General features: G+C 44.2%; 2 protein-coding genes across 2 annotated transcripts; both read right to left on the bottom strand.

The window, feature by feature from the left end:
• Positions 1-21,085: 21,085 nt before the first annotated feature.
• Positions 21,086-47,351, bottom strand: dhx38 (DEAH (Asp-Glu-Ala-His) box polypeptide 38). The gene is made up of 27 exons (XM_076287859.1): positions 47,219-47,351; positions 46,339-46,773; positions 44,614-44,807; positions 44,157-44,327; positions 43,702-43,864; positions 43,422-43,540; positions 41,512-41,588; positions 41,095-41,250; positions 40,633-40,794; positions 39,279-39,386; positions 37,664-37,782; positions 37,383-37,520; positions 36,925-37,111; positions 35,649-35,834; positions 34,986-35,126; positions 34,722-34,832; positions 34,050-34,166; positions 33,811-33,918; positions 33,590-33,702; positions 30,173-30,381; positions 28,735-28,889; positions 28,328-28,483; positions 27,031-27,165; positions 26,723-26,848; positions 26,188-26,283; positions 25,609-25,730; positions 21,086-22,362 (listed from the first exon to the last, which is right to left on the bottom strand). Exons 2-27 carry the CDS (start codon positions 46,647-46,649, stop codon positions 22,281-22,283), a joined length of 3,762 nt encoding a protein of 1,253 aa, XP_076143974.1. The 5' UTR covers positions 46,650-46,773; positions 47,219-47,351; the 3' UTR covers positions 21,086-22,280.
• An 18,829-nt stretch (positions 47,352-66,180) lies between these two features.
• Positions 66,181-71,789, bottom strand: cyb5b (cytochrome b5 type B). The gene is made up of 5 exons (XM_076287858.1): positions 71,415-71,789; positions 70,073-70,201; positions 67,885-67,911; positions 67,713-67,747; positions 66,181-67,524 (listed from the first exon to the last, which is right to left on the bottom strand). Exons 1-5 carry the CDS (start codon positions 71,604-71,606, stop codon positions 67,431-67,433), a joined length of 477 nt encoding a protein of 158 aa, XP_076143973.1. The 5' UTR covers positions 71,607-71,789; the 3' UTR covers positions 66,181-67,430.
• Positions 71,790-72,089: the final 300 nt, after the last annotated feature.

Raw genomic sequence — 72,089 nt, 5'->3', positions numbered from 1 at the left:
AATGTGAGGAGTCATCGTTAGGGGTTACAGAGGTCATCTCGTCTGCTCCACATGACATCCATCTCTTTATGGCGAGAGAGCGGCTTTGTCTTTATCTCTCTTCTCAGTCGAACTTTTCCGTCAGGCCTCGAGCTCCCAAAGTCAATTAGTTTCCATCAGAATGTGCTCTTCAGAAACGCTGCCTTAATTATATTTTAATCCCAGCGGGGCAAAATGTTTTCAAAAAGGTCTCAAATTTGCATTAATCAGGAATGTAAAGGTTTTATTGCTACTCTTAACTCGCCAAAGGGATGTAGACCAGAAGCATGGCAATTTACCGAACGTTCATCTGTCGGAAAATTAAATCTTAGCACATTTTGATATCTCTTAGAAAAGTTAAATCAATCTGATGAAAAAGTTTCTCCGCCAATTATGGTGTTAAATTAATCCTCTTAATCCCAGTTTAATATCTGTCATGCACATAAGAGTATATCTCTCATCAGCCCACCCCCCCCACCCCTAATCCTGCAGCGGGGGCCCGCTATCTCGTCCCGCTTGTCAGATTTGATCCTGATAGCACGCTTTGATGTCCTCACTGTAATGTCGCGATGGAGGAGCCGATAGACTTGCTGTGTGCATGTGTGTGTAGCATGTGATCGTTTGATTGACAGGTGTCTGTGTGTGTGTGTGTGTGTGTGTGTGTGTGTGTGTGTGTGTGTCAGCTGAAGGAGCAGGAGCAGCTGATTGGCCGACTGAAGAAGGAGCAGGGTGTGTGCCAGACGCAGCTACACAAGCTCCAAAAGGAGCTGGAGAGCAAGGAGACAGACGCCAAGCACAGAGCGGAAGAGGTCAGAGGTCAAATGGACACCGAGCACTCAGTGTGGGGCTAGCAGACAGAACGAAGTAGAAAGATGTGTCTAGTTCAAATAGAATAGAAATAAACTGGAAGAATAGAATAGAAGGTTCACTGGTCACTCCAATGTCCTTCAAGCGTTATAAGGTCATTGTGCTTTATTGATTTGAATAAATTTAAAGTAAAAAGTTGAGGTTGGCTACAGGTCGCAAGCAAATTCTTCTCGAGTAGCAAGAGATGAGGAAAAGTCCAAAGTGCTCAGGAATTGCAGAAAAAAATGAAGGTGCTCTTTGGTGTAGGGAATACAAACGTCATTTGAAAAAGGAGGAAATCCAAGGCACTCTTCGTATCCAAAAATGTATAAAAAGCCTTTATTTTACATGGCTATGTCACATTTAAAAACATAAACTGGGCAGCAACCCATGCGTAGCGGAACAGATAGCCTTTTTCAGGGTATGGTGCTCAAACAAACAATTTTCTCTTAAAAGGTTAGCTAATCACAAACACCTGGATAACACAGGAAAGGACTTCACAAGAGGTAATTAATTCCCAGGTAAACAATACAAGAAAAGGCCACTAGGTGGTTATATCCCTTAGGCTAGGACACCAATGAATACAAGAATCAGAACCCCATTAAACAAAAGAACAATTACAGAAAAGGACTGAAGTCAATATCTTCATTTAGTCCTGGATATGTCATGGCCTGCAAATGGTATATATAAAAAGTTTCTCTTTGTAGTAGTAGTCTTAATCTGTCACCACCCCTAATGTTCTTTTTAATTGTCTTTAGACCTTCAACCATTAGACCTTCTGGGTTGCTGTTATGTGCATTATAGAAATGTTTGGCCATTGAGTAGTCAACATTTCTTCTCCAGTAGTTTTAGCCTTCATCTAACTATCCAGTGCTCCTGTTCCCATCCTCCTCATCCTCCTCCTCTTCATCCCTCTCTGCTGTGGTGTGTCCAGGTGTCCTCGTTGCAGGCCTCAGTGAGCCAGCTGAGGCAGGAGCTGGAGCAATTGCGGGCCAGCGGGCGTCAGGAGGTGGAGGAGGCGTCCGCCACCCAGAGGAGACTCCAGGAGCTGCAGCTACAGCTGACCTCTGCACAGGGCTCCCACAGAGAGAGCATGGCACTGGTCAGTGCACTCACTTCAGTTCAGTTGAACTCAACACCCTTTATTGGCATGACCACTCCTAAGGATATAGTGTTGCCAAAGGTGTAGTGTAGTAGTATTTTGATGTAGACAAATCAGATCAAAACATGAAAAATATGGAATCAGAGAAACACATGTTTGTGTGGTTAAAACATAAACACAGACACACACGCACACACACACACACACACACACACACACACACACACACACGCTCCAGTGCACCTCAGTGAAACAGTTGCAAGTATTAATGTGATGACCGTATGACATTAATGTGTATACCGTATTTTGATTTGTGGGCATTGAAAAGTTTGTAAATACACCAGGAGTTTAATTTAAATAATACTTGCCTGATGGATGCTACTATACCGCTGCGTCGACGTTACTTCCGTGATTTGGGAAAAGCCCCTAAAAGTCCTGGCAGGAAGCATGCATAAGGATGTAGATCCAGGAATGCACTAATATTTTGTTCGTACTAGTACCAGTTTGCAACCAGGGTAGGAATTTCACGACGGCCATGGCCGTCGTAGCCCCTTGCATTGGCCGTGAAGCCCGTTTGAAAATCAGAGGTTTACAGGCCACGGTGGCCTTGGTGCCCCATTCTTTCAATATTCTGCTTTGCGTCCTACTAATAGCGATTTTTAGCCTGTGGCCTGTCAAAATAATCTTAGCATTCACAGCGCAAATTAATTTAGTCTTTTACGCAGTGGAGAAAGTGACAGCGCAAGAAAGTGCGTCCAATTAACCCATTCTTCTCAGTTGAACTACTCGCGAAGTAGCCTATACATCACACAGACATCACAAGTATCACATGAAAGAGCCTTTTCTCAGCTTTTAAACAATGTTAGCCGATAATTGCTGTGTTGAACGGTTCGCGAGAAAAGTAGGCCTAAATATAATTCAATTTAATCATACATTCTACTGAAGGTTTTGCGTCCCATGATCTCCCTACCCATTCATCTCGGTGGAATACTTCACGAACCCTTCTTTTAACACATAACAAACCATATATCGGAATAAACAGCAGACCTTACCGAACACAAAAGTGTAAAGCAGTCCCCTGTACAGTTAGCCGTTCCAGAGTAATCTAGTTTTGAATTTGCAGTAAATTTCGACATGCATGGATGTCTCCAAATTTGGGCTTTGCGTTTTACAATGTGTTTAAATTGTTCCACATGATTTCATAACGGGCCAAATACAAAATAAATGTTACAAATATCGCCTAGATATTGGTAAATCATAGGACAGCTGACTAAGAGTTTGTGAAAGCATTTGATCACAAAATGCATGCATCTAGGCTATTTGAATCTCTTAAAGCTGAGCTGTGCTTAAATTGTTCAATACATGATTTCATAACAGGCCAAATATAAAATAAATGTTATATATAGCCTAGATATCTGTAAATATTACATGATCAGATGATTTACAGTTCTATGTAATATGTCATGTTTCATTTTTTTGTAATGTTTCATACAGTGATGCAGGTCTACTGCAGTGAATAGGCTAAATACAACTTTGATCATTTTTATAGCCTACTACTGTATAGTTAACTTTGGCCTTGGTGCCCTGACATGTGGCCTTTGTGCCCCCACCAAATATGCCCAACTGAAGGCCAAGTGGCCTTGCCCCCAGAATGGTGAAATTCCAAGCCTGTTTGCAACAATTATTAGTTAACACTAAGTTGTAAACACTTCGGAAAAAAATATTAAAAACTGGATATACCAAAAAATGTTGATGTAATCGCTTCCTGCTAGGACTTTTACGGGCTTTTCCCAAATCACGGAAGTAACGTCGACACAGCGGTATAGTAGCATCCATCAGGCAAGTGTTATTTAAATTAAACTCCTGGTGTATTTACAAACTTTTCAATGCCCACAAATCAAAATACGGTATACACATTAATGTCATACGGACACTAGGGTGAAATTACTCCGAACCATCGCTTTCAGTGTGTTTGTCTATTAAATGTAAATCTATCACATACATTTGGTACATTGAGGTTGTATGCATGTTTGCTTATGTCCAACTATCCCATGTTTGTATGCTGGAAATGAAATCTGTGTGTGTGTGTGTGTGCAGCTGGCCGAGCGCAGTCGTGAGCTGGCGTCGGTGCGTGGTGAGCTGTGTCGGCTGCAGCAGCGTGTCTCCCAGCAGGCGGAGCAGCGCTCGGCGCGGGAGGAGCGGCAGAGACAGCAGGCCACCGAGCTACAGCGGAGACGCAGCGAGAGCCAGCTCAGCCAGGAGCAGGCAAGCACCACACACACACACACACTCTACTGTAGCTACACATACACACACTATCTCCTATCTACTACTATCACCACACACACACACACACACACACTACTATCTATCGCTAATGTAAAGTAAAATTAAGTGGGCTTTTATCGAAAAGCAACAGGGACTCACAATGTTGGGTTGATAAATCAAACCTGGGCTGAGCATTTCTCAGATGGCGACTGTATGGCTGCTCCCCCACACCCTCTCAGCCTCTCCTAGCCTGTGCCCACAGCCCACGCCAGCCACATGCATCAGTACTGTGCCCCTGTGATGTGCTTTAGACCTGGGACACACGGAGCAGAGACAGCCTGGGATGAAAGCCAGGACACGCTGGGTCCCTGGTGGCCAGCGCTGAGATGTGCTGTGTCACAGCAGAGCCAGTGGCATTTTCAGGCCCCGCAGGTTGAACTCATTACTCTGCATTCACGTACCTGTCCTTCAGACCACTCACACACACACACACACACACACACACACACACACACACACACACACAGCACTCATCGCACCAGCAGTCCTCTTCTCTAAGCATTTTTATATCCAAACAGAGCCCCAAAGAGGGTTGTTTGTGGTAGTTATCCATTATCTTTGTGTGTGTGTGCATTTAGATTTGTAGGTATATGAGGTGTGTGTGTCTGGGGATATTTCGTGCATTTACTTTTTGTGTCACAGATTTTGTGTGTGTGTGTGTGTGTGTGTGTGTGTGTGTGTGTGTGTGTGTGTGTGTGTGTCTGTGTCTGTGTGTGTTAGTGCTTGTGCGTGTGTGTGAAGTGAGCCCAGTGCAGTGAGCTGATGCAGGCTTAGCGTGGCTCAGGGCTATCTCCTTACGCCATCCTTTTTAAGTGCTGTCAATGTTGCATGATAACAGCACCACTCTCCCAGCTTCCTAATTGGTTTAGGAAAAGCATCGTTGTCATTTTTTGCGGTCAGCAAACTCCTCGGGTTAGAGAGAGAGAGAAAAAAAGTAAAGAAGTGCAAATAACACAGCTGCCCATCCCTTCCCACACACACCATTTCTCTCTCTCTCTCTCTTTCTCCTTCCATCCCTCCATCCTCTCCTTCACAGATCCTCCTCTCTCTGTCTCTCTCGCCCCAGTGAAAAGATAATGATTATGTGCAGTGTGTGTGTTTGTGCGTCTGTTGTCTGTTTTCAGTTCTTGCTTTTAAAAATAATTGCTGTTGGTGCTGCATCCGTATCAGAGGGAAGGCCAGTAATGACTGCTGGCACTGGTGTGGAACAGAGGGCGCTGGAGGGGGAGGAGGAGGAAGAGGAGGAGGAGGGGGGAGACGCACGCCACGGGGGGAGGAGAGAGGGAGAGGGACTCATTTTCAGCTGGGTGTTTGTATGTACGTGTGTGTGTGTACCTGTGTGTTGTGTGTGTGTGTGTGCAGGGAGGCATGCGTGGTCTGATGCTTAGAAATGTGTATATAGAGAAAGGAGAGAGGGACTTATTTTCAGTGGTGTGTTTGTGTATGTAAGTGCATTGGCGCATGCATGATCTGATCCCTGGAATTAAATGTGTATGCATATGGTGAAATTTGTCTTTTATGTTGGTCTATACCCAATAGGTGTTAGGGGATGTGTATTGAGAGTGTATGTTGAATGAAAGTGTGTATGTGTATATGCAGTCTTTTCAGGTTAGATCCTTTGATTATAAGGGTGTAAGGATGTATGTGCAGATGTGTGTGTGTGATTGCGTGCGTGTGAGGATATATGTTTGCATGTATGTGTGTGCACACATGTATGTGCAGGTATGTGTGTGTATGTGCAGGTGCAGGTGTGATTGTGTGTGTGTAGTTGTGTGTGTGTGTGTGTGTGTGTGTATGAGAGCGCTCTCTGGCCTTTTGTCTGGATTAGCGGTGAGAGGTGGGAGAGGATGATCAGACGTTGAGCACACTCCTGCTCCTGCGCAATCACAGAGGGATTAGTGGAGATATGGAGGCATACTGCAGTCTCAAACTCATCTCCTGCTCTCCCTACACACACACACACACACACACACACACCTACACACACAATCACACACAGACACAATCGCGCACACATACACACACACACACAATCACACACACACACACACACAATCACATACACACACACACACACACACACAATCACACATACAATCACACACACATACACACACGCACACAACTACACACACACAATCACACACACACACTCACACACACACACACCAATTTAATTGCCCTTGCTTCTTTCATTACATTTATTGCCTCTCCTCTGCATTGCGTCGTAGCGGGCGCATCTGTAAAGGTCATTGTGTTGATGTCATTCCCCTGCGGTATCCCGCCGAGCCGAGCCGACAGAAGCTCCTGCTCAAGACTGTATTAGCGAGAGGAGAGCACCTAGCCACTGCACAATCAAGCCTGATGCCTGCACAGAATATCTGATCTGGCGCCGCACAGGCAGCCCTGAGTCCTCCACGCTCAGAGATCCCACATGAATAGGGGCTATGTAGACGGGGGGGAGACGAGATCACAAACATGTACAAGTCATGGAACTTCAATGACTTGTGCTGATTTGAGGCTCTGTACTGTACAAGACAGACATGTTGTTATGTACTTCAGTCAGGTCAAGCCGTCTTGCGAATGCATGTCTGTGTTTACGCTCTGTTTAAGTCACACACATATTGAGATGAGTACAGAAGTAAACACACATGTAATACCTCTGTGTGTGTGTGTGTGTGTGTGTGTGTGTTTTGCTGTCTCCAGGTGCGTATGTATGAGGGGCGAGTGGCGGAGCTGAATGCCCAGCTCTTGCGGGCGCAGCAGTGGGGGCAGCAGCAGCTGGTAGCACTGCAGGAGCGGGAGGAGGAGGTGGTGGCACTGAAGGTGGAGGTGGCCTCCGTCAGGGAGAAGTACCACACCACCCTGGCACAGGTAGGTCAGATGCGCCAGTGACGGCAGGCTGTTTAGTCACACCTAACCCAGCCCAGATGTATAACAAGATGGAGAGATTGTTTTGTGAAGATCTTCATAACAAAAGAGGTTTAGGACATTGTTGTGTAAAGGTTGATGTAATCTTTCATTTTTCAATGGAGGACTACTAAAGTAAGAATTTCATTGTATGGTGCAAGCACCTGCTTTACTGTGTGTATTACAATGAAAGTTTCTTGAAGTATTTGGTGTGTGTGTGTGTGTGAGACAGGTGGAGGCATTGCGCTCTCAGATGGAGTCCACTGAGCAGAAGTACTTGACTGCTGTATGTGAGGTGAGAGACTAAACAGTAGCAACAGCAGCTCTGTGTGATCTGTGTGTAGAGTCTCACCTCTCTCTCTCTCGCTCTCTCTCTTTTTCTCTCTCTCTTTCTCTTTCTGCCCCCTCAGGTGGAGGCACTGCGCCAGTCTCTGGGGGATGCCCGCTCCGACAGCACCCGCCTGCACCACCAGAGCCAGCTGGTCGTCACCAACATCAACCAGTGGGTGGACGAGCAGAAGTAGGTCCCAATGGGCTCACATTTAAACTAGCAGCACACTATGGCACACAGTGCTGTCCTCAGCACTAACATGCACAAGCAAAGACTGATCGTGGTTATGCTGCCTAAGCCTACAGTTTATGGGCAAATTATTTTTGGTAAAAGGTTTTGCCAAAGTTATTGTAAAAAAGCCATGTTCTGCCAAGTTATGGTAAAATAGCCAAATGTTGCCTTTATCTCTGCTCTAATGTATGTGAAACACTCTTGCAGGCAAGCCAATGAGAAAATGTCCCAAAAGATCAAAGACCAGAGTAAAACAATCATCCATCTGACAGCAGAGAAAGAGTAAGTCCCACAGTCAATGTAATAATTACATAGGTTATATAGGACACTACAGTATGTAGATATAGTGTCCTATCTTCAGAAGTTTTATTAAGGTATGGTTTCAGTGATGTGTGTGTGTCTGCTTATGTGCTTGTGTGTGTGTGTGTGTGTGTGTGTGTGTGTGTATGTGTGTGTGTGTGTGTGTGTGTGTGTGTGTGTGTGTGTAGTCACCTGCAGGAGACTGTTGAGAGCCTTCATCAGGAGATCAGAAGGCTGAAAACAGAAGTGGATGAGAGGAGGATGGAGATGCACAGGCTCAAGGTAAATCTACCATCACCACACACACACACACACACACACACACACACACACACACACACACACACACACACACACAATTCATCAACAGAAACACAGTACAGGGACTTGATCTTGATGGCAGTGATGGTAGTGGCAGTAATGACTGAATAAGTGACTGATTGTGGTGAGGTCCCTACTGATGTTGATGATGATGATGATGATGATCCCGATCCCTACTGATGATGAGGGTGATGGTGATGATCCCTACTGATGTTGAGGGTGATGATGATGATGATGATGATCTCGATCCCTACTGATGATAAGGGTGATTATTATTATTATTATGATTATCCCTACTGATGTTGAGGGTGATGATGATGATCCCTACTGATGTTGAGGGTGATGATGATGATGATGATGAAGATCTCGATCCCTACTGATGATAAGGGTGATTATTATTATTATTATTATGATTATCCCTACTGATGTTAAGGGTGATGATGATGATGATGATGATGGTGATGATGATCCCTACTGATGTTGAGGGTGATGGTGATGATGATGATGATGGTGATGATGATCCCTACTGATGTTGAGGGTGATGGTGATGATGATGATGATGGTGATGATGATCCCTACTGATGTTGAGGGTGATGGTGATGATGATGATGATGGTGATGATGATCCCTACTGATGTTGAGGGTGATGATGATGATGATGATGATGGTGATGATGATCCCTACTGATGTTGAGGGTGATGGTGATGATGATGATGATGGTGATGATGATCCCTACTGATGTTGAGGGTGATGATGATGATGATGATGATGGTGATGATGATCCCTACTGATGTTGAGGGTGATGATGATGATGATGATGGTGATGATGATCCCTACTGATGTTGAGGGTGATGATGATTTCTGTTTTCCAGGCCAAACACGAGTGTGTGGATGACCTCTCCAGTGCGTTAGGAGCACATCCACATCCACTGCATACAGCAGAGTGAGTACACTGTACTGTACATGTTTTTTATTGATAAGCTGCCTCACTCACTCATACATACACACACATACATACATACATTCATACAGCAAAGCTGTGGTCTGGTACATAAAGTCAGAGTATCTGGACAAGAAGACTCTGGTGTAAACTCAGTGTGAATATCAATACTACCGCTGTGGAAATGTTCAAAGTGTTCACTCACCAGGGGCAGAAACATCAATAACGAACTATGAATTCTGAATTAAAAAAAGAAAAAGAGAAAAGTCTGTGGAATAGCCAGTCCACACCTCAAAACATAGCGACACACATGAGACTTATTGGAAGTCATGTCAGGGGCACAGGCAAGTGAAAACACCATCAAATCATGCAGTCGGGCTTAAAGGTATCTCACGCAACCTTTCACACACACACACACACACACACACACACACACACACACACACACACACACACACAATAGTTCTATAATAGTGATCTGCTGCTGGGGGGGTGTCTTGTCCTGGGCGCATCTGGTGTTCAGGACCCGTGTGTGTGTGTGTGTGTGTGTGTGTGTGTGTGTGTGTGTGTGTGTGTGTGTGTGTGTGTGTGTGTGTGTGTGTGTGTACCTGAAGTGAGAGGAGAAATGTGGGTCATTATAGCAGCACTCAGTCATCAGCGGCCCTGCTCACGGTGCGACTCACACACTCCGAGTGGGGTGTTGTGTAAGCGCAGAGAGAGAGAGCTTTATTGGATTGCATGCTTGTCTGCCGTTGTTCTGGGATTTGCATAGTGTCTCTGTGGCTAATGGGGCGTGCTGGCCAGCCATAAAAACCAGAGAGCCAGAGAGGAGAGATGGAGAGAGTGATGGTGGGAGGAGAGATGGAGAGAGGTGGAGGAGGAGATGGAGGCCAGATAGCTGGCAGATTGATGTTTTCAAATCCCTGAACGCAGACCAGGAGCTGCCACTCTTACCCCCCCCGTCCTTCTGTGGTGGTCTGGCACGTGGCGTCACGGGACCTTCCCAGCATCCTCTAGCCCTCTGCTCTCACACTTCACTCGCCTGTCTCAGAGGCCTGGCCGCTGCCACCCACTGCCATCCACCCTGTCGGCCTCCAGTCGATGCCTCACTACCGCTTGTTAACACTAAAGATGCATTTGTGCAGCCGACCAGATAATTTCAGGGGTGACTGCTGACGGAGAGAGAGAGAGAGTGTGTGTCTGAACAAGTGTGTTTTTGGATGTGTGGGGGAATGTGTCCCTGTATGTGTGTGTGTCCATGTGTATGTATTTGTCTATATATTGGTCTAAATCTGTGTGTGTGTGTGTGTGTTCTATCCCCCTCCACTCCTGGGCTTCAGACTATCCAACACATAACACACCACTCTGACGGCTGATGCGCTCTTGAGCCTCCTTCCCCCCTCCAATTCCAAACTCATCAGGCAGCTTCCAGAACTTTCCTGCCTCGCCAGGCCCATCACCGCGAAAACCCTCGTTTCTCATATTGCTTGTGAATTCTATATCAGCCTCGTCCGTTCCCCCCGCCACCTCCTCTAACACACCATCAGACGCCAGAGGCCTCAATTCACCAGGCCAATCCCGGCGCTGGAGCGGCCAGACGTGTTTTTGTGGGCACAGGCATTTCCTCTTAATAACCCTCCAGATCCGCGTGGCCCAACACAAACAGGGGAAGGGGAGAGTGGACGGGGGGAGATGGGGAGACCTGGAGGAGGGGGAGCGGCGTGCTTGATTGGGTGCAGGGGAAATCAGCCCAATCAGGGCTGGCCGTGTTGACCGTGCTGATGGGGAGGCTTTGGCAGCCGCCGCCGATTGCATTCCACCCCGCTCCACTGTTTGTTCTGGTTTCCTAGCGCTAAGCTCCCATTATCGCCGGGCTACTAGCAGTGGAGTGGTGCGGCTTTCTCTTCGTCTCTCCCTCCCTCCCTGTCTGTCTGTCTGTCTGTCTGTCTGTTGTTCACTCACTTGCTCTGACATTTACATGGTGAGGTGTCTGCTTGCTGGAGTTTACTCCCTCCACACTGCACTGCACACTTTTGCAGGAAGTTTCACAGGGGGCAAAAGTTCACAAGAAGAGGCACATGGACCAGTGACTGCAATCACTCAGAAATCAAGTGTGTGTGTGTGTAGGTACATTAGGTGTGTGTGTGTGTGTGTGTGTGTGTACTGTATGTATGTGTGACTTACATATTCTTTAGAGTTTAGTGTTTGCGTGCCAGGCCTTTGGAACAGTGTGTGACTCACTTCCTCAGCTGCCTGGTGGCTATGATCCACTCCCGGGCCAGTCGTGTGGACTGGGGGAACAGCATGAAACATGTCAGATGTTTCAGCTTCTCCAAAAAGCCTGTGCCCTTATAAGTGTAATGTGAGAGAGGAACTTCAAATGGATGAATAAGTGCAGGGCCTCAGTCCTGTATGTGTGTGCATGTTTCTGAGTATACAGTACGTATGTTTGTGTTTGTGTACTTGTGTCTTGTATGTTGCTTGTGTGTGTGCTGTATTTTCTCACGCAGACTGTTTATTTATTCAGGACATTTGAAGGTTTCTCTGTGCATGTGTGTGTGCCTGTGTGTGTGTGGGCCTGTGTGCATGTGTGTGTGCCTGTGTGTGTGTGCATGTGTGCACATGTGTGTGCCTGTGTGTGTGTGTGTGTGCATGTGTGTGTGCCTGTGTGCGTGTGTGTGCCTGTGTGTGTGTGTGTGCGTGTGTGCGTGTGTGTGTGTGTGTGTGTGTGCATGTGTGTGTGCCTGTGTGTGTGTGCATGTGTGTGTGTGTGCGTGTGCTCCAGGTGGCTCCCTCCTCATGCATGGCTCCCCAGCTTTTATTAAGTGTCATTACCAGTGCTTTCAGCGGCCGCGCCCGCCACAAGCCCAGCAAATGTGCTGAGACCCCACAAGCACTCCATAGATATGTGAGCATGCATATGGATGCACTCCTGATCCCTCTTATCTCCCTCTGAGGAGCAGCATTAGGACAGAGACACAGAAAGAGGGAAACCAGGGGAAGAAAGGCAGGAGGGGGCGCTGAGTGAGTGAGAGAGTGTGTGTGTGTGTGTGTGCGTGCGTGTGTGTGTGTGCGTGTGTGTGTGGAGTGTGCTGTGCAGTCATCTTTAATGGCAGGGCCAGAGAGCTATTAGTAAATGAAGGACAGCGGCGTTCATGCTTGATTTGTTGTCATAAATATGTAATAAAAGCCATATTTCTCTCACCGGGGAGTATGTGCTGACTCCAAAACTGGGCTCGGCAGGCTCAAACAGGTGAAGGTGATGTACTGTTCTCTGCCACAGCGTGATGGGAATCATTTTGGGTTGCGTCTTTGTTTTTCTCGAGGCTACAGGCTTGTCGGGTACATTGGGTAGTTTTGTGATGGCGAGAAATAGAAAGAGAACAGAGGCGTCGTTAGGATGCTCGTTTCATTAGCAATTTCACTTTCCGGCTCACTTGCCGCGTGCCCCCCTGATTGATGGAAAGCCAGCGATGTTTATTTGGATATCAGGGAATGAAATATTCATATTGTACGCCTTTCCAAGCAGAAGTTATCTAGATGCGGCGTAAATGGTACTCGGGATTAGATTTTCACAGCAGATTGCTGTTATTAAAGAGAAAGAATGGGGGGATGGATGCAGGAAGGAGGGGATGGGGGGGTGAGCAGCCATCTTCCTTGGAGGCAATCTATTTCTTTTCTCTCTCTCTCTCTCTCTCACGCTCTCCCTCTTCCCAGGCCAAGTCGGAACGACCAAGCGGGCTCTTAATGCACTGAAGCAAAAGTGCTTGGGTCCGCAACCTTTCACGCCTTCACCTCCCCTTTACGTGATTGAATAGTTAATGACTTTGACTTTCCAGAGAGAGAGAGAGAGCATGGGGCCCAGGGCCTGACCATGTTTATGCCTGCCGCACTTGTCTGCCTGTCTGCCACACGCACGTACACACACACACACACACGCACACACACATGCACACACATAGACACAGAAGAACACACATAGACACACAAGAACATACATGCACACACCTGCTTGCCTGTCTGTCTGCCTGCTGGCGTGGCCCCACATGGTCAGCTGCTGGCCCCCTGCCCACACGCTCTGACTCAACACTTGACCGGTGATCTGCTGGCACTCTAGCTGACAGTGCCAGCCAGGAATGTGGCTCCCCTGGCCGTCTTCCTGGCCCGCCAGCTCCTGGTTCTTTTCAGCCATATTGGCGGCAGAACAGCTTCAGATGTTTCTCTCTTGTGTGTTTTTCACCTTGTCTCTGTCTCTTATCTGCTTGCTGATGCACGTGTAGGCAAACAGCTCTCTGTCTTGCACATTTATACACATTTGCACAGGCCCACTCTACACACATACACACATGCAAATGCATACGGCACATCTTCTTTCTGTCACACACTCTATCTCTCCTTTTCTGTTTCTCACAAGACACACACATACAAACACACACACACATACACACATGCTGTCTTTCACTGAGGTCCACACTCCCACATTAACAGCATCACACCTCGTTAGCGCATCCTGTGCTCTTCATCGTGGCAGAATCTGACCCTGTCTAATTGCGTGCCCATGGCTTGTGCACGTGCGCTTGTTTGCTCCGCTCCGGCTGACGCTGACATGGCGACTGCTTATTTATTCTCCTCGGGGCTCGTCTAGCGCATTACAATGATTGACTCATTTCATTCCACGCACATTTTCACCCCTGACGATTATTTGATCAGCTCACAGCTCCCCTAACATACACACGCACACACACACACACAAACACACACACCGTACTCCCACCCCCACATCTCGACTCTCGGCCCCACACTTGTTAGAAAGTCCTAATGCCAGCCAGCCACTTTATTATTATTCACACCCCTCATTGTCTCTTCTGCTAATTACCCACGCCGGAGTGTATCTTGCCCCTTTTCCTTTTTTTTTTAGTCTTTTTTCCCCTTTTGCGTGTGTGTCCGTGAGCCTGTTTGTCCCGGCGGAATTAAGTGGCTCGAAAGGGCACGCATTAGCAATGCAGCCGGAATGGCCAACTACCCAATTGCGTATGCAAAGCCTCCAGACGCGCACAAAAACAACCATCTCTGAGAGAGAGAGAAAAACAGAAGACAGAATAGGGCCGCGTTAGCGCAGGAGGAGCTCAGCTAAATGAGTAGACAGGGCATTTGCATTCATTTAGAGGAGAGAGGGCAGGCGCAGCACTGGCGGTCAGGTAAGGCCGTGGCCCTTTTGTTTGGACGTGAATGAAGAGCGAGTGGGGTTGCACCCCAAGCCTGGTCTCTCATGCACACGGGAGTTTGGTTAATGATGAACGTGCTGCTCAGCTCACCGCTCGGCTGCTTCTTAGCTGACCCTGACCCTCTTGACCCCCAACTCCACCAACCCAGCCCTTCACACAGCAGTCAGGTCAGCCGGGAGACACTCTCCCCAGCACTCAGCCACAGCTGCAGGGAGAGACAGACCCAGAGCCCCAGCCCCAGCCAGGGATCCCTAGAGCAGGAGCAGGAGCCAGAGATGCACAGGGACAACAGGGCACACCAGCGCAGTGGAGAGGAGGTCATCTCTGCAGGGGTAGGTTAGAGCACAGGAGGAAAGTGCTCCTAATGGTAGGTCACAACAGTAGAATGCAGCTTTGGGAGCTGTCAGGCACTTACAAAGTGTAGGACAAATTAACTCTTGACATTTGAATTTGATATGCATATCCTAGATAAGATGTAGTGTGTTGGGTGCTGCTTTTTGTAATTACACTCATAAATGAAAGTAAATCTGGGCCTTTGTGGGTCATTTCACATATTTACAGGATGGCAAAATGTAGCAATACCTGGAATTTCTTATACTGTATTAGACTGTTGTAACAATTTCATTAAGTCATGTTGTGAGCCAAACAGGTTTATAGGATGGTATAGTATCAAAATATGAAGCTAAGATAAGAAAGACCCATATAGCGCCATGGCTTCCAGTGCTCCTGAGTTAATATCACCTCATAGTCTCTAGCAGTTCCAATGTATGTGAAGCAATGTGACGATGACACACCTATGCTGTTGGTCTCAGGCCTCTTGTCCAGACGTGGAGAGGGCTGGCGAGCAGTCGGAGGGAGCAGAGCAGGAAGCAGAAAGCCCTCGCCGTCAACCTGACCCGCAGCTAATGGCTAACGCCCACCACCCTGTGCCCTCTGTGCCCGGGTACACCTTCGCTATGGCAGTGGCGTGGCGAATGGGCCAGAGGGCGCTGGAGAGGAGGCCACTGCTGAGACTGCCCCGTGGGGGTCAGGGGCACCTCTGGAGAGGCAGACTCCCAGGCTGCTCAGGGAATGGACATCCACTACTCACCCAGGCAGACTAGCCATGTGCCAATATGAATTAACTGTGAGAATAAACGTCCTATAAATGATGTGTGTATACAAGACCGGTTACGCTGTAAACATCCTATAAATGATGTGTGTATACAAGACTGGTTACGCTGTAAACATCCTATAAATGATGTGTGTATACAAGAGCAGTTACGCTGTTGTTTTTCGCATTGATTTTGGGGATGTGTACGTAATGGTGGGACAAAAGTAATATAACATAACACTCTGTCATCACAGTTTACCTTTGTAGATTGTGAAGTGTTTGTGTGTCCATTTGTGTGTGAGAAAGTGTGCAGATGTTGGTTAATGTTCTCATTAGGCATGGGCCTTCATTGCATTTAAATGATCAGATATGTATGAGGGTGTTACAGGGAAGTTATTAAGGTTATTAAGTTATAGAATTCTCATGTCACAATAGGGAAAATATATTTATTGAATTGGATCACAACAGTAATATTTATTTTTTATTCAGATTTCTTAACAGGGTATATTGCCAATTATTTTAGGTTATAAAAATGTATGCCTTTTGCAGGAGGGCTTGTGGTCCTTGGATTGCCTTGTTTTTTTGTAATCATTGATGATAATATACTGTGAGTCTTACAATATAAAGCCATATTCATCACTGTATGTAAAATGTATGAAACTGATTTGGCAGCATCAGGATGTATTCTATATTTGGAAAATTAAAACTTTGAAAAATTAATTTCTTGTGTCTCTATAATCAGTGTCTAGACTGGAGTTATATGTGCTTGATGCTTGGTGTGTTCTGATATGTACAATAAAGAATTGAGGAATTGAATTGAGTAGTTAAATGCAGTAGAAAGATGAATTATGTATGCAGTCTACACCAGTTGTTCCTCTCTGAACAGAAGCAAACTATAGAATTAGACCCAGAGTGTATCAACTAGTAGTATAAGCTTGTATTAAGCTTGCTAGTTCCACAGACTGTTGGAGACAGTAGTGTAGCTCTCATAGCCTGCACTCACATTGCTCTTATATATAAAACACAATTACTTGCTAAATGTATTTCTACTTGCATTAGCTAGACAGCAAAACAGTGCTGCATAATAATAGAATTGGAGGTGAGATACTGCGTTCATGAAGTGGACCCATTTAAAATGAGCACACATTTTCATATCCACCTATCATTCCTGAAGCTGATGAATTCCACCCACATTAAATTTTTGTATTACATAAAAGCTTAAAGCCAGCTTAACTCATTTCCATATTGCACCATGATTAGCCTGAGTATTGGTGTTTAAGACTTGAAATTAAGAGCAGTGCTCCAAGGGCTTTAATAGGATGATTTCCCTCAAGCTGTGAAATGACAAAATGGAAAAGCGGCATGTTTGCTCGTCATGCATGTGGATTGAAATGGGATTTTTCCATCTTCAGCCTGCAGACACGAAATAGTGATGATGACCAACATTAAGTTGGTACACCTGCATGTTTTACCGAACCTGTCAATCAATACATCAAAGCCACAAGAACTTGTGGGATTTGAGGGGGGAAAAATATATATATTAAGAATAATATATTCAAGAAGTTTCCAAACATTGAATGATGTAGTTATCTTTCAGTTATATATCCCGCATGTCTTCATCCAAACACTCATTCAATTCACCACATAGTGCACTGGATAATGAATAAGCACCATATAGTTATTCACCATCAAGTGCACTCTGTAGTGAATGAGTGGAGGTTGTGGACACAGACAGGCGGTAGTGAGCCCGGTGTATGTGAGCCTGGTGTCTGTGAGTGTGTGTGTGTGTGCTGCGGGTGGCCCCACACCTTAGTGGTCAGGGGTCGTGTGTTCCCCTTGTTGATTTCCTGTAGCTGTTGACAGTGAAGCGATGCAGGAGTGGCTACAGTCAAAGGGATCGAGCTGCGGCTGTTTGCTCAGGCTCCCGGCTGGCTTAATCCCTGCCTTTCAGGGCGAGGAGACCATCTCTTTCTGCTTTGGCGAAATCAATAGGCAACATTCTCTCTAGCAAAGCAGTCAATACCCCACACTTAAGGTGTCGGAGGGAACTAAAGAAGGCCAATAATTGTTATTAATGCCCGGGGCTTCCCCTGGCCCGGCCTTTAAGGGCACTTATAGTGTTCCACATGGAACGTCAACACAACATGTGCAGTGGTGGCCCTGCTACTTACACCTGTACGTCATGACAGAATAGAAAAGTGGGAGCAAAATAGGACAGTGTGGCCAAACCACAAGCAAGAGGGGGGGGGGGGATAAAAACATTCAGGTTGTCCCCATTTTAAGTAATTGTGATGAATAATCTGTCAAGTAATTTCTCCCAACTTTTAAATTTTTATCCATGCTGCTGTAGTCGTGCCTTTGATACAGTAGCACTTAATTATTGAACAATATCTGTCCCTTGTGACTAATATGAGGGCCACATTGTTCAGGCTGTGTGCAGACTGGGATATCAGACAGCATGGCAGATTAAAGTAATGATGGCACTTGTTAATGCAGCTTTCTTTTCCCTTTTAATGAAGCCAGTTTATTTTGGTGTGAGGAGGCGATGGCATCAATAAGAAAAGAGACGCGTGAGCCTTACAGGAACATGAGAGTGTTGCTGTTCAAGAGGGATGCTGCTTTTAATTCTGCGTAGGCTGGGAAACATGATAAAGACAGCCTATGGAATGCGTCTCATCCATTATTTAGACTGCATCAATTTAAGACTTGATGAAAGTGTAATCTAGCCTTTGTATGCCACCGTCTTCAGCGAGACGGAGCTGTTTGTGCTGCTGGTATGTTGTGCCTTGCAAACAAATATGCACCATGTGAAGGTGACAGCATTGTTCCCAAGGTCATGTGTTGACTCGCCTGAAAGCTTTGTAGTGCTGCAATCATCGTTAAATGGCAGAGAGATATATCCATTCAAAAATAATCATTCAGTGCTCATTGTGTACACTGAGACTAAAGCATCCCTCGAGTGCCACAGCAGAAGTGCTTTTTCTACCTGGGTGTATAACTTGGCATTGTCCTTTTCGTCAACAACCCTTTCATTTACTCGACGCTTGGGAATCCTAAACATTCGTCTCCTACTCTCCACTGAAAGCCACAAGCAGGGGCAAGGAATGATGTTGGGCTCAGTGTGTGTGTGTGTGTGTGTGTGTGTGTGTATGTGTAGGTTGGTTACATTCTTCTCCTGATTCAATCAAGCGAAGGCCATCCACAGCAGGGCCCGGGGAAGAGGAGACGGCTCAAGTTCAGTTTCCACGGGGGCCTGCTGTGCCTCACACGCAGCCTTGGATGTAATTGGGTCCCAGAAGGCTCTTCATTATGGCAGGGGGCACGGAGGTAGCAAACAGAGACTCTGTGTGTGTGTGTGTGTGATGGGGCGGGGGTGGTAGGTTGAGGAATGCCCCCGCACTGCGCCGCCACTCACTGCCACAGCCGCCAGCAGCTGCCTGCCTGCCTGCCGCCCGGGCACCGTCAGCCCTGGAGTTAATTAAAAGAGCAGTTGATGCACTGTTTTCCTCATCAATCTCACTTGTGCTCTTATTAAGTTTGTAATGACAGCGGGCCCCTGTCCCTCACTGCTGGGAGATGAGAGCGGGAAGTGGGGGATTGGGGGGGGGGTGGACAGTGAGGGACATCAAGGGCTGCGTCTCCAATAAACTTCCCAACCACCTGTCAGCGGCCAAGACATGACAACACGTCTCTTGTCTTGTCGCTCTCCGCTCATGGTCACCGCAAGGGGGGTCGTGTGTGTGTGTGTGTGCGGTTAACCTTGTTGCGTGACGAGCAGCTCCTCAAGCGCCCCGCTGCTGACTGCCGCTGCCGCCGCTACTGAGGTTGAAGCAGCCCACAGACAGATAGCTGTGGTTTTATTATTAAGCCTGGACGGCCGGGATCGCCACCGCCTTAACCGCTCACTGGCCGCCTTCTTTAATTCCCTTCATCATCGCAAAGACCTTCAAGCTGAAATCCCCTGTAAAGGTGACGGCCGTCTCTGTCATTCATGCGGGGGATTTTCAAATGTCAGCCAGAACCAGAGATTTGTCTCATTAAAACCGTCGGATGACCACCTCAGCCCTCCACACACAGCCTTACCCCCTCTCTCTCTCTCTCTCTCTCTCTCTCAGACAAGAGGACCTGAGAAAGGAACTGAAAGGAAACATTTATAATAGTCTCTGCTGGCACAGAGACCTTTGCGATCCAGAAGAACAAGAATGAATGCAAAGTTGAGCTGTTCTACTAGGGATCCGAGCTGCTCTACTTCATGGGGCATCTTTGTCTGGATGCATCCACAGCCTTAATAGCATAAGTGGCAGCCAAAGTGCAAGTAACACATTTTCTTTTCAGCTGCACACAACAGCAGTGAGCGTACCTGCTCCATTACTGTGGACACCCAAAGCAGTCCGATAAAATTGCAGTGCTGTGTGATATGGACCATTAAATGTTGTTTAAGCCATTCTTCGGAACCACCTCAAAAGTTGTTCAAGGCTTCTGTGAAAGGAAGAAGCTAAGCTTTTAGAGGCTCGATCAATTTCATAATAGGCTTGAGATGTGCATTTAGCAGAAGCGCAGGTATGTCCAATTTGTTCACCAGAAACACTTCCGTAAACTTCAAGACTGTTTTGGCTATGTTGCTGTGTACAATAAGAGGTTGGAGCGGAGGGCTGCAATCTAATATAATTTCAACCAAGCCAACCAACTAAACCAGTTATTTGGAATCCAATTCGAACCATTCACAGTGACTAATCCTGACCTGAAGACAAAGCAGAAGAGTGGAAATCTCCCCAAATCCTCAGCAAACCTGCTGCGTCTGGCCCTCAGGAGAACGTCTGGAGAGGAGTAAAGGACAGGGCTTTGTTTGGCCAAGGAGGGTCATCCATCATAATTATAATTAGAAAGTGTCACCTCACCTTTCTGCCCCATCAGCGTCTGATTTAATATTCTCTGCTTGCGGAGAGTAATTGAATTGTGTGTGTGTGAGAGAGAGAGTTTTTCAGTCAGAGAGGGAGAGAATAGTTGAGTGTGTGTGTGTGTGTCTTGTGTTTGCATATAAGTTAGACCCAGGGGGTGCTGTGGGAAGAGGGGAATTAATTAAAACACAGGTCTATCCTTTCTGCAGCGCCAGTAATGAGCAAGTGCAGCGCCATGAATGCTTATGTATTCAAATGGAGTTGGTTTAGTGGAGCCAGTGTTCCTCAAGAGCAGGGTAAACACCAGGGCTGGTGGGGAGAGGAGACACTGCTGGGGTAATAGGAGGCTGAACATATATGTGTTGAATAATATCAACTTTGGAAATGAAAGTTCATCTCGTCCATGGGTGGACCAGCACAGCCCCATGACAAAACAAAATGACATTAAAATATGTAATGGACTTGATATGCTTAGGCTCCAAAGAATATTGTGTGAAATAGTGTGCACACACATACACATTCAGTAAGTGAAGCAAGACAGTCTCTAATTACAAAAGAATTATTTAATATAATTTCCAAAAAACCCACAAATGAGGTGCACTCAGCACACCATGGCAGATAAACATTGACTATGACTGACTGCGAAGGAGGATCAAAGGGGCTTAGGGCTTAAAAACAATCTGCACTGAAGACGGGAAAAAGACAGAAAGCACAAGAAAAGCAGTGAAGTAGTACATAAGGATGGAGAGGAAGCCAGAATGGGAAGCCCATCACCTCCAACCCTGTCTGTACAGCTCTCCTATTGACGGTGAGTCAGGACATGGAGAGCCACAGCAGTGGCCCCTTCCCAGAGACAGGCAGCTGAAGAGGGCACCAGTCTCACGCTGGGTGCTAAATCAGGGCCGCCACGTTTCCAAGACAACACCTACGCCTGGTACACCCTACACAACGCAGATCCTTAATGTGAGAACAAACAGCACACACCATCTACAGCAGGTCTGAGATGGAGGTTCTTTTGTCGTTGTTGTTGATGTTCCATGGGTTCTGTTTACATCAGAACACAGAGACCCAGTGTATTTCATTCTGAGGTGATAACAAATGTTTCAAGACAAACAAACATAAACATGTTTTTCTATGAGGTCCCTTTAAGTTAGGTTCCTGACATGATGAAATGTTCCGGTAATGCCAGGTAGACAAAGGGACATCTATTTTTATTCCACTGACAATAAGAACTCCTACAATAACAGTTGGATAAATTCTCACAACTCATAAAATCTAATCCAAAATGACAATCCTAATAATGGATTGCCTAAAAACAAGACAAAAAAGAAAAAAACAAAATGTGCACAACCACCTCCACACTAAACTGGTAAGGCTAAACGTTAAGTATCTTTTCTGACAATGATTTGGTTGTTGTGATTGAAATTAGGATGTGTTGGTCTAAAAGAACACAGTGGATAATAAAACAGCCATTTCAGGGGCTCTATTCTGGCTGCACAGAGGACGATCACTCGGCAAGGCTCTGAAGGGCTGGGCTCTCAGCCTCAACATATTTTACCTTATACAAGTGTGCCTACTGCTGGCCAAACTGGGGAACTGCAAGGCTTTACAGTCCCCCGTGTGTGATCGAGCCTTGGCTCACAGCACAGAGCACATTCAGAGAGAGTTTGTGTAAAAACGGGATTTCAGGTGGGGGAGATGTCGTGTTTGGTTTGGTCCACTCAGTGTCTGTCGGAGGTCAGAGGCCGAAGCGTGACGGGGTGCGTCTGGGGGTCGAGGGCACTTCCTCTCGTCTACCAGGGGTGCAGATTTGGGGTGACCTAGGAATATCAAGGGAGAAGACAGACACCATCAGTTCACCACCTTTAAAATGGTTTGAAATAATGTATGACTAATGTACACTTTTCAGATATCGCCTTCCTCCATGGCCTCGATGTAATACAATGAATGTGTGTTCTTCAGCGTTAGTCAACAACACATGATGATTAAAACCACTACTTGCAACCAGACAGGAGTTCAAGAATCTTGCTTTGATCGCATTATTACAAAATATATCATTATAAAATATATATTTAGTCCAAACCTTTTCGCTCTCACTTTCTCACTGGACGTGTCGATTGGTTCTCTTGCCAAGCACACAATTTACTACAACTACACAATGACCTCACTGACTAATGAGAGATCAATTTCCTACACAGTTTCTATCAGCATCAGAGTGCTTGTTTTTCATCCACTCATTCCTGCCTTGAGTCATTAAAAACAGGGTTCCGTTCTCCTTCCACAGTATCATAGAAGTACACATATCGAGTATGTGGTAAAGCTGTTTTGTGAATGAAATGTGATTAAAACCTGAGTGAAAGGAACTGAGTCAGACAGCACAGAGAGAGAGAGACAGATAGAGAGAACAGAGAGGGACAGACAGAGAGAGAGATGGAGAGAGAGATGGAGGGATGAGAAGTGTTCAAAGTGAGGACAGAGGAGAATAAAGAGGACAGTCCGTCTCTCAGAGGGCCGCTGTGGAGCGCGGCATGACAGCCCAATCTATCATCTTTAATTACAGCCGCTACCCAGCAGTCCCCCTCCACACGCTCCGCAATTACACCCATCAGGCCGTGACCTCAGCACCGGCAACACCAGCACCCCCCCCCCCCCCCCCCCCCCCACACACACACACACACACACACACACACACACACGTCACCCCAGCAGCCACCAGGTGAATTCACACATCCAGTCCAGAGACGTGCCAGCATCTCCTGCTTTGTCATCCTCTCCCGATCAATGTGCTTTAAAAACAAACCACCCCCAAACTGAGGGAGAGGACTGTAGCTCATCTGCCTCTATTCAGTGGTGCTCAATTAAGCTCCATGCAAAGGAGGTGTTGTTGTTTGCTATGTCTGCACTTGTGGTGGTACAGGGCAGGACGGGCAGGGGCAGGGCAGGCCGGCGAGCACAAAGAGAGCGCTGACCCGGGCCTCACTCTCTCCAAGTCCTCCTCAAAAAGCACTCGAGAGTGCAGCAGCAGGAGAGGGGCTCAGATCACAGAGGAGCAGAGAGTGGGAGTGCGGGTGGGGGGGGGGGGGGGGGGGTCAGGAGCTCAGGGGTGCACTCAGCGAGATTAAAGCCAAATTCAGGGAAATATGCCGCCCCGCTCCTAGTACTCTGAAGTTTGGGAGGCAGAGAGGGAGCCGTTTTTGGAGTGGTCCATCCGTGTGTGTGTGTGTGTGTGTGTGAGTGGGGGGGGGGGGGTTACGGGGTTCTCCTTTTCAATCGCCAGGTGTGTGCCGGGACTCGTGGAGATTGTGATAATGGAACTACAATACAGACTCTCTACTCTGTACGTCCAGGGTACACACAGCTCCCCATTTCCATTGATCAGGCAAATGGACAAATCTCAGGCAGCCCAAAGAAAGCACAAGAGCCTATTCTCTGCATCCTCAGGGCCCTTTTACAGCACAGTGACCCTGGCAATTCTTGTTGTTTTGCTATTCTCCTTCTCCTGAGAGGCCAAACGACAACGCAACAGCACTTCATATTTATGCAGAAGGAAAAAAAACACTTGGGCTTCTGTTGTTACGTTGGCACAGAAACACACAGAACCTAGACGCTGCTCAGTTGCTTCACCCCCATTCAATTCCATGGAAGTGATCCTCACCTAATAAGCAGCAGAGGCAGATGAGTTTTTAAGCCAGTGAGAGAGGGAGAGAGAGAGGAGGCACCAAAGCCATTGAGCCACTGAAGGAGCTCACCTTAATTAGCGTCTCAAAATCAGGCCCACGAGTGGCAATCTCCTCGCCTTTCATATGATTACGGCAAAGATCCGCCAGACACCCAGACAAAGGAGATAAACACTCTGATTAATTAATAAAGCGTTCGTTCGTTGGAAGTGAAACTCAACTTCCTCCTTTGTGACTCCTGACAGATGTGTGCAAAATTAATTTGGGGGTGGCGTGGTGGTGGAGTTTGTCAGAAAATGAAGGCCCGGTCCATCTCGCTCTCCCTCTCTCCACCTCTCTCTCGCTCTCTCTCTCCCTCCCTCCCCCGTCTCTCTCCCTTACACTCGGTCTCGGATGTGTCCCGGTGAAAATTGCTACAGTAATGGGGGTCAGCCAGGAGTCAATATTATTTCTGTTCCCCTCATGTGGAGACAAGAGGTGAGAGAAGCTCATCAAGAAGACAAAGAGAAGCACAGGCGAAAGGGGGAATGAGAGAGAGAGAGAGAGAGAGAAAGGGCTGAAAAAAGATAGAGGTGAAAATGAATGGAGCAGACGAATATGGATGACTGAGGATGCTAACCTGCTCAGCTGACAAAGCTCATATCTGCGTTAACTTGCAGAACTAAGGTCACAATTACTCTGACCTCATTAGATAGGTCACTTTTTAAGGCACATTGCAATTGGCTACTTGTGTCTTTATTTATGTGTGACTATAGTTTGATAGTCCAGTTTCCAGCCATTTAGTTCTGAAGACATGCATTCTCAGGTTCATTAACACCCCTGCATGCCCAGGAAGGTGAATAATCACTCCGGTTCCCTCTTGGAGAGCAATTAGGTTCCATTTTTACCATGCCATGTCTCAAAGCAGCAATTATGCACAGCATCCCACCCACTGCAGGCCTACTGTGTTAAAACGCCAGACTTAGGTGGCGAGCGAGGGCTCTTTGTAAACAAGCGTTGCGTTAAGCCAGCCAAGCAGAAAGGCCCGGCCACTGGCTCTACCCCTGCGCTCCTCATCAGGGCACCCCGACGGCCATTAGGGGAAGGGTGGCTCTCTCAGCACAAAACTCCTCTAGGGTTAATTACAGCCACGCTGGGTAGGAATGCTATGCATCTTAGACACACGCTGGTAATGGACTAGACATTAGGGTGGTGTGTGTGTGTGTGTGTGTGTGTGTGTGTGTGTGTGTGAGAGAGAGGGGGGCTGTGTGGACATTGTTTGTACAAGTCAGCATGCTTGAGTGGGTTTGTATGTGTACAATATTTTATGCCACAGTAAATGCCCATGCCTTTGTGTGTGTGTGTGTTTGTATGTGTATGTGTGTGTGTGTGTGTGGTGAGAATGACTACCTGATGCTCCCTATGTTGTTCTTCCTGTCCTGCTCCTCCTTGCGTGAGTTGATCTGCTGCTGGGCCAAAGACATCTCCTCTTCCATGTTGGTGATCTCTTCCTTGGCCCGCCGGCGGTTCTCCTACACACACACAAGAGAAGAGGGTGCAAGGGAAGAGGTTAGAATTGAAGATGTACAATGTGCCTCTTGAAGTGAGATGGTTCGTATTCAGACTACCATTGCAAGGTTGATGTTGTATACACTTCCGAAATAACTCCAGCAAAGGCCCATATAATATAGTGTTCTACTTATTTGATGAAAACACCTTGTCGATATATTGTACAGAGAAATATGGCCTTAGAAAAATGTAAGAGAAATCCCCTTCCACAGTCTGCTACCACTGTCAGTCCCAAGTAGTTTATACGCTTTCTGATGGGACCAGAGCATGTCACCAGATAGTTTCGCTTTATATTGCTCCACAATCTTTGCCAGAGGTGCCATGTGTGTGTGTATGTGTTTAAGAGAGGACAAGATGAGAGAGAGAAAGTAGGCTTGTGCTTGTGTATATATGTGTGTGTGTGTGTGTATTGTATTGTACCTGTCTGCTTTTGCCGGCGTGTTTGATGCTGTAGAACATGGGCCCCAGTTCAGCCAGCCACTCACCGTCCACTGCAGTCACACACTGCATGTACTCCTGAATGCACAAACCAACAGAGAGCGATGTTAGACACACACACATACCAATTAACCCATTTACTCCTAATATGCCTGCTAAAAACGCCTATAGAATCCTATGGCATTCTAGACTAAATAACCTTATTTCCTGAGGGTTTTTTTCTGAAAAAATACTAAGAATTGTCAACGTCTACCAAAACCTTAATATCTAAGCCTCTGTACACCTAGAAACATGAAATAAAAGCATGCTGCACTACGCAGCATCCAGCGGGAGAGTCAATGTTGCGCTATGCCACAACAGGCGGGAGATGGAATGTTGCGTTGTGCAGCATCCAGCACAAATGGGTTAAGCTGTGACAACAAAGACAGAAAATCTGATCATTTCAGATGCATTGCATACAAATCTGAAATTACAAGCTCAGAGGCTCCTAGCGGAGAGGCCAGTGAAGACACTGTACCTTAGTGGTCATGACCAGCTCGTGGTAGGTGATGTAGTCCGGTGTGTAGCCCATCCCGAAGAGAGAGCTGGTGGGGTGCAGGTGGCACGGCATCCCTGTCCTCACATTCACATACTCGCCTATACCCTGCACACACAAAAATTTAGAAAAACCTTACTGACAACATTTACATTAAAATGGCATCAATACTACATCATATGCATGGGTTTAAGGAAACCCTTACAGATCCCACATTAGTGCAGTGAAGTGGTGCACAATAAGTGATTCCCCATTCTAACGCATCTGTCTCCTGTGTGTTGGTGGAGTACCTTGAGTTTGGCAGCCTGGTGGAAATAGGCAGCACAGATGCACTTCCTGATGATGTCCCAGTCTGAGCCACAGGACACCATGTTCATCCTCTGCTGGACCATGATGTCCTTCAGCTGGGCACGGACCTCACGCACCTGAAACACACACACACACACACACACACACTTTAACTTACATTACAGAATTCTGAGCACTGAAGTGCTCACTTAGCACTGATCACGTGGCTTATGGGGCAAGTTCCTAATCCATTCCTAACCATGAAGGGCAATTTGGCCGGCGCTTATGTCCGGTTTCCATGGTGCTAAGCACACGAGAGCCGTATACTCCCCTTGGACGGGGCATCAGTCCATCGCAGGGAACTCCCAGCAGAAGCTGGTACCTATTTTACAGCTGCGTGGACTGAGACAATGCAGATGACGTGCAATCAAGTCATCAAGTCGTCATCTGGGACTCCAACCAGCGATCTTATGATTGCCAGACTAACCCCTTAGACCACTGAGCTACACGCTCTGCAGCTCCACACTCACCATAGGGGGGGCAAACTTTTTGGCTCAAGGGCCACATTGGGTTTAGAAAATTGCCGCACAACAACCCAACCGGATGAAAGTGCTTGGCAGGTAGGATCCTGCCCGCGGGCCGCAGTTTGCCCACCCCTGCCATAGACAGTAAAGAAATGGACACAGTCAGCCCATATGACTTCAAGTCAAACCTATTTGAACCCGTTTCCTGTTGGACTACTGATGTGTGTGTGTGTGTTTGTTTGTGTGTCTTGGCATACATGCTGGACGTGACATTGGGAGTGTGGCTGCATTGTCGATTCTACTTTTGAGTTTGAAGTTCGAGATTGAGATGTACGGCAATTTTGATCGATTTCAACTTAAAATCGAAATCGTGACACCCCTACTACGGAGCCATGAAGTGAGACTATGACATCAGTCACACAATGATGTATTTATCTGGAAACAGAAAATGGTCAGATGTAACGTTATTTGATGTCAAGTGACGCCAAAATGAACGGGGGTCAATGGAATTCTAGCTCCAAGTGGTAGACAGCCTCAGAGAGTACGCTTTCCGAACGTTCGCCTACCCCCTTAATATCCTCAGGGCTTAAAGCTTGGAACATTTATGTCTAAAGTGAAAGTCGTTACATATAATGATCTATTTTTAAATACTAAACGTGGCCCACATCAGAATTTTGGCATAGCGCCTGAGAACATTAAGCCCTGTATTTTGCCTGCTGATCTGCATATTGAGGAGATCTAGGGTCAAGTTGTAGGGTGACCATTGTGCAGGTACCTTGCGCATGGCCTTGGTGTGGATGAAGTGCTCGTTGCACCAGACGCTGGAGTAGTTGTTGTTCTTCCACTGCAGGTAAACGTTGAGGTACGTCAGGTGATCGCTCTCAGGCACCGCAAACTTCTCTCTCACCTGGTCGCTCTCCTCCTCTCGGCCCTGAAGGACAAATAAGTCACAAGTCTTCATCATCAAAAAAAGACAAAGAAAAAAGGCTGACTAGACCTTCCTAAAGTAAGGGAGATTTAGCAAATGCATTTATCCAAAACATCAGAGACTTGTAAGCTGGGTCTCGAACCCAGATCAACTATTTCTCCAACATGTTGCTCCATCAGGCCCCCAATCTGTTTCATATTTAGTAAGTTGATGGCTTGGGACATGCTAGTGATAAGGGCTAAGTGGCGGCGTACCTTTGGCCTGTAGAAGATGGCTGGCACCGACAGCATGGAGACGATGATGAGGATGTCAGCGCTGCAGCCCATGTCACACGACACAATCAGCATCTTGGACAGGGCCGGGTCCAGAGGAAACTCCACCATGAGGCGGCCGGTAGGCGTCAGGGAACCTGAGGAGAGGGCAGGGAGGGCACAGGTCAGCCAGGTCTGAAGTTATCAGATATGTTGATGTCATAGGCCTATAGCTATAATTCCTATTTTCAAATCTTGAAAGGTACACTGCAGGTTCAGGTATGTTTGGTGACTGTAAAGCTCCCCTAGAATTGTGATATATTTATATTTTACTCTGCCGTTGTAAATAGCCTACTTTTCGTGGCTTGTTCCCTCTGTACACAATGAAGATGCTTTTGTTGTGGAGGTGAAAGTTTTTGCCTGTTGTGAATCAATCTCCAAAGAGCTATATCTACTGAGAAGGTAATGTTTCATGATTCATGATTACAAGGGCCGCTGTTCTTGAAGTTGCATGGCTGGTTCTCTCATTAGCGACTAGCTACGTCTATGCTGTATGGCTATGCTAGGGGAGCGATTCTCCAATTACAAGTACGTTTACCATCAAATTGGCTTCATAAAGGTTATATTAAGGTGAAAACTGGCCCAGCCCATACCTGAATTCAGGCACAGTGGCTGAACATTTTAAGCCCTGTAGTGTAGCTGGTGTCTATGGCGTAGCTGGATAAATGAGCCATCAAAGTAGAGGATGGTGTAACAGCAGCAGGCAGGGAACACAATACAGGCTGCTCCGCTCCTAACGAGGATGTGGCTGATAATGGGGGGAAATAGCGGAGCGTCTCAGGAGCGGGACTTTGATCAAGCCCTGAGCAGCTCAGACATGGCAGCGTTTAGGTGGGATTAGCAGTGGGCAGGAGAGGAGAGGAGAGTAGAGCACCCGGCCAGCCGACAGCTTCTTCAGGACAGGCCAAGTCTGATGCAATCCCCTGCTAACGCCACTGCCAGTTCACTCTACCCGCTGCTTTTAGACTGAACGCTGGCAGTCAGGTGGGAGTAGAATGTCAGGTTTCATGACCCAGGTCAAATGAATCATAAAATTACTGGAAATAGTGTTTCTGCTATTATGGTTTCTTTTTCAGGGTGAGGGAGAAAGGAGTTATCACTAATGCAATTTCGCAATTTTGAATTGGCAGGCCAACTTCCTATTCACACTGTTCTGAAAGGCAGGCGTTGGACCTAATCTTAGTAGTAGACCCAAAAGCATTTGGGTCATCTGAATATTATATTGTTTCCAAATGACCTGACCTCTACTTTGCTACTCAAAATCACTTTCATATATTCGCAGTAGCGTTGACCTATAACTATAAGTTGTACTACGGACACACACAAATGTGTCGGACTGCCTAAAAGAGCCCAGTGGAGCCTGGGGTCCCTGTTGGCCCACCTGTGTTGTCCAGCGCGCCCAGGATCCAGAGCTGGTACATAGAGTTGAGCATGTTGTCCTCGGGCGGAGGGTCCATGAAGTGGAAGAGCAGCAGGTCCTGCACGCCCAGGGACTTGAGCAACAGCACCACGTTGGCCAGGTTGGTCCGCTGGATCTCGGGGATGGTGGTGGTCAACATCTCGTTCTTATACGCACTCTGAGTGTAGAGCCTGCAGGGGGAGATATGAGGAGGAACAAAACTGTGAGATGCAGAGGGGAGATGGAGAAAAGGCAGAGCGAGTAGGGGAGAGAGAGAGAGAGAAGAGAAAAACAGAGAAATGACCCAGACAAGATAAGGTGAAGCTGGGTACTGTATACCAAAAAATAAATTTCTTAGGGGGAAAAAAGATCAAGCATACCTAGTTACATCAAGCTGCAGCTTAGCGTTCTTATTGCAGTGGGTGCCTGTAGTCTGCCTGACACCTCCTAAAAACAAGCCCAGCATGTGGTCTGTGCATACGCGTCTGAGTAACGCCTCTGAGCGCACGTTTGTGTGTGTGTGAGTGTGTGTGCGCGCGCGCTTGTCAGTGGGTGTTTGTGAGTGAGGCATGACTCCCCATCCCATTCACCAGTGCACCCCTCGCTTTTGGAAAAGGCCACCGCCGAGACCCTTGACAATGAACAGGATTCCCAAGCGGTGTTGTTGTGAGCGCCTTAAAGCCCCGGTGATGAAGCCGTGCGCTGGGTCCTGCGGTGGGGAGATAGGTCTGAGGCGAGAGCGGCTGTCTGTGTCTGTGTAGCCACTCCTGCTTATTGGATAAGCTCTCTGAAGTCTGGGCCATTATTCTAGCGAGGGGCTCTGCGGGGGGAGCGTATGTATATGAGCCAAGCTCCAGTCCCTGCTGCCGTCTGCCATTGAAGTTGCTGGTGTTGTCACGGCTTGAGGTGGGTGTTTTTAGGGCTGTGTATTCTTCTACAGAAAGTCACACACCCACAGACACACACACACACACTCGGAGAAAGCTCCCCACAGCCTTGGTTCTTCTAAAAGCTCGTCTCCCAAACAGAAATTGATTCTTCACAGATGCTAGGAGCTGAAGGTGCCAAGATGGGAGCTCGTCTCTAATCTGAAGAGTGAAGAGTTCTTTCATGATGCTTCCAGACATATTTACATGGAAGCAAAACAAACACAGGCTTCTGGGTGTGTGTGTTTGAGAGTGTGTGTGTGTTTGATAGACAGACAGGGGTATCTGTGCACCTTCCCTGGCATGCGGATTAGAGAAGAGGGTCAGCAGCAGCCCTAGCGGGCCGGAAGCCTTTGTGGCCCATTCTGCCTGCTGTAAACAGACTTAAACGGCGTGAAATCCTCTGGAGATTACCATCCCGACGCGCCCCCACTGCCGCACACAGTGAAGCTGGGGGGGGGGGGGGTGCGGCTGAGACGGGGGTGGGGGGGTGAGGTGCCGTGGGGGTCGGCGCGTGATGATCGTGTCGAACGTCGGCGATGCGGATCGGCGCCAGGATGAAAGGATCCCCCCAGCACGCCGAGTCGAGCTTCTATAAACAACCCCGATTCAAGCAGAGAGGCCCATTCAAGACTTTGTAGATAGGCTTATTTACATGCACACACAACAAACACACACACACACAAAATGTCTACTGGCCCATCTTTCAGAGACTTCTCAAATCAGTTATGAGAGGGCTGAGGGGCCGAGAGGAACACAGTGAGCTCATCAGACACTCCGCACTCCATTTGGACATGACTGATAGGGTCAGGGGAAGGGAGCCATGAAGGGCAAGGAGAGGACTACCACACTCCTCTACCAGACCTACAGGACAGTCCACCCCAACACACACACGCACACATGCACACACGGTCTTGCCTGGGAGGGAACTGACTGAGGCATGGGGGGTGGGGGGGCTGGTGAGGTCTGGGTTTGTTCATAACGAGCTCCTTTAATCAGCGCGGCCATTGTGTCTCAGTGCACTCAGCTAGCTGGAGAGCTGCTGCACAGAGAGTGGCCCTAATCACACTGACCACGTGCTGGGACAGGAGCTGGTAATGGTGTCAGTCTGGGAGAGATGGACACCGTATATATGTGTGTGTGTGTGTGTGTGTGAGAGAGAGAGACTGAGTGTGTGTGAGTGTGTGTCTCTCTCTCTTGTACAGGAAGGAACACAGTGTACCACCAATGTGGCAAAAGATTGCAAGTGTCATTAGGAAGCTAAAATTACACAGAGCCCCAGGTAACAATGAGCCCCCCCGGACAGCCCGTCTTCACATGTGCCATGTAGGAGAGTTGAGAGCTCAAGATCACAGGCCTAATGACTGGATCATAATGTAGCATACTGCACAACACAATCACCCTCTTTACCACCTCAAAATCACACAAAGAACTGGAGCTTCTAATGACAAACGTCACTGTTACATAAAGTTGTCCCCTCTTGTTACACAGAGCAGTAGAGGCAAGTACAGGAAAAACAGCACAGGCCACCAGTCTACATCCATACATCCAGATGACTTGAGCCTTGTTCAGACTGCAGCCTAAATCCGTTTTTTCCCCTAATCCGATCAGAATACATGCATTACATATTGCAAGTGATCAGATCCGATCTGCCTGTCCGTACTGACATAGTCTTATCCACATTGATTTCTATGGTAACAGGCTACGCCCAGGAAATACAAATGAGGAAAATTAAAGACAGAGAACTGTGCCTGTTTTCCATTTGTGTGTCCCAAATGATTATGTGGAGCCGCAGCGCAAACTATTTGTTAACTGCAAGAAAAGCGACAGAAACGGAGGAGACTACTTAGTTGTGCTGCATTTCGTGCTGCTACACTCAATTTACTGCTGAGCTGAAACACTTCAGTAACACAACCCACATTTCACAGATACAGATATCCTTTACTGTCATTGTGACATCCAATGGCCAGCTATATCAACTTCAGCAAATGACCTTTTTGAGAACATAATTCTCTGTGAGAAATGGCAACTAATGCATTAATGCATTAAAGTAACAGTAATCAAAACAGGTTCAGTGTTTGTGAATGGACTGGATACACTTGAAGGTGTGCGCCAAAATGACCCCCCAAAACAACACTGAAGTAAAAAATATGGAGAGCAAACAGAATAATGACTTACAAACCTCGTAGAAAAATACATGCAAATGTAGGACACGTAACCACTGTCACACTGTCCAACACTACTGACAAGGGCCCTCTAACAAGGGCACACTTCACACAAGGCAAGAAATGATCCTGGCAGGTACTGAACATACTACAGCAGTAAAGAGTTATTCTTTAACCACTGTGGAGTGGAATGGAGATGTAGCAAAACCACCTATTTGCTATAATTGAAGTCAAATTTGGAATTTATGGCTGACCGACCCTAATCTACACAGACACCTGGCTCTCGGTGAATTGGCGAGGGCCTTTACCTGTAGCATTGTCCTGGTCCCGTCCTCCCGGCTCTGCCAGAGCGCTGGTTGGCATTGGCCTGGCTGATAGGGTACACCTGCAAGGCGTCCATGCCAATGCGAGGGTTGAACACCTGGGCAAGACAAACAGAAACATGACATCAAGCGTGTTCAGTGAGCTGTCTGACTGGGAAGAGGGCAGAGGCCAATCCTCTGCTGTGCTAACAAACTGATGCCGGTACCTTGAGTTTACAGTATCCAGCGTCCACCACGAACATGATCCCATCCACAGTCAGAGACGTCTCAGCGATGTTGGTGGCCACGATGCACTTCCTCACACCGTCTGGGGCCTAGTGATGAAAACAGGAAACATAAAAACACAATCAGGATCAATCTATCACATGACCTATCAGTCACACACCATCAACTTGCTGTCTCTAATCACTCATATGCGGTAGCAAACTAGTGGAGTAGGGAGAACCTTCTGGAAGATCTTGGCCTGCAGGTCGGAGGGCAGTTGGGAGTAGATGGGCAGCACGGCCAGCTGGGGGGCATTTTCTAGCTCCTCCAGACGCTCCACAATCTGATCCGATGTCACCTGTGGGGGACAGAGGAGGGTGGACACGTTAGTAGCAATACTGACAGAAAACGCTGAACGAAGCCTTGAAATAAGTGCATTTAATATTGCATGCAATAACTGCATTTATAGTAGACGTCTTTATCCAACAACAACAAAATTGTATAGGCAGTAGGCACAGCTACACAAATATGAAGCACAGGCAAGCAGTGGGGAAGATTCCCCCTTTGTTTGGAGTTGCTTGAACTTTCAATTGAGTTACTGGACCACCAACAGAGCCATGCCCCTTTAGACAAAGTCCTGCTGTTCAGAGTTCAGACTGCCATTCAGTCGCCATCGCACGGTCTGACCTTCCTTTCTGATCTTTACATATGCACACCCTGTGCTCATTACATGTGCACTCCCCAGCTCATTTCCAGACAACTTCCAATCTCATTTACTCAACAGGATCTATTTATTACACTGCCGGCTATCTGAAAAACCAGCAGGCCTCCAGCCCTCTTCTGCTACCATATCTCCAACCTTTCGATCGGTCTCCAGAGCCTTTCAAGTTGTTGCCCATGTCCCCAGACTCACCTCGATGTCCTCCTGGCCGGGCATGAAGATGAGGATGTCCCCCACCATCCCACTCAGGTGGATCTGCAGGGCCTGCTTCACCGCCGCCTCCACATAGTCCTCCTGTGGAGTCTGAGGGTCACAACAAACAGGTCACTAGTCACATATTACCAGCCTTCTTAGTATGCAACATATAGACCATATACAATACAGGCAGTATAAAATATAAACTCAATGTATATTCTATGCAATATACAGATGAAGTACATTGTACATGAAATGTACCTTGCTGAACAGGATGTCCACCGGAAATGTTCTTCCTGGAATGTGGAATATGGGAACATTTCCGAAGAATGCTGCAAATTTGTCGGAGTCCATGGTGGCCGATGTGACGATAAGCTTCAGGTCAGACCTCCGAGCCACGATCTGGAAAAAAAAGAAAGAGAGCAATTAAAACAGAATTGAACGAAAAAGAATTTTCAATCAATTTCAGCATTTTTAGGTCATCTGTGTGATTCAAAAATAAAATCCAACACTACCACCCAGTGGCTAGAGTTATAAGACACCTACAGTTAGGGCTGCAACTAATGATTACTTTCATAGTCAATTAACCTGCAGATTATTTTCTCACTGACTTATTTAATTGATAAAATGTTAGTGAAGAAATGTTTAATTAGTGTTTCCCAAAAAGACGATGTCCTCAATTGCCTTATTTTGTCCTCATGTCAAAAATATTTAGTTTTTAAGTTTAAGAAGCTGAGGTACTTTCTTAAAAATGGCACAAACCATCTCACTGATTACCAAAATACTTGCCTATTAATTTGATAGTTAATACCTAATTAATCAATTACCGGTATTTGTTGCAGCTCTACCTACAATAAACGAAATAAAAATAAACGATTTGTTCAATTTAAAACTGTATTCCTTGAGGCCGCTGTGGGTGCTGACCTCTCTGAGCAGGCCAAAGAGCACGTCGGTGTTGAGCGAGCGCTCGTGGGCCTCGTCCATGATGACGGCGCTGTAGTGGTCCAGGTCCGACTCACGCAGCGACTCCCTCAGCAGGATCCCGTCCGTCATGTACTTGATCACCGTCTTCTCAGACGTGCAGTCCTCAAACCGGATGGCATAACCCACCTGTCGGACAACAGAGAGGTTATGGGAGATTATACCAAAGTTAGGTCCACAGATTGGACGAGATGCCAACCCCACCCCACTCAGACTCTTTACCGTAAGTAATCACTCCACATTTTGCACCAAATTGCCCAGCCTGAACATTCTATTCATTCAAAGTGAATGAGCAGCGATTTCACATTTGACAGTTATTGAGTGAGTGCATGGGGAAAATGGAGCAGGGTGAGTGTCCAGATTAACATGGAACATGAGGACAAGTGAGTATACTAACTAATTGCACACATGGTTTCCCTCACTCAACTTAGCTGCCGTGACATTTTCTGTTGCTTGGCAACAGAGGACGCCACGACTGCATTTGGATTGACAAATTATTTTGGGGGACGGAGGATGAACGAACGAAAATCAAAATGAATGACAGAAAAACAAAATCTGACATCTTTAAACTTAATCAGCTGTAAGTGGAGCTCTTGTATGAATCATGGTTGTGATTCAGCCAAGTGCCACAGATAACCACAGCTGTGGGTATATCCATTACCAAGCCCACTCTTACTTGTGCCATGCTGCTTAATTATGTACCCTTGATAATTGTTTTCAATCAAACCATTATTCAAACTCAAATTCAAATGAAATGTATTCTGGTCACCAGAAAAGTACACTACCTATGAGGTCAGTTTACAGTGTTGAGTTATTATTTTTCTTATTATTATTATTAGGTTTTATGAAAAACTGTTCTCAGCAATCAAACCAAGAACTACGTTCCTTCAAACTTATAATGCAGGTAAAAAGCATGCACTGCCACAGGTATCTCCCTCTAAGACAAAAAGTATCTTATCGGCTCAGTGTGACTCAGCTTTAACTTTTGGTGTAATGCAAAACATATCCACAAGGTGTCAGTATTACTAAGCACATAAACTTTGCAGATAGGAGACACTTAAAAGAGAAGAAAGTCTCAATCTTCCAGCCAGCTTTTTTTTTTAGTTTTTTTAAGAATCAAATTTAGAATTAGAATCTAATAATTAATAAGTAGGCTTGTGAAAACAAGCTTAACAGAACAGAAAAAAAGCAACACAGCGAGAGCCCGTGTGCTGCTCACCTCGGCGCCCAGGTTGGAGCCGATCTCCTCGCTGACTCTCTTGGCCACGCTCATGGCGGCCACCCTGCGGGGCTGTGTGCAGCCCACCATGCCGTAGCCTGTGTAGCCGTCCTCATGCAGGTACTGAGTCAGCTGCGTGGTCTTCCCACTGCCCGTCTCCCCCACCACGATCACAATGTTATTATCCCTGCAAAACAGCCATTTACTCATTTATATAAGTGGACCAAACAACAATGACCATAACAATTACATGAACTGACAAAAAACGTTAATTATTATTAATCATTATTAATTACTACTACTTTATAATTCCCACACACGCGCATTTCAGAGGAAGCCATTGCCCAATTGAGCCCAATTATACCTAATTATGTCTAATATCTAAGTATATTGTTTGTGCTAAGGGAAAGGGTCTCCATGCTGTACGGCTGGGTGTAACCCTGGCTGCAGAGTTGTACCTGATAATGTTGAGCAGCTCCTGCCTCACAGCAAAGATGGGCAGATACTGCCTCTGCTCCAGCAGGGTCTTCTTCTTGGCAAACTCGCTGCTGGCCTCGCTCTTGTCCTTCATGTGGTCCGCAAACTTCTGCTCCGTCCTGGCGTGCCAGGGGGATAAGACAGACAGTGTGTCACAGAGTGGCTACGGACATAACCGCTTAGTGTGGGGTTAACCAAGGGCTCTCATAAGACAAGCTTTTCCACAAATATGTGGAGAAATGTGTGTCGTTAGGGGGGTCACCTGTAGTCCACTTTGCCGTCCTCCCCCTCCTTAGGCTTGCCTTCTCCGTCCTCTGTCTTCTTCACACCCATGATGTCCCCCAGCTTGGTGCCCGCCAGCTCCCAGTGCTTATGCTGGGCCTGTTGTGGAGGGTTAAAACATAAATAAATAAAAAAAACTTCACACTCAAACAATATTCAGCAATGACAACAGGGAGGCTATTTGTTTAATCTGGCACACTTCTCTGGAACTAGGACATCTTACTGACATCCACATTCTTCATGAGCCTTAGAGCGTGTCCTAACAGGATCTGAGCGAGCGACTGTCAATGTTATCTGTCTACACTGAATCCATTAAATATGCCCTTCTATTGCGTCTAGGGATGGGCATGATTAATCGACGATCGATAAATGATTATCAAGAATTTCGTCGATCACGTTAATTTGTTATCGATTAAACTAATGCAGGTTGCGTTGCGTAGTATGAGTCTTGAAGCAATGCAATTAATTTCACTGTATGGCAGCAATTAAACATTTTACCACCCGGGGGCAATATTTGACGGCATAGTCAGTTACCTGCGAGTTTCTGTTTTGATTTCAAAAGTAGGCCTAATCATGAAGAGGTCACGCGAAGTGTGGCGTGCGCCCATTTTGATTTAAAAAATAATGACTTAGTTCACTGCAAACACTGCGATGCCGTATATAAGTAGCCTACAACATGGCCACGACTCAAATGATGTAGGCTACCACTTAAACAAAGTGAATCTGACCCTGGTTAATGTCTCTGGCGGTGCATCTTGCTCTCAATCTTAAGACAGCGGATTCCTAAAGAAGTGCAAGCACCCACCCCATAAGTGTACATTGTACGGTCACTCGAAGAGCAGTAAACAGTGTTGTAAGGCTGCGTGTACAAATCCGCTTGGAGCTCCAGTGGAATTTTGATTTCACGACGAGGACTCTGTTTAAGAACGTCGGCTCGCAGCTGTAGGTTCCGCTGCTTTTAGAGCACCGCAGCGCATAGGCTAGATCTTCAAGTTTAGCCTATACCAAACGTCCAGTTTAACTGCCACAAGTTGTTCTTGTAATAAAGATGTCATTGAGGAAAAACACGATGTATTTTTGTATTTAAATAATGCATTTTAATATAAAAAAATGAATGATTAATCGATAGTCGATCGTTAAAACTCCCGACTAAGAAAATTTAATCGAATGCCCATCCCTAATTGCGTCATATTTCCCATTCAAAATAGCAGAGCAAAGCAAGCGACAGAAAGAAAATAGAAACAGGGTGCCCGACAAAAGTTCTTTCAAAACGTTGCGCTGCTTGCATCACTTGCAGTCAGGACACTCCAACAATGTATTTAAACAGATTTTATCGCTAATGTTCGCTCACATCGCGTCCAGTTAGGACACGCTGTTAATCTCAATGACAGACTTTGAAAGAAGTCTTAAACCTATGTGTCAAACACATAGACCAAAAATTATTCTCATTGTTGGACAAAAATCTAGTAATAAATATCTAAAGAATATGGCCATAGATATACTGTATATGTGTGCCACCCTGGCCTTTGCCCATCATTGAAATGAGGGCTCCATGGACTCTGGGTCCTAAAGGATTGGATTAAAGGGTTGCATACCTTCTTGCGCTCCTTCTGCTCCCGGTGCTTGCGCACCAGCTGACTACCCTTACGAGAGATGATGGCCATGTCCGACGTGGCGTCCTTCACGGGGATGACCGGCTCGGGCTGAGGGCAAAAACAGACAGCAAAGTTTAGGACAGGCGCTCACATCTCAGAGTTTAAAAGTTTAAAGTGTTTTTTCCAGGATTGTTTTAAAATGAATGAACTCCGAGATGTTAGAAAATAAGGTCCTGGGTTCATACAGCCCTGTCATGTCCTTTAATTAACCCTGGCGCAAATTAGCTTAATGGGAGAGCCAGGCAAGCTGAACAAGGTTGTGTCTTTCAGAGGGTCTAAACGTACACTGAGCGGGGCCCGAATGTTATGGAGGTTGACAAGTATGTTGCTCGAGTCGACAATCAAGTCTAACGTTTACTCGGGGTGCCGACTTTGAAGTCAACCCTTGACCTGTGATGTAAATTCGAACATTCTTTGGATTGTCTACCAACAGATTGAATTCTGCCCAGCGTACTTTCAGTTCCTCCGCAATAGACTCAATCACTTAACAATGCATTCATTAAATAATTCTAAAAAAATAGAGTAATCAGGCAACTGCAGACCTTCACCCTAAAGTAAATGGACGAGTAATATTTAAATTCTGTGAGCAGACACACACACACACAGCTGGATGGACAGACACACAGTCAGACAGGCCCAATTACCATACCCTCCCTCACCCCCTATCAGAGAAAAGACTCATCAATGCCTCTGGATGGGGAGAGAGGGATTGGGGTTTGGCACTGAGGGAGGATGTGTCAATGATCAGGAGTTTTTTTCTCAGGTCCCCCTGGCTAGAGGGGATGCCTCTGGAGCCTCATTAAGAGTCATTACTCTGGTTAGTTTGTGTTTAGTTACGCATTACCCACAAGTAGAATCAAATCTGGAGCATATGGGACTGAAAGTTCCTGCTGTTGTGGAACTGCAGCAACCACGAAACCACAAAAATGGACGGGAGTGAAAAAGTCATTAAAACACAAACAAGTGGAACGATAACTTCAGGGTGTCTAGGGTTTGTATAATGATTTGCAACACTTCAATCAGACGCAATCCCATCTGTCACAGCAGACAGAATGCTCTGGGTTCCAGCTTCTCCCTTAATGAGGCCCAAGAGGACTTCCACAACACTGTGTTTGGCAGGCTGCAGGCAAAACAAGCTGGCATGCAGACAACACTCTGGACTCCGGACTCAAGCCTTCCTGTCTGTCAAGATATGCATTAACTATTTGACCTGCAGTAAACTCCTTGTTTTGTGATGGTCAAACCAGTGGTTTAGCCCCTGTGTGCAGTGATAGTGGTCAATATGCCCTCTCACCTGTTTGGTGAAGACAATCCTGCCGTCCAGGAAGGGTGGCACCAGGTTGTGGACGAGCAGGTGGACCTTGGTGGCATTGTCCTCCTCAAAGTCCTCATCCACCTCCAGCCTCTGGACCACACCGCTGGTCAGCATGCGGTTGGTCTCCCAGCGCTCGTTATCCTGCATGGGTCAAGCAACAAAACAGATTCAAGCAGGTGAGGTTACAGCTTATACAGCTCCAGGCTGGAAAACCTAGACCAAGGACTACATGCTGAAACCATCAAATCACCATTCATTCAAAGTGGGCCAGCAATTCCATAATCCATACCATACAATCAACACAGCTCTTTAGGTAAGAAATACAGCCTCAGTGCTGTTATTGAAAGGATGACAGATGTATGGGGGAAATGGCATTCTAATACACATCTCTATCCCAACCTCCCAGTGTAAGTGCAGTGAGTGTTTAGTGAGTGGCCGTACCTCATTAATTTGACGCCTCTGCGCAGAGATGCGCTTTTGGGTCTGCTTCTGCAGGATCTGCTCTCGCTTCTTCACATACTCCTCGGAGCTGGAGGCCAACGGGTTGTGGAACTCGTCATAGCCCTCGTCCATCATGTACCAGTCCCTGTCCGCTTGCTGTCAACCAGCAAGCAGTCACACGTTCACAATCATTAGAAGATGGCAGACAGCATCCCTAACACTGCAGAACTGAAAATACTGAAGCCAAAAAGAACCTTATTTGTGCTTAACAGCCAATAGTTTGGGCAAATATGCTATTGCAAAGTACATAACTACTACATAACTATTACATGTTAGTAATCCCAGTCACACTGATATATTGAGCAGTGCTAATGGGACTGTAGAAGCTGTGTGTTCTGAGGGAGGGGGTCCACTTACCCTCTGGTCCTCCTCCCACTGCTCCTTCTCACTCTCATTGTCAAATGCGATGCCATCTTCTCCATCCTCTTTCTTTCCTGCACCAGAAAAACACAGCAAAGGTTAACAAATCTACATTCACTACATTAATTTCTCACTTGAGTGCATCACTTCAGACTCAGTCCTAACATCTGGTCAGTTTAAACTTTAAAGTAATACTAATGTCAGTGGATGTACCAGGGCTCGAAATTAACTTTTTTTCTCAGTGTCCCGCAGCTGTCCCGAATTCTACTTGGCACTGTCCCGGACTTAACCACCAGTGTCCCAAATTCAAGTTTTAGTTTTTTCCCATTCTACGTAATAAACAGCATAATAATCAGTAACTTGCACCACTTAATTAACTCATTCTGGTCCACCATAAGTTCTAAACACTTAATTTATTAAATACCATTTTATTAACATTAATCATCTGCTGTTTCACACAACACTCATTTTCAGAGGTTGCGCTTTTAACTATTTTTTGAGGTTGCACTAGACGTTCTCATTGTCCGTCAAGGTTTGTAAAACATTCCGTCAATAATCTATTTTCACGTGTCTTTAATTTCAATGTCAGTTTGGTGTGATGTCATGGCCACAGATCTAAGTGAAAACAACAAGTAGCGTGGGAAATTACCACAAAGCTGGCTAATTTCTGTCTAACTTTAGGCTACCAAAATGAAGCTGTCAGATAGGTTACTCTCCGGTATTCGTTTATTTTCCTAGCCTACCTGCCTGCTAGTTAGGTCAGTTAACCTCTATATCGGAAAGTGACCCATTAATAGGCCTACCGCCCGTGCCCTATGTTTGTGTCGGCATATGTGTGATTTAATATTTATTTTTATACAAAACCAAGATGGCGGATTCATAAGGAAACGCAAGCACCCATCCCATTTGGATATCTTATATTGCATTTGTACCAAAAATGACATTGTAGCCTACAGTGATTCGAAGAGCAGTAAACAGTGTTGTAAGGCTGCGTGTATAAAACCACTTCTTTATAGATCAGCTGGCTAACGCTGCTTTTGCCAGCTGCCCGGTCAAACGGCAGGTCAAATTACGCCAGGTCAAATTTTGTATAATTTTATTCAGACAAGAAAGATACGTTTAGATTCCCATGTGAACAGGTAAGGAAAAATATACCTATTTTGAAATTTGCTTTGCCATTTTTTCTACTGTCCCAGAGTTGTCCCAGACATCATTCTATTGTGTCCCGGAGGCATTTTTTATGGTCCCCGGGACGTCGGGACATCGTTAATTTCGAGCCCTGGGATGTACACCAAATAAGCTAAATGTTTCTAAATAAGCTTGAGGTCATCAGATCCTACAGATAACTAGGGGAGTCTTGAAGCCAGAGGGAGCGTCTAAAGCCATCCGTACACCAGAAGACTTTGACAAGATTTGGGGAAAATTCTTGAAAGTGACACCAGGCAACATTTTCGTGTTAATTAATCATCTTCGTAAGTCGGTATATTGTGACTCATTACAGGGCGAATGAAGACTCTCTCGCCCACCCCTACTGCCTGTAGGAAGAATATCCCGCTTGCAAGTTCGGTGTATCCTACCCGCGACCTTCAGTCTCACAAAGTCTCAAACATTGCGAGAAGCAGGATCAGTTTACATCCTTTATCCCCAGCACAAAGACAGGTTAACGAAACTCGGCTAGCGATTGTTGCAAACGTGTGTATAATGGCAGAGCCGGCGAAGAAGCAGCTTCAGACCGAGCGAAGGCTCGCACACGTATCGACACGTACAGACGCTAGGGGGAGCTTCGTAGAGAAAAAGCACTCAGGCTTACCTGGTGTCCCTTTAAAAGACTCCAATCTTTCAAGAATCTTTCCGAAATCTTGTCAAAGTCTTCTGATGTATGGGTAACATAAGAACACATGCCTGACCTTTTCCTTTGGAGAGGCGTGGGGTGGAGCCCAGGTGCTTCCTATCGCTAGCCCATTCGTTGTACTTGTACGAGGGCGTGGGCAGAGGAGTGTCATCAGGGTAACGATTCCTCACTGACCTGGAAGCAGGAGGAGTAACAATAACACATTGAATGACACATTTTTTGCATTTCATAGTATTCCATTTGAACATTTTACGGAGTGGTAAAACAAAAAACATATCGGTATGCTGATATTCTTTTATCTTGAGAGGAAGTGGGGTCAGGTATCCATGTCATACCGGTCTCTCCTCTCACTCTCGGAGCCTGAGCGATGGCTGCGTTCGGATCGGTCTGAATCCCGATGAGAGGGAGCGGGAGAGGGACTTTCCCAGTGGGAACGCCGGTTGCTGCCATATCCAGAGTCATCCTCATCCCAGCTGGAGCGAGAGGGGGTGGTGGCATCTGTGCAGAGAACACGCTTGGTCAATTAGAGCTATTTCATATACGGAAAACCTTTCATTCAGCATCTGATTTCCGTAATTCAACTGCAAAAATTATTACACAATTATTATACAAGGATTACCAGTATATACAGACAAACTGACAGTCAACCAACAGAAGACCTATTAAAATTATTTTTTGTTAATGACCAGATACGTGTAAAATGTTTGTAGAAATTGTTTTTTGCCTATAACCAAAGAGAAAGATGTGTAAACCAAAGCTGACTGTGTGGGCTGTGAGTGTGTTGACTGACCTTTGGGTCTGTTTCGGGGGCTGGCAGGCTCATCCTTGCGGCTGCCGCGACTGATGCTATGCTCGGACCAGCCTTCTCTGTGCGAGCGCTCGCTCCTCACACTGCCCTCGCGCTGGGAGCGCTCACTTCGCTCCCCAGGGCCCTCACAGCGGCTGCCGCGGCTACGCTCACCTGACATGACAACAACAGAAGAGGTTAGCATGGCACGCGCTATTAGACGGACTGCCATGGAACATACAAAACTGAAAAAGTAAAATTCTGAAAAGTAAAATTCTGAAGTACATTAACAGTGATTCCATCAAAAGATGAAAACAGCTCTTTATTTAGTGACAGACAATATCTAGCCAGTGTGATTTAAAGTAACAATCGTTAGATTGATATTACACAAATAAATGCAAATTCATACTCCCAAATCTTGAAGAACATACAAAAGCATTGGGTCACAGCTAGGACTTACTTCGGTCACTCTTTCTATCTCTGTCGCGGTCTCTATCTCGGTCTCCACCCCTGTCCCTCTGCTTGTCTTCCTTAGAGGAAGCGAACACTCCATGTTCCCGACGATCCTTTTCCCTTTGCTGGTGTCTACGGCGAAACTCCTCACTGACACCACCTGGATTGGACGGCGTCTCTGAACCAGTAACACGGTATTGCCTGTATAACATAAGACAGAAAACAGAAATAAGTTATCATGACAAAATCAATGACATGTAAAGATTAAAGTTACCATCCGGTAGTGTTGATAATATGGGGAGATATACAGTGTTGGGAAGGTTACTTTTAAAATGTATTCCACTACAGATTACCGAAGACATGGCCTAAATTGTATTTTCTAACGTATTCTAATAGATTACTCAGAGTAATTTATTTTGAATTCTTTGGATTACATGAATGTCGTCAACAACAACCCACAATGTGCTTTACAGTGAGGATGGATTGATATACAGTATAAGCTATGTGCTATGAAACACTGTGTCAAAGAAGAACAGAGATGTTTTGTCTGCACATAGGCTAAAGGGCTACCACATCCCAATTTCAACAGCACAAGGGGAGTTCCATGCCTTTTTGCAGAACACTGTCAAGAAATAAAACTAATACCGCCCTAAAACATGCTGGCTGGTAATAGACCTACTGGCCTACAACAAAACATATTTTACATTCTACATTCCCTGAGAGGTTTTTCATTTAGGCTATATAAATATAGAGGGAACGAGAAAGGAACGACCTGAAAGATAGATAGGCTACATGGTGTGAATGGTGTGTAGCATACATGTTATAGTGATTTAAAATGTAATCCCTTAAATGTATCAGTGTAACTGTATTCTGAATATCACCCACTTATAGTAACTGTATTTCAAATACAGAGTTACTCATATTTAGTATTTTAAATACGTAATCATTTTTTAAAAAGTTGTATTTTGAATACATGTATTCAGTTACTTCCCAACACTCAGTGTTTCCCATACATGGACTTATTTGTGGCGGGCCACCACAATATCAACATTGACCACCACACAATGATTTTCCAGGTTGTACTAAATTGTGCTTAAATCTGGTTAGCATCATAACCACGCTGCGCTAATGTGTTAAAAACGGTTGCATTCAAGTTAATTCTGCAAACCTACCACCACAAATATACTGAATATCAGTAGTAAGAATATTTTGTGGCAGAATTCTACTTTTCATCTGTAAGCCCAAGTCATATTAGTGTCATAGTGTAGCCCAAGTCATATTATAGACTTTTGAGTGGAAAAAATTAGTGCCTACATTTTGTTGTTTTCGCCTACAGCCAAACAAACGCAGTCTCATCAGATTCAAGTCTGAATTTCAGATATTTGTGTCTACGAATCTGTAAAGTGTAGCCTAAGTCATATTGGAGGCTTTTGATCTTGATGATACTAACAAACCAACAAGCTTCATTACATCATCCAAAAGGTTAGAAAAAAAATATCCTCCCAACAAAGCACATCACCACATCTAACAGAATATGCAACTGAATAATGATAATCAGGGGCTAACCAACTGATGTGGGCATTTTTTTTTTGTCTGTGTGTAGAAGCAGCATTAAACCAACAATGGACACTTTATGTGGTCTCCCCATTTGTGCTATGCCCTTTTTAATCTGCTTTTGACACATTCACATCAAAATTCAGCTTTAAGAAAGGTAGGCTAGAACTTTACTTACCGCTCATTTTTTCCACTCGTATCACCCTTCTGTTCTTCTTCATCATCAGATCCAGAGTCACTCTTACTCTCTTCCCAGTCCTTATACGATGACACTTTCGACTTTTTCACACTCTGTTCAGCTTCCGCCTCTTGCCGTTCTTTTCGCTTCTGTGCCGCCAACAGGTCCAGGCCCAGCAGCGAGGTGCGTGGTGCGGGCGCACGGAACACATGCTGCTCGGAAGCAGCGCTCTTCTTCTTCACTATCAAACCTCCCACCTGCTCACTCGGGTCACTGCCTTCCAAACGGTGCAAAGATAGATCATCTTCCATTTTTTGGCCAGGTGAATGAATGAAGTCGAAGATTTGTGTTGGCGTACTACAAACCCAGGTAGACCATCATGGGGTTACTTAAGTATCCTGGTCCACAAGAATATTGGCAGAGCTTGATGTTCACCTATGTAGAATAAAAGGGGAAACGTTTAAATGGTAACATAATGTTACGATGCAATACAAAGTACACGTTTCAACAAAGGTGTGTGTTTACTTTAATCTTGAGCAAATGTACCAGAATGACTATGAAAATCTATATTGTAATAGTTCATCACTCAAGAGCAACGTTATTGTGAATCCTCAGTGTGTATACAATACGAAACTGATCAACTAAGCTAGCGAGTTAACGTTAGTTAAGGTCATATGACAAGTCATTTTAGATGCACTGGTCAGATGTGTTTGTTATCTAAAGCTAGCAATAACGGTATTTAGGAACTAAACGTTAGCTGGCTGATTTCACTCCGATAGCTAGCTTGCTTGCTATTTATTATGCTAAGACAACTAGCATGTTGGCTTCGAAATTAGAGATGAATCATTCGTATTTACATAAATATTAAGTTTTAACTCACTGAAAACGATACACCATATACAAATGTCTTCAGGGTGTAGTGATCATAAGGACTGAAAATGACTAAATGTTTGCGTTTGAACGATAAAACTACGTTTACTTGCAGGGATGTAAGTCGCCATTACAATCCCACAATTCCCTTTGTTATCTTCTTCTACTCTGTTCTAACATTCTCCCACTCTTTGAGATCATTACTGCCACCCATTGGATATGTTCGTCTACAGTCAAACAAACGCAGTCTCATCAGATTCGTTTAAACTTTGTCCTAATTCTGGCAAAGTCTGAATTTCAGATATTTATGGATCTGAGTCCTTTGTTTTGATGTGAATAATTACATGTGATGCTATGGTATGATGTGAATAATTACATGAAATTTGAGCATTTGCTATTTTTGGCTGAAGAATGTACATGAGAAAAAATGCACAAAAAATGAATGTTATCATTCACATCATACAAATGCCAAGGCATTTCACTGGCGTTATGGATGTGACAAAAAGTCCATTTTCTGTGGAATTGTATGAATGTATGAATAAAATAAATCTGGTGAGTGTTTTGTTCCCATAGGCCATAGCCCCCCCCATAGCCCTCCCCTTTGTGGAAAACCCATAGACTGTATATAAAATCCCGTAGACTTTTAGAAAATCTTTCAAGTTCAAGTAGCCTAGGCTTAATCAGTGTGACTTAAACTCGACTCCATGTAGGAGCTTAATTAATATATTTAATTAGGTTTTCCCATAGACTGTATATAGAGAACAGAGAAGGTTTACAGTTACAGTGCGGTTTACTGCAGCATTATTTGCACATTTAAAGTGCATGGCTACAGCAAGCACCATTCATCATGGAAAAGCAAAACTTCACACAGAGTCATTTGGATCTCAGATAACACTGCATTAAAACAGACCTGTTTATGTATTGCAAATCATAGCCTAAATAATCAGACAGATAGGCTAGCTTGCAGAGAAGCAGCCCGTTATCACATAGCGGTCCCCAACCACCGCAGGACATTCCTAACCGGGCCGTAGCCTATACGACATGAGTTAAAAAAATGCATGCAAACTAAACTAAATTGAATTCGCAATAATGTCACGTTTTTACATGGCATAGGCCTATGCAGTTGTTTGATTGCACGCATGTTTGCATTTTGCAAGGTCTATTTACGTCTGTCTGGCCCGACTTCAACACTTTTACATATTGCCTTCAGCGCTGCGCAGCCTCAGGTCAGCTCACTTCACTTGATCAGTTCTTGGCGAACGGTATAGTATCACACGAAGTTAGCTAAACTGCTAGAATGAGCAACAAAAAACAAGTATCTTTAGCAGGTCACTGGCCAGAGTGTTTGAGTTGCGAGAGCCGCTGCAGAGATTTCTTACAGAAAAAAAGTCACCGTTATCTGCACATTTTAGTGATGAGGACTGGGTGTCAAAACTCGCTTACCTGTGTCAGGCGCGCCTGCAGGTGTACGTCCGTACGCACTGTGCGTACCATCAGGCTACTCAAGGAGTTCCCTTGTGTTTGTGTGTAATGCGTATTCACACTAAATTGGCCCACCATACCTTCCCAACTATGCACAGTATCCCATTAGCTGCATGCCATCAGGCTATTTACAATTTTCTATTATGTAACTTAGTGAACACGTTATCAAAATTAACGCGCACACATTTTGTTTGAGCAGGAGACAGAATACGCACGCAGGCATGCAACTAGGCTACTTGTTGTTTTCTTTTACTCGGCTATCTATATGGTTATCAGCACAAAATGTTGAGCTAATTCACTAACTCAATACTCATCATGGATATCACAAGTTTAAAGGAACCATATGTAAGAAATGTATTTCAATTAATCATAAAATTGCCCTGTTATGTCACTAGACATTAAAAAATCATGTTAATTTCAAATACTTATATCAATGACAACAGTAGTCCGGCCAGGATATTGTCATTTAAAAAGTGAAGTTGCAGCCCTCAACTGATGTTGATGTTGTGTTTTGTCATGTCATGTTGTGTTTTGGCCTGATGCTCCACCCTCCACCTATCTACTTATCACAAAGTCAGTAGTGTTTCGGCATCCGGGTTGACAACCTCGAGTCAGGGGGGAGGGGGAGGGGATATACCGCTCTACAGTAATTTGAAAGTGATTGTAGTACCAGTTTTGGCCACAATCTTACATATGGTTCCTTTAAACAACGAAAAAAGAAAGTATGGACGCAGCAAAGCTAGAGGAGTTAGTCCAGATGGGCAAGAAGGTAGGCAATTTGTGTGTTTGTCAGAACGTTAGACTGCATTACAGCTGTTTAAAGCTAGACGTCACGGTATGCTAGAACAAAACAAGGTAACTTTCGCCTGTACAGGGCTGTATCAAGTTGACCAAATGAATAGGTCATTGTAGACGTTGTTGTATTATTGCATGTGGATGTTTTTATGCTAGGCTACTTTTTTGCTGACCAATGCACGGGGCTAAAACCGGGAAACAGACAAATATTGTCCACGCGTGATTTTTTTTTTTTTTTTTTGGGGGGGGGGGGGGGGGGGGGTGCGTAGGCCTACCATAGCATTAATTCCTGCAGGCGCCCCTGACCTGTGTGACATATTCGGGTTGCTTAATGACCTCAACCTGTCACTCCAGGGGAGAATGACGACTGTCTTTGATAAAGTCGCTGCATTTAAAGCCAAGCTTGATTTGTGGGGACGACGAGTGGACCGGGGTGTATTTGATATGTTCCAAACAGTAGTGGGGGTTTTGGGAGAGACTGAGGCAGGGCCCTTTCTCTCGCAGCTGGTGCGCGATCACCTTGTTGCGCTTTCAAATGAGTTTGAGCGTTACTTCCCATCCTCCAAAGATCCACGGCAAACCAATGAGTGGGTCCGCAACCCATTTTTGTCAATATCCCGAATAGTCATAACTTGTCAGCGCAGGAGGAAGAGCAGTTGATCGAAATTGCAAATGACGGTGGTCTTAAGAGTGTGTATAAGGAAACCTCTCTGGCGGGTTTTTGGATCAAAACCAATGCAGAATATCCCGAGATAGCCGTAAAAGCGCTGAAAACGTTCACGACGTATATGCGCGGCCGGGTTTTCGGCAATGACTGCAACTAAGACCAAATTGCGCAATCGACTGGACATTTCAAACACACTGCGGGTGTCAATGTCTTCCATCACCCCCAGATGGAAGCTTCTTGTTGCAGGGAAACAAGCAGGGCTCCCACTGATTATATTCGTAATGCACGTTTAGTTCCCATGTTTTGTTCCCATATTTTGTTAAGCATGTTCACACTTATAGATGTAGTTCATATTGTTCAATTTTCACTTCTTCAAGTTCACGTTTTTCACAAGAGATCGTTACCTTCACTGTTCATACATAACTGGAGCTAGTTCTTTTCAAGTAATGCATGCACAACACAGGAACATGGAACCCCCGAACCCCCCCCCGCCGGTCAGTGAAAAAAAAAAATAGGAATCAAACCGGGGTCCATGGTACATAAAAGGTTGGGGACCCCTGGCCTAGGCTACTATTTTTTTGGTAGGCATTAGGCGAACTAAGCTACATGTCTGCTGATAGTTAGTTTCTCACATTTCGTTTTAGCAAGAAGAATGAATGATGGAAGTAGGCCTAATGCATCACATTAATTATTATGACCGCCGCTAGCGAAGCTAGCGAAGCGGTCATATAGGGATTGTCAAAGTTTTTTTTTTTTCGTCATCTACTTCCTGAATTTTTGGTCAACGATACCCGGGACACCGAACCACTAGACTTTTACAGAAAAATTTAGTTTGGTCCCCGGGGGCCACTCCCCCTCCGCGCTGGGCCCCCGAAACCCAAAACATGCAGTTTTTCCTAAATAACTACCTGAACCGTGGCACAGAGGATGAAGACATTTTTATGGTATGTTGGTCTCAAGGGCCCACATCAACCTAGCCCATAACCACTCATTTGTGATTTGCTACAATTTGCTGAAACTACATAAATTCGTCAAAGTGAATAATTTGTCTCAACTCGCCGCAATGTAGATTTATTAACGCACATCTCCAAAATCAAATGCGTCAGCCTAATGTAATGTACACATTTTAAGCCAGATGTTTTAGAGCGCACGTTGTGATGTATTCAGGGCAGGGCTGTACCTACACATATTTGTTGCACGTGCTACAAAAATTATTCTTTGCGATGGATGATTTAGTACCAACGTTACACCGGTCAGATACAGTTTTGCCTATGGCTATACCGTGAGACTGAGGTGCTTTTTGTTTGTTCGAAGTGCGTGTTTAAGGTGTGAGAGGGGAGTCGATGTGATTTGATTCCAGCTTGGTAGTTGTAGTCTATGCGATGTGTGAAGTATCTAAACAATGATAACGCTTTAATTATGGCTGCTTTAGCCACAGACCTTGAGCTACTGTACAGTGGGTTGGGTTCCATTTAGAAGTGTCGCTTTCCGTGATTCACACAGCTGCGTGAAATGTATTACTACTGATATGCAAAACTATTAACTTTTCGCGAAGAGGTGGCTGCTTAAGTCCACTTGATACTGTAAGCCATTGGTTCCCAAAGGAGATTTTATTTGGGTCGCCAGCATAGCCTAGTGACAATTTGTGTTGTGTAATAGGCCTAGCATAGGGCCTACCTTATATAGCTTATAGTTTGTTAACAGCCACGGTTTTGTCCCTCTATGCATTTTTGCATTTAGAATAGCTCTGAAACCGGGGGGGGAGGGGGGGGCCAGTGCGTGGATATCTCAATCGGAAAATTAAACAATATTTCTATCGGGCGCCTACCATGGACTAGGCTGTGTGAAAATCAAAAGATTAAGATTGCGTCAAAAGATTAAGCTTGGTCTGGCGAAAGCCAGACTAACCATGGACCTCATAGTTGCAAAATGCAAGGGAACGTAAATCAGCATATTATTTGCACAAACAATAACGGACAGTAGCTCTTCAACTTGGCCTGTTAAAATGTGTATGAACAGTCTCCCAACGCATTTCATGAAGGCCCTTTTGGACATGTCAGTTATTTGCACCACTGGGTAAAACGGCATTTTGTTTTAGACTACTGGTATTTAATTTGTGCATTGACAATAAAGCTGAATATCATATGAACTAGATGACTAAACTTATGAATATGTAGAAGAAGAAACATTCACAAAAATCCATGACATGACCTCTCTTCTTGATAGCTGTTGAAAACTGCATGGAACTGACAGGGATTGTTTTGTTTAATAATAAATAAATAAATACATTATGCTGCTACCTTCTGCTTTTCCCAAATACAATGTAGCCTACAGGTGTACCTTTCATCAGTCCAGTTGCAATGGATGGACTGTGATGAACTGCCCTACTTGTGATTGTTTAGAGAGGATTTAAAGGTTTTAATGCTACACATCTTTTGGTAAGTGCTACAAATCTATTCACCTTTGCAGCACCAGTAGGCAACTTTGTGTGCGGAATGTGTGCAAACACACATTCCAAACAAGCATACACAAAAGTTTCAAGAGTGGGGGATGGAGTAGAAGATGGAGACAGATTCATTAATATGATTTATTTTCGCAGAATGGATGTACAGGACTGAGCGGCGGTCATATTTTGTACCGCTATGCGGTACATCTAGTTTTATTCAAAATGGTTAAATGCCTAAATATCACTAGTATTTTGGGTATTGTTTGAAGCCAAGATGCCCACTGAAAAGAGTCCGATTCAGGAGAGGGAGAGACAATTCAGGGAGGCAGCAATCACTGCAGGGTTGGCTGCCAAAAAGCCAACCAGCAGGTGAGACAGAGACTTTGCACTGTGATAAAGATGACATGACAGTGTAGACGAGTTGATTAATTAATCAGACTCATATTTTAGCCTAGCCCAGTGGTTTTCAAAGTGGGGGCCGCGAGGGGGTGCCAGGGGGGCCTCAGCTAGTTGGAAGGAAAAATAAAAGCAACAAATAAATACATTTGAAAAATGTTAAATATACCTATTACTATGAGGGTTGTTATACAATGCCATTATAATAATTTGTCGCATATCTGAACATTATTTTCCATGATAATGACTGGGAATAATAGTAGAGTGATAGCTCTCATATAGCAGAAAGCCCCAAATGTCATTTTTACACACTGTATGCTCCATCACAAAGTGCTTGTGGCTAAAATAATTATTAGGATTAGCTTAATGTATTTTTAAATTTGCTGTACATCAAGGGGGTCCTTGGCCAGAACCTAGTGGTATTTGGGGGGCCTTGTCATGGAAAAGTTTGGGAACCCCTGGCCTAGCCTACTAATGGTAATGTTTCATAATTACATTACATTTAAGATGAGGAGCAGTCATAAGCCTCCAGACTACTGTATGTGAGGAAAATGTGGACCAGAAGGAGGCACAGAGGACAGAAAGGCCTAAGTGATGATCACGAGATGAGATGAGCTGCATGCTAAATAATTGTAATCTAAAAAAACATAGGCTATTTTAAAGGTCATTTCAAAGATCTTGCCTGAGCAGAACATAAATACCACTAGTGGGCATGAAAATAATAATGATAAGTCAAGGTGATTGAGTGTTGTATTTCAGTGTTTTACTTCTTTGTGTATATATTTTAAAAAAGACGCTGTTATTCTCTGTCCTGCATATAGCCCGTGAGTTTTTTTTTTTTTTTTTTTGGGGGGGGGGGGGGGGGGGGGGTTCCCTTTTTTCAGGTCAGAGCAACTGCCCCTCAAAATTCCTGCACTCCCCCAAAAATCAGTCTTGAATGTAATGAAAGATCAAGCCTGAACATTAGTTTGAGTTCACATTTTCAGAAAAGAATAGTTATTTGTTGAGTGATTATTATTATTATTTATTTATTTGTATTTATTTATTTATGGGGGGGGGTAGATAGCAAGCAAAGTTTACTTCCAGACAGGTGACCCATTTTAAAAAACAAAACGTATGTGTTTTCCTTTAATTTCTTATCCTGTTAATGTTGGTTGTTAAACAATGTTGGTTGTTAAAATCATGGTGGAAAAGCTTGAAAATTGAATTTCAAAGTGCTTGAAATTAATCTTGGAATAGGTGTATGAACCATGTAAAAAGAGAGAGGTTTTGGTGTTTCCAGCAAATACAGCTATTCCCCAACAGATTAACACACAGCTGGGCTCATCTTCGCTGACCGCAACTAAGTATAAGTATAAGTATATATACTCTTTTGATCCCGTGAGGGAAATTTGTAACTTGAAATTTGAAAAAGTAATTTGAAACTTGTAATTTGAAAAAAGTAACTTGGGTGTCACAATTGATGACTGACTAAAATTCTCTGAGCATGTAGCCTCAACCACAATCATGTTGGTTTATCCCATACAATATCAGGAAGATCAGACCTTATCTGACACAATATGCCACACTTATCGTGCAGGCCATTGTTCTTCCCAAATTGGACTATTACAATTCATTGTTAGCTGCCCTCTAGTTATAGTGAGATCATTATAGGCCTTACAGATGATTCAGAATGCAGCAGCACATCTCTTTAATCAGCAAAAGATGATAAATGTCCTCTTTTAGTTATGCTTCATTGGCAGCCAGAATTCAATTCAAATTCCTCTCTGGTCTATAGGACACTTACTGGGTCCGCCCCTTGTTATTTTAATTCCATGATCCACCTGTATGTCCCCTCTCACCCGCTGTGGTCCACTGATGAGCGCCTACAGTGTCAACCATCCATCAAAGCTAAGAGGTCACCGTTAAGACTCTCCCTCAGTGGTTCCTCGTTGGTGGATGAGTTCTACATTCAATAAATGTGTCTATTCACTTAACACTAAATTAATTGGGGGCCAAGCAGCGAAGCTGCGCGGCAACCCATAGTGTTTGTACCTTTTCTAATTGGGGGCCAAGCAGCGAAGCTGTGAGGCAACCCATAGTGATTCTATGTGTTCTTATTATTATTATTTTAACGAAACGCTCATTTGCCATTGAACCATACAGTAAAAAGTTGGGAAATTTTGCACATTGATTCGGTATAGTCTAGGGGTGTGAATCTCTCATGTAAAAGACGATACGATTCGCATCTAGATACATGGGCACGATTCGATACAAGAAAAGATACATGTTTATAAAAAACAATTCAGTATGATTCGATGCGATGCGATTCGATGCAATTTGATGCAGTTCAAGAATGGAAAGCATTCTGAAAGATTTTTTATTATTTGCTCAAGGTGCACATTCATTTTATATTATCAATTATCATGGTCATGGTTGTCAATTAGGCAACAAAATGTGTGAATATGATTATCTAAACTGAGGTTTGTTTCATATACTGTATTGAAATGAAAAAAGAATAGTCTACATTTCAGTCAAGCACAGCAGCCAAATACAACATAAAAATACATTTTTATAGACTTTACAGATTTTATAGACTTATATCTGATTGTTTTCATGGAGCTGTAGCCTTGTTGAGGTAAGACCAGGGCATGAAATTGGCACCCGCCCACACGCCAAATGCGGGTAACTTTTGTGATTGGCGGGTGAAACTGTCAATCTACCTGCCACGTTGGCGGGTAGCCAATAAGACAACACAACACTGAGCAAGGAGATGCACTGTCGGGATTGCCAATTTTTGAGCCAATAATCTACTCTTTACTCCGCTACATTTTCAATTGCCTTTCGTTACGAGAACAAGTTTATTATTGGAGAAAGTATCTCAAGGGAGAAAAGAGCACCTCTCCCCGGTACACAACTGCGTGAGAGAAAAGAAACAGTGCTTCAGAATGCATTGCTACGTTTCCCCGCGATTATAAAAGTAATGGCTGGCCTATGTAGCCTACTACACGGAAGTAGATGTTCTATATAGCTAACAACTCAGTTAACGCAATGACGTCCTGCCAGTTGCTGCATCTTCTGGTGAGGCTGCCAGAGTGCCAACGAGACTATATGACATGACACGGAAACTTCCACATATATTCATTTCTGGCCAGCATCGTTCAACAATCACATTGGACAAGGAAAGTAGGCCTACAACTTAATTTACAAGCAAAGCAAATGCACTGGAAATCGAGCATACAAGTTAGAAAAAGCCTAGCATTCATTTATGTAGGCTCAATGTTGAAGGACATGACATGAGATGGTCGGCTGAGAAAACATAGCCTGCTCTGTCACTCTGCCCAAGTGGATATGCCTAGGCTATTATAGCCTAAATATAGGTCTACCCATAATATAGCCATTGTTTTTAGGTTACATTGTCTGTATGGTGAAGTTATAACCAGACTTCTAGCAATGCAAAGCAGAAGAATCAGCTGCAATGTATTGGAAGACTGCTTTTCAATCCATAGCCACGTAGCCTAATGCTTATTCTGGCAATGACAAAGTATATTAAATAAAATATATTTGAATTGGGCTTTTAAAATATGTTTGACTTATATGATTAGCTTACAGAGGAGGAGAAAAGCAAATAGGCATAAGGATACTTTTGTATCCCTTTAAAGGTCCATCAAAAATATAAAAATGTAGGCCTACAAAAAAGTAACTTGTTAGGCCTACTTGAGTAATTTATTAACAAAGTACTTTTTTACTTTTACTTGAGTACTGTAATGTGTATTCTGTACAAGTTCAAGAACCATTCTTATGCATTTTCTGAGTCGTTCGCCTTTATTTTGGGCACAAAATAATTTTGGCTGGTAAAAAACCACTGTGGCAGGTGGATTTCAAAATTCACCTGCCACAGTGGCTGGTGGCCAAAAAAGTTAACTTCAGGCCCTGGGTAAGACAATACCGAAATAAAATAAAACAGTGCTTAAGACACTCTTGGCCTCTTCTCATATAGGCCTAGCCTACCCTACAAGAATAAAATAGGCCTACAAATCAATGAACTCTCGGGGCTTATTTTGTTCCAACAGTAGACCTAATGCAGAAACCTAAAATGCCACAAGTCTGAGTGAATATGAACAAAATCATTGGCTAATAATGTATGCATCGTTTTAGCAGCAAGGGCCAAATTATTATTTAACATTAAGGAAATCCCTTCATCGAAGGTAAGGCTACTCTACAGACTATCGTTGCTGTTTAGGAATGCTATAAGTGCTTAATTTTGCGCTGGATTTCGAAAAACAAAAGCCGACCGAGTGCAAGTTGTCACATGGTTAAGTTGCAATAGATGTATGGGTAATGAGGTCATTTGACAACTTTGGGCAATGAATGTAACCAAAAACGAACTGCATTACCCACAATTCCGTGCCACGTGCAGTTTCAAAACCGGAAGTGGGATGAACGCGCTGCTTGGAACGTAAATGAGTCTGAGCGAGCAGAAAGGTTGTGCACCGATTCATAACAAGTAAATCGATATAACGACCGGTTCATTTCAGTTTTTTCCGATACGGGGCTTCACGTATCGATGTAGCCGTATCTTACATGTTAAAAACGGATACCGATACGTATCGGTTAATCTTTACACCCCTAGTATACACGGGTTTCCCGTTTACCAACAAAACTAGATGCGCGCGCAGCCGCGAGGCAGAAGACGCTTGGTGGCCGTCCACAACCATAGATATATACACTAGATGTCGCCTTCTGCTTCTCAGCATGCGTCAACACCGCCGCCATCTTGGTACAGGGATCTGAAGCGCTAAACTAGTTCTCCTGTATTGTCAGCGTTACCTATTTAGCGACGTTTGGCCATCCCCAGCGATAGAAAACCTTTTTAGCGATTAGCGACAAATTTGGGAACTTCTCACAATGATGGCAGATCGGCTTCTTTGTTGTTGAAACGTAAGAAAATCACCTTTCTCATGGCTTTGTCATTTATGAATTCAGCTACATCTCGTTTGCCCATGGCACTGACCCATGATTATAAAAGTAACGACTGGCGTAGCCTATGTAGTAGCAGAGGTAAATGTTCTACAGATCTACAGCAACTTCTGGTGAGATTACAACTTACATGAGTAAACGAGACGAGGGGTATGTGGCATAGACCAGAGCCTGTCTACCAAGAGCCTGTTGTATCGAACCTGGTTGCAGTTTACTCATTGTTCCTCTAGGGGCCGCCGCTAGCTAGTGCAGAATGAATGGGAGTCTATGGGGCTAGACAGGTAAAATGTATCTTTATTATCGTCTTAAGCTTAGTTTTCTCTAGACTCAACCATAAATACATGCCTGTCAGTTGGAACAACCCAAAAAACTAGATAATTGCTTGAGATTTTGACGATTTATGGTGATTTTATTTTCGCTAGATCTTTGCCCAGATTGACGCTAATGCATTATAGAGGAGTGGATCACTGAAGCAAGATGGCGTCTCGATTGACGCATTCGTTCCAATGAACAGCAGTAGTCAAGGCGACATCTAGTGTATATATCTATGGTCCACAACGTTATAAACTTAACCTAAATAGTCGGCTGCTGTAAGCTACAATCGGATTTTTTTGTATACCCCTGTTGTCTCAATGATAATAACATCTCATTTCAGACTATATTTCAAAGTTTGACGTTTATTTGGATTATTAATATAACATCGTATTTTGTCATTTTTGGCGAAGACATGCATTCCGTTAGGGATATTGAACATATTTAACATTCTCTAGCCATTGTGATTTCGAATTGGTGCAGTTTTCAGCACAAAAACTAATTTTATTCTTTTGCTCTTTTACATTGCTCTATGCTGTTCTGTGGTGCTTTCTGCCTCTTGGTTGCGCACGCATGTTTTCGTGACGTTCCATAGAAATCCATGTATAGTCATATGATTAATTTCACTAAGTTTCATGTCAAGTGCTCTAGCGCCCTCAATGTGTCAGATTTTGCATTACATCTATGCGCTTAAAGTTTCAACCATACAAATTGAGGTATACTTGGAATCCTTGGATGAGGCCGAACTCAACGCACCCCATGACGTCAATTTCCGCTTAGTTGGATCTTCCGCCATATTGTATTTCATCAAAAACACTTAAAAGGAATCAAAGGTCATAAAGTTTGTTTGATTTTGACGAAACTTGGCGCAGATGATCGTCAGACCATGACTCAGAAACGCATTGGTTTTTGGAGCCATATTCAAAACCTGTCGCCTGTCACGACCAATCAAGTTTGGCGGCGAAGCCGCCAAACAGGAAGTGAAGTAATATTTCAGTAAAGCTTTAACGTATCAAAACCAAACTCAGTACATGGGCTCAGGACCCAATAAGGAGGAGGCTCAATAAATTTGATGACTTTTGACCTATAGGTGGCGCTATAATTAGCAAAATTAAATTTTGGCCTGTAATGGGTAATTTGTTTGAAATTAAAACTTGCTATTGGTGTCTGTTAATGTTAATGTTAATGTTAATGTACTAGTGGTGTCTGTCGGAGGCCCTAAGGATGACAGATGTGATTTTGTGACATCAACATAATTGATCCGGCCGCCATATTGGATTTAATCAATATAACTTAAAAGTTTTCACAGGTCACAAAGTTCATCCCATTTTCATGAAACTTGGCACAGATGATCTTCAGACCATGACTCATAAATGCATTGCTTTTTTGAGCCATATTGAAAACCGGTTGCCTGTGACGACCAATCACGTTTGACGGCAAAGCCGCCAAACAGGAAGTGAAGTGATCTCAGCAAGGCTTTCGCGTATCAACACCAAACTCAGTACAGGGTCTCAGGACCCAATTAGGAGGAGGCTCAATAAATTTGATGACTTTTGACCTATAGGTGGCGCTATAATCACAGGAAGTGGGCTCATATTTCAGCAATAATTTCACATATTGAAACCAAACTTAGTATATGGACTTGGGACCTCATCCTGAGGACAGACAATCATTTTAGGAACCTTTGACCACTAGGGGTGCTATAAGTTGCAACACTTTCTCGTATCAACAACAAACTTGGTATGTGGACTCGTGACTACAACGTGAGGACGCACAATAAATTTGGTGACTTTTGACCACTAGGGGTGCTATAATTATCAACACTTTCTCGTATCGACACCAAACTTGGTATGTGGACTCGTGACTACAACCTGACTACGCACAATACATTTGGTGATGTTTGAGGTATGCATATGTGTGGGGGGTTATTGGGGTGTGTGGGAGAGGAGGTTTATCTGTGTATATGTGTGTGTATGGGACCGGGGGTTAATTGGGTGTGTGTATAATGTAACAACATTGGGTTGCCATGACAACTCCTTCTCAACTGCTTGGCCCCCACATTGCTGCTTGCAGCTATATTTATAATTCTTCTCCAGTGGATGTCTATGGCAGCCCATAGAACCGTACAGTAAAAAGTTGTGAAATTTGGCACATTGATTCCATACTCCCATAATCCATTTCACCAAATTTCAAGTCTGAACCCCAGGCAGTCTAGCGCCACCAATGGGTCAAAGTTGGTGTTGCATCCATGCACTGAACTTTTGAACCGTATGTCCACTTTTGAACATCGATATATAGTTGGAACCCCTGGACCGACCTGAGTTCAATGACTCCTATTACGTTACTTTCCGCCATATTGGACCTCCGCCATATTGGATTTCATCAAAACTCTTAAAAGTTTTCATAGGTCACAAACTTCATCCAATTTTCACGAAACTTGGCACAGATGATCTTCAGACCATGTCTCATAATTGCATTGCCTTTGACACCCATACTCAAAACTGGTCGCCAGTCACGACCAATCTCTGTTGAAGTGAACTCGGTATATGGGCTCAGGACCCAATTAGGAGAAGGCTCAATAAATTTGGTGGCTTTTGACCACTATGGGGGCGCTATAATCACAGGAAGTAGGCTCATATCTCAGCAACACTTTCACATATCAAAACCAAACTTGGTATATGGACTTGGGACCCCATCCTGAGGACACACAATCAATTTGGTGACCTTCTACCACTAGGGGGGGCGCTAGAGTTACAGAAAGTTAGCTCCTATCTCAGCAACGCTTTCACGTATCAAAACCAAACTTGGTTCATGGACTCGGGACCACATCCTGAGGACGCACAATACATTTAGTCACCGTTGACCACAAGAGGTGCTATAATTAATAACACTTTCTCGTATCGACACCAAACTTGGTACGTAGACTCGGGACCACATCCTGAGGACGCACAATACATTTAGTCACCGTTGACCACAAGGGGCGCTATAAGTAGCCACACTTTCTCGTATCGACACCAAACTTGGTATGTAGACTCGGGACCACATCCTGAGGACGCACAATAAATTTAGTCACCGTTGACCACGAGGGGTGCTATACGTAGCCACACTTTCTCGTATCGACACCAAACTTGGTACGTAGACTCGGGACCACATCCTGAGGACGCACAATAAATTTAGTCACCGTTGACCACGAGGGGCGCTATAAGTAGCCACACTTTCTCGTATCGACACCAAACTTGGTACGTAGACTCGGGACCACATCCTGAGGACGCACAATAAATTTAGTCACCGTTGACCACGAGGGGTGCTATAATTAGCCACACTTTCTCGTATCGACACCAAACTTGGTACGTAGTCTCGGGACCACATCCTGAGGACGCACAATAAATTTAGTCACCGTTGACCACGAGGGGCGCTATAATAAGCCACACTTTCTCGTATCGACACCAAACTTGGTACGTAGACTCGGGACCACATCCTGAGGACGCACAATAAATTTAGTCACCGTTGACCAAGAGGGGCGCTATAATTAACAACACTTTCTCGTATCGACACCAAACTTGGTACGTAGACTCGGGACCACATCCTGAGGATGCACAATAAATTTAGTCACCGTTGACCACGAGGGGCGCTATAATTAACAAAACTTTCTCGTATCGACACCAAACTTGCTACGTAGTCTCGGGACCACATCCTGAGGACGCACAATAAATTTAGTCACCGTTGACCACAAGGGGCGCTATAATAAGCCACACTTTCTCGAATCGACACCAAACTTGGTACGTAGACTCGGGACCACATTCTAAGGACGCACAATACATTTAGTCACCGTTGACCACAAGAGGCGCTATAATCAATAACACTTTCTCGTATCGACACCAAACTTGGTACGTAGACTCGGGACCACATCCTGAGGACACACAATAAATTTAGCCACCGTTGACCACGAGGGGCGCTATAATTAACAACACTTTCTCGTATCGACACCAAACTTGGTACGTAGACTCGGGACGACATCCTGAGGACGCACAGTACATTTAGTAATGTTTGACCACTAGGGCGGCGCTAGAGGAACAGGAAGTGCTGATGCATGTCAGTTGCAGTGCAGTGCAGTTGAGAGACCCTGGGCAATGGGCAAGTGGTGCAGTAGAGACCTTTAGGCAATTGGCAGGCGAAGCAGTTGAGACCTTGGCGATGTCAAATATATCTGCCATCTCGGCAGCTCAAGTATCTGCAACCAGCTTGGCCCCCTCATTGCTGCTTGGCAGCTATATTTATTTTAGTTATGGTTTGTATGTTTATGCGTTTTGTTATTATAAACACTCATTATTTACATTGTTGATATTTGATACTGTCATTAGGGGCCAAGCAGCGAAGGCACCCATTGTGCTTGTACCTTTTCCTATTATTATTCTTCTCCAATGGAAGTCTATGGCAGCCCATAGAACCGTACAGTAAAAAGTTGTGAAATTTGGCCCATTGGTTCGGGACAGTCCCATTATTCATTTCACCAAGTTTCAGGTCTAAACCACAGGTAGTCTAGCGCCAGTGAGTTGACATTGCATTCGTTCAATTAACTTTTGAGCCGTATGCCCGATTTCGAACATCGAGATATAGTTGGAATCTTTGGATGAGGCCAAACTCTACGCACCCCATAACATCAATATCTGCCATGTTGGACGTTCCGCCATATTGAATTTCATCAAAAACACTTAAAAGTTTTCATGGGTCACAAAGTTTCCCCGATTTTCACGAAACTTGGAAAGATGGACCCATAAGAAGCCACCAAACAGGAAGAAGTGATATCTCAGCAAGGCTTTCATGTATCAACACCAAACTCAGTACATGCCTCAGGACCCAATTAGGAGGAGGCCCAATAAATGTGATGTCTTTTGACCTATAGGTGGCGCTACAATACACAATTACGTTTTAGCCTGTACCAGGTGATGTGTTTGGAATTAAAACATGAGTGGTGTCTGTTAATACTGTGAGAGGTCCTTAGGCCCACACATGCCAACAAGCCGCCAAACAGGAAGTGAAGTGATATCTCATCAAGGCTTTCAAATATCAAAACCAAACATGGTATATGGGCTCAGGACCCAATTAGGAGAAGGCTCAATAAATTTGATGACCTTTGACAACTAGGGGGGCGCTATAATCACAGGAAGTGGGCTCATATTTTACCAATGCTTTCACGTATGGAAACCAAAACATAGTATATGGACTTGGGACCTCATCCTGAGGACATAAAATAAATTTGGTGACCTTCAACCACTGGGGCGCTAGGGTAACAGAAGATTAGCTCATATCTCAGCAATGCTATCACGTATCGAAACCAAACTTGGTTCATGGAGTCAGGACCACATCCTTAGGACATACAATAATTTTAGTGACCTTTGACCACTAGGGGCGGTATAATTTGCAATCACTTTCTCGTATCGACACCAAACTTGGTAGGCTACATTGACTCGAGACCACATCCTGAAGATGCACAATACATTTAGTGACCTTAGGCACCATAATTAGCAACTTTAACCAATAGAAACCTAACTTGGTATGAGGACCAAATCCTGAGGATGCACAAAAAATATGTTGACTTGTGACCACTATGGGGGCACTAGAGTTAGGGAAATGAGCTCATATATCAGCAAGGCTTTCACATATCAAAACCAAACTAGGTATGTATGGGGCGGGGGGGAGGTAGGTATGTGTATGTGTGGGGGGTAATGGGGTGTGTGGGGGAGGAGGTTTATCACCCGGAGAGAAGAAATACTCTTTTCTGATTGGCTGGCGGGGTGGCTATTAATTCTGAATAACAGGACACCGTTCCATATCAATGCTTATGAATGGTAACTATAACAACCATAGTAGGACGACGGTTGCAGGCTTCGCAACAATAGAATCAACTGTAAACAACCTAACTGTCCATGCTATCGCTGTTATAGGGCCAACGAAAGTTGTACAACAAGCTGAACTAGTGAGCTTCTTTTTAAACGGAACCGCGTGTTTCCTTTGCTTTACATTGGCAACCGGGTGATAAGCGGGATAACGGCCTTCGAGGTGTGTCCAGTTATACGGAATTAATGGACTCCGCTGCGCGTCGGGGAGTTTTTTGCCCCTCGCCCTCGTCCATTAATTCCGTATAACAGGACACCTCGGCGGCCGTTATCCCTTACATATGTGTGTGGGGGGGTTAATTGGGCATGTGTGTAATGTAACAACATTGTGTTGCCATGACAACTCCTGCTCAACTGCTTGGCCCCCTCATTGTCGCTTGCAGTTATATTTGTTGTTATTATTACTAATATGGTTAATGTATTGCCTAGAAATTTAGATGCACCCTAGTGCCTAGTAGTCTAGCAACTCTCAGTTGGCTTGTGAGCTTGAAAAATTCAACTTCTATCAGGCCAATCAAATCGTGTATAGAGTCGTTAGGCGGGCTTAACATAATGATTGATGGCAGATTTGCAACGGTTTGGCTTGAATTCCCTGCTACTTGAAAACAAATAAGATGAATGTTGCTGTTGGCGAACAGTGTGACACGAGTTAAGCTTTTATTAAGTTGGCAAAAGTTTGAACTAGCCAACTAGCTCCGCTGGTGGGAAACGCATGGGACTCATATCGCTGTCCTATTGCGTGCAGAGGGAATTTGAAAGACAACCGATTATCCCGCCCCTCGGACTGAGCACTGCGAACGGTGAGTACCCAGACCCTACATTTTAATGTGGGTCTGGCTCGTCAGGCTAGTTAATGTAGGCATTTCACCTTAATTTGAAACTATTTGTTTTAACTAATGTCATGTTAATATACTGTACGTCGCATTGGGCAAAAACATCTGCCAGATACCATTTATGGCCACCTTACACCAAACAAAGATTTGGGAAAGATTCTTAAAAGATTGTAGTCTTTTAACTAATAGGCCTACTCCCCATTCAAGCTTTACTCAAAAGACTCCAGTCTTTGAAGAATCTTTCCCAAATCTAGTCAAAGTTGTTTGGTGTAAGGAGGACCTTTAAGCACAAACATAATATAATTTACAACTTGTTGCCCTCACCTGAATTATGTCTAATTAATAATGTGTATACTCATAAAGTACATGTAAAGCCAAAGTCCCTCTCTGTTTATTCTTAGGAGTAGGCTATAAGCCGAAGTTAGTCACCACTCAAGGCTAAAAAATACAATCCTGACTGTTGCCAAAGTCTCCATGGTTAAAAGGAACAAGCTCACGGTCGCTCATATCGCATGGCCATGGTTTATCTCTCGAAACCTCACAAATTCAGGGAAATCCTATTTTTCTCAGCCAAATGCCTTGAACGTGCCTTGATCCCCAGTTACTTTGATGGATGATTTGAAAAGGCCATAGCCAATGCAAAGTCATAGTCCTTCATGCATTCACATTCTTCTATTTCCACTTGTAAAGGGCAGGGCTGCACATAGTGACATTTCCATGAGATGTGAAAAAAAGCAGATTATGTGAAAATGAAGAAAGAGTTTTTGTCTTCTTAAAACTTCTTGAAACAGGAAAGGATTCATGTCTTTGAGGCATTAGACCTGTCTGCTTAATAATACATGAGTGTGTATATTTAAATATTACTCTTTTAAAATAAACGTGTTATCCCTATCTGGACACATTTGTTTTAAGAGTGTAGACTGTGTGCTCCTTAATTACACAACTGAGTTGGAAATATATTTCCTAACACAGTGGCATTTCAACCTGCTTTAGTGCAAAGGACAGCACCCTTAAGACAAATATGTTTTCTGCAGACACACTACTGAATGGTACATTGCTAAGTCATGTTTTGAAAAATCCTCAAATAAGAAAAGGGGATAACCATCACAATCAGACATTCCAATCTCAGCCTGCAAGTTTATAAATGACCCTCAATGCCAATTACTCTATAAACAGACACAGCCATTCAGACAAACAAATAGAAGACCTCTAAAGAGGACTTAGGGTTTAATAAAGGACACTCTTATCAGACCACATGGTGTAAATTTTCATCAGGATTCTGTATGTTAAAATACAGACCAAATAACAAAACCAGTCTCCTGATGGGGCATATATCTTCAAGAGCATAAGTTGTATGTCATTAATGCATAGAAATAAACTAAACATGTAGGTATGGGCATAACATATATACGCTGTGCAATTTCAAGTATTATGGGTTACAAGCTCAAATTCTCACTACCCGAATAAGTTTCTTATAAATGTTTGAACAAATAAATTACAGATGATTGTAGTAGTATACTTCAGTATATGCATATGTAAAAATAAGAAAATAGGTTTGGAGCAAGAGATTATTACGTAGACAACACAACACAAACTATTTACCCAAGAAGAATGTATAAACCAATGCCTAGTTTATCCTGTTAGAAAGCACACCCGTGTAAAATCTGTGAAAACTTTGAATCAGCATGCTAACCTATTGAGAAGAAACATGCTTTTGGAGACCTACTATGGACCAATCTGGAAATCAGGCAATTTGGTCCATTTAAAATTTCCAACAATTCTGAACTCCTTCTCATCTATAATTCTTAACAGAACATTTGATTTAGTTGATGAGAGGATCACGTTAAGTTAAAACTAAGGCAATCCCCCATTTTTCCATCGGCAAGCTAGCAGCAATGCATAAGAAAAGCTGAAGACCTTAGATACATTTAACATCAAACCTCACACTGCTGTTATAAAAAATATGTTGCTATGTTTCTTGCTTTCATCCTCATCAGCTGGTACACCCACATAATTTTCAGATCTCATGACGACACCAGGTATAACAGACAATTCTAAAAATGTATTCTGTTTAGAACATTTAGACACCATTATGGGTTTTTTTTTTTACAGGAGATCATCTCACAGTTATTACTAATTGATAGAATATCAGCCATAAGAAATCAGAAACAGGACAGAGGACAAACAAATAGAACCATTGTGACACAACAAGCCATCACTTGTTCAGGAAAGAGCAGAGTCTTACAAAAAAGGAGGAGAGCACTCAAATGGGTCTCCTCTTCTGTAGAACGAAAAACTGGTTGTCATTGAATTCAAGGGCTCCATTGAATGTGTCTGTGCATTCAACTTGACCTTGAGGCGGATTTAGTCAAATACATTATTAAGGCCTCCGGACAAATGAGAGAAAGGTCTGAAGGATCTTCAAAGGGAAAGGATCAAGACGACTTGTGTTCCATAAGGTAGAAGCGATACATGACCCCAACAACAGCTGCTGCAACTGCAGGGATAAGCCAAGTGGTCCAGGAAGCACTATAGCAGAGGAAAATAAAACGGTCATTCAGCTGAAGAGGTACAAAGACGTAAAAACACATTGAAAGATGTTAAGAGCAAAACTGGTATAAATGAACAGAACAACAACGACATACAAAACAGAGTGACCAGGCTGCCCACAAAATTGAAACCAGAAACAATTTAAAGTAAATAAATGTATGACTAACCTGCCAGAATCATTTGAAGTTGATATATAGACGTCCTGAAATATAAAAATACATACACTTGAATAACCTCAAGATGTACAATGGACATGCATTTACATGACTTTCCTCCTTATCTTCTACTGACATTAAACAAACAAATTTGGTTTGATCTAACAAACAAGTTTGATCTTACCTTTTTCGCTTCTTTCTTACGGTCTTTCTGCATAGGTAAATGAAGAAAGAGTTATTTCTCAGTTTTTTTTTCTTACAGGAACACGCCAACTTTTTGGAAATGTTCTAATTTGCTGTGTACCCCAGAGTTAAATATGAGGACACATACCCTTCTCTGTGCATGCAACAACCCAGTCTGACACCGTCTATGTTAGTATAATTTACTGGAAGTGAGTTACACCAGTTAGCCTATAAGACTCTTTTGGCTATGTGTGTAACACACTTCTAGGCTAACGGTGTCAGACTGGGTTATTGGTCACACAGAGCAGAGAAGGATATGCATCCTCTTATCTAACTCTGGGATAGACGGCAAATAAGCTTATTTCCCAAAAAGTTGGTGTTCTTTTTACACTGTACATCATTACAAGCAGGCTTGGAATTTCACCATTCTGGGGGCAAGGCCACTTGGCCTTCAGTTGGGCATATTTGGTGGGGGGCACAAAGGCCACATGTCAGGGCACCAAGGCCAAAGTTAACTATACAGTAGTAGGCTATAAAAATGATCAAAGTTGTATTTAGCCTATTCACTGCAGTAGACCTGCATCACTGTATGAAACATTACAAAAACATGAAACATAACATAGAACTGTAAATCATCTGATCATCTAATATTTACAGATATCTAGGCTATATATAACATTTATTTTATATTTGGCCTGTTATGAAATCATGTATTGAACAATTTACAAACAGCTGTCCTCTGATTTACCAATATCTAGGCGATATTTGTAACATTTATTTTGTATTTGGCCCGTTATGAAATCATGTGGAACAATTTAAACACATTGTAAAACTTAAAGCTCAAATTTAGAGACATCCATGTATGTCGAACTTTACTGCAAATTCAAAACTGGATTACTCTGGAACGGCTAACTGTACAGGGGACTGCTTTACACCTGTGTGTTCGGTAAGGTCTCCTGTTTATTCTGATATATGGTTTGTCATGTGTTAAAAGAAGGGTTCGTAAAGTATTCCACCGAGATGAATGGGTAGGGAGATCATGGGACGCAACCTTCAGTAGAATGTATGATTAAAGTGAATTATATTATTTACTTTTCTCGCGAACCGTTCAACACAGCAATTATCGGCTAACATCGTTTAAAAGCTGAGAAAAAGCTCTTTCATGTGATACTTGTGATGTCTGTGTGATGAATAGGCTACTTAGCGAGTAGTTCAACTGAGAATGGGTGAATTTGGACGCACTTTCTTTCTTGCGCTGTCACTTTCTCCACTGCGTAAAAGACTAAAATAATTTTATTTAAATTTTTTAAAATAATTTTAAAAATCGCTATTAGTAGGATCAAAGCAGAATATTGAAAGAAGGGGGCACCAAGGCCACCGTGGCCTGTAAACCTCTGATTTTCAAAGGGGCCTCACGGCCAACGCAAGGGGCTACGACGGCCATGGCCGTGAAATTCCTACCCTGATTACAAGTATTACTTATGCAAGTTCATGTTAACAATACTAGCCTTTAGAATATTACACTTTTATTTTGAGAGGCATGGCCTTAAATTTTAGGAAAATCTTATGAAGCCATGGCCTTTAGGTAGCTCTTATATGCCAGGAGGATTCTTTAGGTAGCTCTTATATGCGAGGAGGACTCTTTAGGTAGCTCTTATATGCCAGGAGGACTCTTTAGGTAGCTCTTATATGCCAGGAGGACTCTTTAGGTAGCTCTTATATTTCCGGCGGAGAGTCAGCACTGTTGTAGCGGCTATTGTTTTAGTACAACTGTTTACATGGACCCGTTTGGGTGTTGCGCCTAGTGAATGAGCATGGTAAGATGCTGAAAATGTATGTGTGTCAAAATTGAATAGGATAACGGAAAGAGTTTCCTGGTTGGGCATAAACAAGATATTCAGTGTCTGAGTGAACACAAAAGAAGCAGAATATAAAAGAAGACGCCATTACAGCACAGCTGACGCTCCACCAGAGATATAGGAGCTGGCTGAAGAGCTTTCCTGGCCTATAGGCAGTTTGTCATCAGCTCCGCCTGCAAATCATTGCCCTGACCTCCTTACAATTTGACATTTTTGCATTAGAATTTAGGAACTCCATAAGGGTTCACACATAGGCCCAATGATTCAATTAGATCAGTCTACATCAACTTGCACTTTCACACAATCATTCTGAAATGTAAGACTGTGTACCATGTGAACCTCTCCAACATAATACTGCTCCAGCATCTCCCTGGCGTCTGTGGAATGACCAACATCTTCAAAGCTTTCAGTTGCGTCTGATCCAGCCTGCTCCAGTAACACCTCCTCACCGCCCGGGTGCTGTTCATTAAGACAAAGAATGAAAGAATTATAAGGCAGAGAACTATTTCCACATTCTCAAGTTACTGAAAAGAGCTTATAGCTTTTTATCGCTCCTGGAAGAGCACCAGATAATCCTTTGCTGGTTTTGCAAGATGCATACTGGTTAACGGTGAAAGGTTTAGACCCACTTGGTGCTTGATGGCAGTTTAACAGTTGACAGTTTAATTTCGCATAATGTTTACCACATATCAATCTTCCACAGAACCACCTAATTTATGTGGCTATCATAAGAGTTGAGTGAAGGTCTGATAACGTTGACAGTCTGAAATGGGGCTAAGGTTACAAGGTTGCACAACACCGGAACCATGAACTCAAATAACTCCCAACATTACCAAACGACGCCCATCACAGTGATTCTGAACTAGTGCCCCCCCTCACCGACTGACTATTCTGTTTACTCCAACTACCTCTGACCCACTTATAATCTTTAATCTCGCAAATGCGTAAACCAAGTCCATGTGCTTGTATTGCCACCCTGGCGAAAATTAATTAACTAACGTTAGCTACATGGCTTACTTCTCCAAATCAACCAACTTAACATTACACAACTCACATCTCCGATAAAAAACGTTAGAAGGTAGGCTTTAGTTTCATAACGTCAGGTAAAGCATTTCAGCTAAAATGGTCCTGTATTCGCAGAGATAGTATTAGCCTATTCTACTAATTATTACCAACGTGAACACCAGAAAACACCGGCGATATCGCCACGTTATCACCGGTAGCACGGTGAGCAGTTTACTTTGCAGTGTTTGACGTAAACTAGCCACATTTGCTAAATAGCTGCTATAACAGCATCAGTGATGTCAAGTGTCTATCCGTACAGGCAGGATAGTCAAGTCATCGCCACAAATCCACGAGACATATCCAAAACACTTGACAGTGTATAGAAACAAACGCAACGCTAACACTTAGCATAGCTTAGCTAGTGGGCTATATCACATAGCCTGCTACATGAATTGTCTACCTAGCAGCTACCTGTATAACGCGTATAAACTGGAAACGTATATAATTCTGACCAAACAATTTCACTATGCAGCACAAGGCTACAGCCAAACTTCAGTGCTACAGATTAACTTCAAGTTAACCATTATCAATGCATCATATCTCGAGACATGAACTGAGCTAGTGCTAGCGCTATCATAGCTTCTATCGTGTAACTTCATGGCCTCACCTCTTCCAAGAAACTCGTAATATCATACACTTTATCGTGAATGATGAGCCAGGTGTCCCTGCTGAGATTATGAGCTTGGATTTCCTCGAGTGTGTAGTATTTCACATTGCTTTCTGGCGTGTCCCCATCTCCATTTTCCTTATGAGTGAGGGTATCTTCTGTATTCATAATAGAGTCGACTTCCTCTCCCATTGTTCGTCCGAGTTATTTGCTATCTTTCAGCCTTTGAATGAATTTAAACTACTGTTGAGTTTTCAGTTAACAACACAACACAATGTAAATGGGTAAGTTATCATATGACATACGCATCGCTAGCGTTAGGAAAACTCTGAACTGCACAAGACCGAATTCTCCTCCCACGCCAACGTCTAATCAGCAGAGAAATGACAGACCAATCACTATCTACGGAGCCACTTTTCAATGAGCCTTTGGTGTTCGCTGAAACCAACCAATACAACGAGGCCTTTTAGATCTTTAACCAATCACAGTAAACAACAGCGAATCACGAGACCTTCACATACGGATACACCTTGCTGTCGCTCAACAGGTTCACTTTTTGTATCCTTAGGAGGTTCTAGATTAGATCTTAGGCTATCCTAGGCATAGACTGTATATATATACAGTCTATGGGCCTAGGCACTTTCACACTGGCAAAATCGCCGCGATTTTATGTAC

Source organism: Alosa pseudoharengus, unplaced genomic scaffold (genome assembly GCF_046254945.1).
Source record: "Alosa pseudoharengus isolate Yale_2024_CS ecotype anadromous, Long Island Sound unplaced genomic scaffold, YU_APseudo_1.1 YU_APseudo_1.1_scf_16, whole genome shotgun sequence".
In the NCBI taxonomy this organism is placed as follows: domain Eukaryota; kingdom Metazoa; phylum Chordata; class Actinopteri; order Clupeiformes; family Clupeidae; genus Alosa; species Alosa pseudoharengus.
Note: the sequence above shows the minus strand (reverse complement) of the source record. Positions and strands in the feature narration are given on the sequence as shown.

Bases quoted from the DNA above. Each gene is read 5' to 3' on its own strand.
- dhx38 (XM_076287859.1), bottom strand. From the start codon at position 46,649: ATGGAAGATGATCTATCTTTGCACCGTTTGGAAGGCAGTGACCCGAGT. The intron at 41,251-41,511 runs GTAAGTGGACCC...GCTGGTTGACAG, and splicing joins AGTGGGAGGAGGACCAGAGG to CAAGCGGACAGGGACTGGTA. The intron at 33,703-33,810 runs GTACCGGCATCA...TGTCTTGCCCAG, and splicing joins CTGGATACTGTAAACTCAAG to GTGTTCAACCCTCGCATTGG.
- cyb5b (XM_076287858.1), bottom strand. From the start codon at position 71,606: ATGGGAGAGGAAGTCGACTCTATTATGAATACAGAAGATACCCTCACT. The intron at 70,202-71,414 runs GTGAGGCCATGA...CTTAATGAACAG, and splicing joins TTACGAGTTTCTTGGAAGAG to CACCCGGGCGGTGAGGAGGT. The intron at 67,525-67,712 runs GTTAGTCATACA...CCTCTGCTATAG, and splicing joins ACTTCAAATGATTCTGGCAG to TGCTTCCTGGACCACTTGGC.